The sequence below is a fragment of the Globicephala melas genome, chromosome 1 (genome assembly GCF_963455315.2).
Source record: "Globicephala melas chromosome 1, mGloMel1.2, whole genome shotgun sequence".
Classification (NCBI taxonomy): Eukaryota; Metazoa; Chordata; class Mammalia; order Artiodactyla; family Delphinidae; genus Globicephala; species Globicephala melas.
The window spans coordinates 155,737,236-155,807,897 of record NC_083314.1 but is presented as its reverse complement, the minus strand read 5'-3'; the positions used below and the strand labels follow the sequence as shown (position 1 = coordinate 155,807,897).

The 70,662-nt window shown below is 48.3% G+C and overlaps 2 protein-coding genes and 1 pseudogene across 3 annotated transcripts in view; 1 reads left to right on the top strand and 2 right to left on the bottom strand.

Moving 5' to 3' along the window:
* MYCL (MYCL proto-oncogene, bHLH transcription factor) overlaps positions 1–1,185 on the bottom strand; it is a 7,135-nt gene extending 5,950 nt beyond the window's left edge. The window contains exons 1-2 of the mRNA XM_030868208.3: positions 1,066–1,185; positions 203–707 (exon numbers count right to left, since the gene is read on the bottom strand). Of these exons, the coding sequence (XP_030724068.1) occupies positions 203–707; positions 1,066–1,146 (586 nt within the window). The 5' untranslated portion in view covers positions 1,147–1,185. The remainder of the gene's footprint in view (positions 1–202; positions 708–1,065) is intronic.
* Positions 1,186–30,966: 29,781 nt separating this feature from the next.
* On the top strand, positions 30,967–42,546 carry MFSD2A (MFSD2 lysolipid transporter A, lysophospholipid). 2 transcript variants are annotated; one of them, XM_030868137.2, is made up of 14 exons: positions 30,967–31,211; positions 32,656–32,784; positions 33,972–34,096; positions 37,682–37,805; positions 37,916–37,994; positions 38,358–38,515; positions 38,970–39,060; positions 39,179–39,300; positions 39,524–39,607; positions 40,151–40,234; positions 40,328–40,440; positions 40,886–41,029; positions 41,119–41,295; positions 42,078–42,546. In XM_030868137.2, the coding sequence occupies exons 1-14, from the start codon at positions 31,119–31,121 to the stop codon at positions 42,139–42,141; spliced, it is 1,587 nt and encodes a 528-aa protein (XP_030723997.1). In that variant the 5' UTR covers positions 30,967–31,118; the 3' UTR covers positions 42,142–42,546. The 2 variants fall into 2 exon arrangements, with proteins under 2 accessions (XP_030723997.1, XP_060163406.1); XM_060307423.1 differs by having other exon boundaries at positions 32,653–32,784.
* Positions 42,547–58,444: 15,898 nt separating this feature from the next.
* Positions 58,445–60,890, bottom strand: LOC115866835 (signal recognition particle receptor subunit alpha pseudogene; annotated as a pseudogene).
* Positions 60,891–70,662: the final 9,772 nt, after the last annotated feature.

The following is a 70,662-nucleotide window of genomic DNA, read 5'->3' as shown; positions in this document are numbered from 1 at the left end:
GGCTCCCACGCCACTTCTTCAAACTGTTTACTAACACACCCACGTGCCAGACAGACACCGCTGGGGGCTACACCGGCAGCTTCAGCCACAGGAAGGGGGAGGTGGCGGAAGGGCTTGCGCACACCCACTGCCTGACCTCAGCGGCAGAGGTTTGGCCACCCATGAGGTGCCCCCCTCTTTGATGGCCCACGGCGGTCCTTACCCGAGTCGCTTGGGCTCTCGGACCCCGAGCAGGCCTGGGTCTTGGGCTCGCCCAGCGGACAGGGGGCAGCGGGCGCCGGGTTGCCGGCTTCGAGGCTGGGAGCGCAGTCCAGGGCGGCGGGCGCCTTGGGCGGGTTCCCCCGGGGCGCGCCAGCAGCGAGCCGGTCGCTCACCGCTCTCTCCAGCCGTTCCCGGGCCGAGAAGCCGCTCCACATGCAGTCACGGCGGATGATGGAGGCGTAGTTCCTGCCCCAAGCTTTCGAGTGACCCCGGGATTCTGCCTCGTCCCCGGCGCCCCCTCCGGGCCACGGCTCTGGAGGACCAATTCCGGGGACCGGGTCCCCGGCGCCGGGACCGGAGCCCCAGGGCGGCGACGTGGGGGGCGACGGCACCAGCTCGAATTTCTTCCAGATGTCCTCGCTGGGCGCCGTGGAGCGGTAGAAATCCTCCCCGCAGTCATAGTCGTAGAAATAGTGCTGGTACGAGTCGAAGTCCATGTCCGCTCCCTGCGGGAGGGAAGGGGGACGTGCTGACCCGGGTGCAGGCCCGGGGAGGAAGGCGTCCCCCCGTCCCCCAGCACAGCTGGCTGCCAGGCTCTCGTCCCTCTCCAATCGCTCGGCTTGGAGCCCGCGCCCTTCCCTCGCGACCCGGCAGCCCGGCCGCGGGTCAGCGTGCCCAGGGAAGCCGGTCACAGCGCGCGGACTAGGGTGCAGGGAGCGAGTTCAAAGCAAACTTTGCCAGCGCCGCCCGGAGCGCAGCTCCCAGGGCCCGGCCGGGCCGGGCGGGGGCGCGCTGTGCCCAGAAGGCAGCCTGCAGCCCGTCCCCCGGGACCCGAGCCCGTTCCCCGGCCGCCCGCAGCCTCACCTCGCTCCCGCCGCCGACCGCCTGGAGCGTACCGGCTCCCCGCCGGCTCGGGGCAGCCCGGCAGCCCGCACACATGCACATGCGCGCCACCGAGCGCGCGGACCGCACTCAGGAGCTCGCCCCCCCGCGCGCGCTCCCGCCCTCGCTCGCGCACGGCGACCCGGACGCTCCCGGGAGCGGCGCGGGAGCGCGAGATGCAGGCGCATTGTTTCCCGGCTGCCTTATATCTCGTCGCGCGCCCGGGGCTCGGGGACCGGGGGCGGGCCCTACGGGACAAGCCCCGCCCCTCCCCCGCCCCTCCCGGTCGACAGGTGGGGGCGGTAGAGTCCCAGCCCCACCCTTCCAAGCTACCCTCTCTGACTCTATTCTATTCCCTGTACCCCTCGAAATGAATTGCACACTGGGGAGCGCAGAGCAGGCGGCGAGCTGATGTAGCCCGGCGGTCGCCTGGTGGGGGCGTGACTGTTTAGCGAGGCCCGGGTGGTCCCCTAGAGACCGAACGAGAACCGCGCTCCTTCCAGATTCTGGGCTGGGGAAGAGAACTACTCCCCGCCCCACGAGCCTGCTTCCCCGGGCTCGCCCCTCTTGGTTCTGGTGCGTCTGGCCCGCGGGGAACAAGGTAGTTGGGGGCAGCCGCACCTCCACCGCGCCACCTGGTGGCCCTCAGCCCTGAACTGGGACTGGTCCCCAGCACCCGCTTCATCACCTTTTGGCCCGTTTCATCAGCTCGGTGTTCCTAAACCTCAGCGAAGCAAGGTCGTGAAGATTCCGGATTTTGAAGCCTGTAACTTAACCTTTCTGAACCTTGGTCTCATCTGTAAAATGAAGGGATGGTAATACCTCACAGGATTGTTGTGAGGGTTTAAGAAGATAGACTAGGGAAGGGATTAGGCCAGGAGAGGCAAGTAGAACAAACTTAGCCCCTGGTATGGGTGGTAAGGAGAATTTTTCCCCAGTAGCTAGCTGTAGAGCCAAGTCCTTTGAAGCCTCTGTTTACTTATCTGTAAAATGGGAACTTTGCTTGCAGCTGCATCTCTAGCCAAGATGATGGACATATAAGCCTTGTGTCCTCTTCTATGCAGACTTCCTTCAGTAGAAGAGGAAAAGCTAAACTATAGGGGCTTTCTATTTAGACCAAGGAAAGTAACTTGGGGTAGCAGCCAATACATCATCGAGAATGCTCTAACTGGCATTCAAGGTCTGGTCTACAAGCAGCAGCCTGATTACCTGCTATCTTTCTCTCCCACCTCTGTAGTCTAAGAAACCAAACTACTCACTGTTGAAATCCCAGCAGAGGGTTGTGAGATGTGCAAGCAGTTCAATGTGTTTGGAGCGTGGGACACCAGGTGTGAGTTGATGTATGGGTTGAGAGAAAAGGGAAGGAAGATGACACCCTTAGTTTTGCATATGTTAGCTCCAAGATGCACACCTCTGAAGGCAGCAACTAGCTCTTACTAGCTTTGCAACCTCAGTACATAGAACAGCTTCTGGCTGAACTTACTGAGTGACTCAGCCAACCAGATTTTAGTGAGACAGCCTGTGTGCCCTGCTTTGTGCTGAATGGAAGGTACAGATCAGAGAGGTTCCAGGTTTGGTTGCAGCCCTGAGGCAGAAGGGTTGGGAACTGCCTTTTGGGGACTTGTTCTCTGGTCCACAGATGTCTGAAATGGTTGCCGTACCAGTCTGAGTTCTTGGTTACAAATGACAGATACATTTAAGCAGAAAATCATTTTACTGGAAAGATTTGGGGCACAGAATCCATGGGAGGCTGGGAATATATGCTTGAGAAGAGGGTCTTCTTTCTCTATCTAGATGAGATTCCTTACTCAACAGCCCCTCCCCATGGTTCATTGTAGTAGGTGATATCTGGGGACAACCAGGAGGTGGCCTCACCTCAAGAACTAGAATAAAGTGAATTAAGTCGTCTTCTGAGCGTTAAACTGCTCCTTCACTTTGCATACTTTGTCTTCCTCACCAAACTGTAAGCTCAGTGAGGGCAAGGACAAATGTCAGTCTTGTTGACCCCTGTAATTCCAGAGCTTAGAGCAGAGTAAACGCGTTGCCTGTTTGGACACAAGCCTCTAATGCTTTAAAGTAGAAACGTGTGGATGAATTGGGAGATCGGGATTGACATATATACACTACTGATATTAAGTATAAAATAGATAACTAATGAGAACCTACGGTATAGGAACTCTACTCAACGCTCTGTGGTGACCTAAATGGGAAGGAAATCCAAAAAAGAGGGGATATATGTATACGTATAGCTGTTTCACTTTGCTGTACAGTAGAAACTAACACAACATTGTAAAGCAACTATACTCCAATAAAAATTTTTAAAAAAGAGGAAAAAAAAATAGAGTAGAGATGTGCCAGTCTACCTGCTGGAGACAGAATCACTGTCAGGCCCAGTCTAGACTGTAACCTGAAAAAAGGTATTAATGCAGCTAAAGAGAAGAAGGTGCCAGTCAGGAGGGGTCTGGAGAGATCAAGAAGGGTTGTCAAGGCATTCACCAGAGTGTCCATCCTGGCACTGTCTGGGGACAAAGATGCTGGTCCAGGAGATGGAAGCCTCATCCTTTGAAACCACCCAATTCATCCCCCACTTCACTTGTGCTCTGGATCACCAAGAGACCTGCTGAAAAACCACTCTGTTCCCCATGTAGATCCGCCCACAGGGAGAGAATGCACTCATCTGTGAACAAGATGATCCAGTCTGCTTCAAAGTCCTGCTTCCCCTTAAAACTTAATGAATTGGCATCTGATTTGAAGTATCAGTCTCATGGGCCTGGTTAATGTGTGTCTGTTCTGCAGAGACGCTGCTGCTTTTAGGGCTAATAGCTCTGCTTTCTGAGTGATGTCTGGACCCAGGATGGTGATGAATTCACGAAGGTAACAAATGCTACTCTAGGGACACTCTGCAATTTTTAATTTCCTTTATTATTTTTTTTCTTTTATTTTTTAAAGAAGATGTTGGGGGTAAGAGTTTTATTAATTAATTTATTTATTTTTGCTGTGTTGGGTCTTCGTTTCTGTGCGAGGGCTATCTCTTGTTGTGGCAAGCAGGGGCCACTCTTCATCGCGGTGCGCAGGCTTCTCACTATCGCGGCCTCTCTTGTTGCGGAGCACAGGCTCCAGAAGCACAGACTCAGTAGTTGTGGCTCACGGGCCTAGTTGCTCCGCGGCATGGGGGGCTCCCAGACCAGGGCTCGAGCCCGTGTCCCCTGCATTAGCAGGCAGATTCTCAACCACTGCGCCACCAGGGAAGCCCATCCTTTATTTTTCTTAAAACATATTTTGAATCAAAATAATACATGTGCATAATTTTTCAAAATCAACTAAATGTATGACAAGGTTAAAAAAAAAGGCAGCCTTCTCCCCTACCCTCACCACCCCTGATTCCCACTCCCCAAAGGCAACTACTGGTTTAGCTGGTTTTTTTTTTTTTTTTTTTTTGCGGTACGGGGGCCTCTCACTGTTGTGGCCTGCTCCCGTTGTGGAGCACAGGCTCCAGACGCGCAGGCTCAGCGGCCATGGCTCACGGGCCCAGCCGCTCCGCGGCATGTGGGATCTTCCCGGACCGGGGCACGAACCCGTGTCCCCTGCATCGGCAGGCGGACTCTCAGCCACTGCGCCACCAGGGAAACCCGGTTTAGCTGTTTTTTGTCCCTGATATCTCCTTCCACATTTTGACCAATACAGATAATCTATTTTAAAAATTGGGGGGTGGGGTGACATAAAAACAACATAAATTTATTTCTCACAGCTATTGGCTGGGAAGTCCAATAGGAATTTTAAAATTCCTATTGACCTTTTTAAAATTAATTAATTTTTATTTATTTATTTATTTATTTATTTATTTGGCTGTGTCGAGTCTTAGTCGCAGCACGTGGGATCTTTTTTGTTGCAGCGCCGGGCTTCTCTCTAGTTGTGTTATGTGGGTTTTCTCTTCTCTAGCTGTGGTGCACAGGCTCCAGAGCACATGGGCTCTCTAGTTTGTGGCATGTGGGCTCTCTAGTTGAGGCGTGCGAGCTCAGTAGTTATGGCGCGACGGCCTAGTTACCCTGTGGCATGCAGGACCTTAGTTCCCCGACCAGGGATCGAGCCCCTGTTCCCTGCATTGGAAGGTGGATTCTTTACCACTGTCCCCCTATTGACATTTAAAATAGAAGGAGAAGTAGCTCTTATATTTCCCTTCCCACCATACATACTTTTTAAAAAAATATTTATTTATTTATTTTTGGCTGCATTGGGTCTTCATTGCTGCGCACGTGCTTTCTCTAGTTGCAGCGAGCAGGGGCTACTCTTTGTTGTGGCTTCTCATTGCGGTGGCTTCTCTTGTGTAGCATGGGCTCTAGGTGCACGAGCTTCAGTAGTTGTGGCACGCAGGCTCAGTAGTTGTGGCGCACGGGCTTAGTTGCTCCGCGGCATGTGGGATCTTCCCGGACCAGGGCTTGCACCCATGTCCCCTGCATTGGCAGGAGGATTCTTAACCACTGCGCCACTAGGGAAGCCCCCACCATACATACTTGGTCTTCCCTTATTCTCCCAATAGATTTATAGTTCAATTATGAAATAAATATTCAATATCTATAATATTTTGACTATATGAGTCAAATATTGGAGTATCAGAGTACTGTGGAGTACTCTGACTACATTTCCTCTCTTAAAAATTTTTTTTTCAGAGTTAAATTTTATTTTATTTTTTCCTTTTTGGCTTAGATTTCAATGTAGATATTTCTTTCTATGGATATATTTATTCTATGTATATGAATTGAACCCTAGACATTCCCACCAGAGCTACAAAGACCACTTCATATGGTCAAACGTGACAGTTAATCAATCTATCAGCTCCATTTCTTTCTTGGAAACATCCCTTTTGGAGCTCTTTGTTTTTCTGTTACAATTTGAACTTAATGATCTCTAGGCCTGCTTCACAACTGTCATTTTGCAACTTCCCTTCACCATCATCCTGGAAATTCCCTTTGCTTCTCTCCTGTGTTGGCTCTCCTGTTTTCTGAAGCTCATTGCTTCTTCTTTCTTGATTTACTTCCTCACACTGGTGGCACACATCCTTTAGCAGCTGCCTGAGAAAGGGTACTTGGGATGTAAAAGTTTTGAGGCCTTGCATTTCTGAAATTGTCTTTATACCCTCACCTTTTGTTGATAGTTTGGCTGGGTATAGAATACTAGATGAGAAATAATTTTCCCTAAGAAATTTGAAAGTATTGCTTTCCTGTTTCTTAGCAACCAGTATTGCTATTGAGAAGACTGATATCATTTGATCTACAAACCTTTGTATGTGACCAGTTTCTCTCTCTGGAAGATTTTAGGATGTGCTCTTTGTCTCTGGAGTTCTGACTTCTTTTTCACTGCTGTGCTTTGGTGTGGGTCTGTTGTATAATAAATAATTTGACTCGACCTTGTCGCCTGTCTTTAGGAGGTAGCCTCTAATTCTTGGAATTTCCAGAGTGATAGGACTGTCTTTGTTATTAGGGCCCTGATAGTTTATGCTCATGAGGTTACTCATCGTGGTCCCCTGGATAGTTTAAGATGACTCAGGATAGGGGTTGGTCAAACAAGAAAGGCCAACCTTGTGATTAGGGGGTTAGAGCTTTAAGCCATGTGACACTGTCTGACCTCTAGAAAAGGGAAGGGGGCTGGAGATTGAGTTCAATCATGCAGACAATGATTCAATCCATTATGCCTATGTAATGAAACTCCAATAAAAACTGGACACTGAAGCTCAGGTAAGCTTTCCTGGTTAACAGTATTCTGCATCCATGTGCTGGGAGGGTGATGTGTTCTGACTCCACAGCAAGGGGACACTGGAAGCTTCACATTTGGGACCCTCAAACCTTGTCCTATGTGTCTTCTTTTGGCTGGTCCTGATTTGTATCTTTTTTTACCCTAATAAATCTGTAACCATAAGTATAGCATTTTCCTGAAGTCTGTGAATTGTCCTAGTGTATTATCAAACCCCGGGGGGGGGGGGCTTCCCTGGTGGCACAGTGGTTGAGAGTCCGCCTGAAGATGCAGGGGACACGGGTTCTTGCCCCGGTCCAGGAAGATCCCACATGCTGCAGAGCGGCTGGGCCCGTGAGCCATGGCCACTGAGCCTGTGCATCTGGAGCCTGTGCTCCACAACGGGAGAGGCCACAACAGTGAGAGGCCCGTTTACCACAAAAAAAAAAAAACCTCAGGGGGTAGTGGAAACTCCCTGAATTTGTAGTCAGTTGCTCAGAAATGTGGGTGGTTTGGGAAGCCCTAAACTTGCAGCTGGTGTCTGAAGTGAGGGAAGTCCTTTGGAGGACTATGCCCTTAACCTGTGAAACTTGGCCTACTCTGGATAGCTAGTGTCAGAATTGCATTGCAGGATCTTTTTGCATTATGAACCTTCAAATCTGAAAAAATAATTGCACTCTGCAGTAATTTTTTTGAAAAATTTCCCCACTCCATTCATTTTCTTTTCTTCTCTCTTTCTGAAACTCCTGCTATCCTTTTCTTATCTTTTCTTCAATTTCTATCTCTCTGTGTGTGTGGTTTTGTTTTGGTTTTTGTTTGTTTGTTTGTTTTTGACTTTCCGGGAGATTTCCTCAACTTCCAACCTATAGATTTAATTTTTGGACTACTGTATTTAAAAAAAATTTTTTTTAGAGCTCTTTTTTTTTTGGTTTCTCAAATGTTCCCTTTTTTTGGTTTCTTTTTTTTTCCACGGACACAATTTTTCCCCCTCTTTTCCCTCTGAGGCTATTAATAATAGTTTTTGTATTAATTATAAATTTTGAAGTTTTCTTCCACTCCCTGTTTTCCCTATTTCCTTGGAATCTCTCTCCCCAACCCCGCACTTGCTTTGCTCTTTTTCTTTTTGTTAGAGGCTTTCATCAAATGTCTGGTGATCCTTGCTGTCAGCTTTTACTTATATTAAAGAGTGAAGTATTAAAAGCTGATTGAAAGCTCTATGTGTGTGTGGTGGGGACCGGGCGGGCGGTGGTCTTTTAGTTATGGAGCTTCACTAAAGGGTGAGTAAGCAGATACCTGGCAGTTTTACCAGGAACTCTTCAACTGTCTGTATCTGTGGGTTTTAAAATTTCCATGTAGAGAAGTCCTCTAATCTTCTACCAGGGGCAAGGTAATAAGCCTGCTTGACAGTGTTCTGGGAACCAAGAGGGGAAAAGGGGTGAGAGGGTCTTATAGTTCAGCAAATCCCCCCTCATTACAGTACAGTCTGTCACTCCTATTCTCAGCTGTGCCTGGTGTTCGCAAGTCCAGAGCCTCTCAATTCAATCTCCTGACAAGCTGGAAGAGGGCAGTCACTTGGCTGCAGTGGTTGAAGGAGGAGATTTAGGAGTCTAACTCCTTATGCTTCCATGCAGGCCTCCCCTTTTCAGCCCCATCCTACAACCTGCCTTCAAATGTATCCAGCGCCTCCTGTTCCTGAGCTGTTTTTCTGTTCTGATGCAGTTATAGACCTGTTTCTTGTTGGCATTTCTCTCTCTTCCTCACTCCCTGGATAAGGAGTTGTATTTCAGCTTCCTCTGGCCTTTTGCTAAGGCAGCCAGCCCTTATCCATCTGGTTTCCAGCTTCACATCTCTCAATTGCTGTTATCTCCCCTACTCTTTCTCTCTTTTTAAAAATTAAAGTAGGGAATTCCCTGGTGGTCCTGTGGTTAGGACTCTATGCTTCCACTGCAGGGGGCATGGGTTCAATCCCTGGTCAGGGAACTAAGATCCCACATGCTGTGCAGTGTGGCCAAAATAAATGAATAAAGAAGTAAGTAAAAAATTAAAGTAAAATTTACATAACATCAAGTTCACCATTTTAACCATTTAAAGTGTACAATTCAGTGGTTTCACAAGGTGGTACAACTGTCACATCTAATTCCAGAACATTTTCATCACTCCTCCCCCAAAACCCGTATCCATTAAACAGTCATTCCCTGCCTTCCTACACCCTGGCAACATTTAATCTGCTTTCTGTCTCTGTGGATTTGCCTTTTCTGGACATTTCATATTAATGGAATTATACAATATGTGACTCTTTGCATCTGGCTTCTTTTGCTAAGCACTGTGTTTTCAAGGTTCATCCATGTTGCAGCATATATCAGGATTTCACTCTTTTTCATGGCTGAATAATATTTCATTGTATAGATATGTCACATTTTATTCATTCATCAGTTGATGGACATTTGGATTGTTTCCACTTTTTGGCCATTATGAATAATGTTGCTATCAACATTCATGTACATGTTCTCGTTTGAATATATGACTTTGATTCTTTTGGGTATATACTTAGTAGTAGAATTGCTGTGTCAGGTGGCAACTCTATGTTTAACTTTTTTTTTTAATAACCTGATATTTATTTTTTTATTTATATTTATTTATTTACTTATTTGGCCACATGCGTGGGATCTTAGTTCCCAGACCAGGAATCAGACCCACGCCCCCTGCAGTGGAAACACAGAGCCTTAACAACTAAGCCGCCAGGGAAGTCCCCTATGTTGAACTTTTTGAGGAATGCCAAACTGTTTTCCACTATGGCTGCACTATTTTATATTCCCTCCAGTAATGTATAAGGGTTCTGATTATTCCACATTCTTGCCAACACTTATTTTCAGTTTTTATTACTGTTATTTTTATTGCCATCTTAGTGGATGTAAGGTGGTATCTCACTGTGTTTTTTTTGGCGGAGACGCGCCTTGAGGCTTGCAGGATCTTAGTTCCCCGACCAGGGATCAAACCCAGGCCATGGCAGGGAAAGTGCCAAGTCCTAACCATTGGACTGCCAGGGAATTCCCCTCGTGGTTTTGAGTCACATTTCTCTAAGAACTAATAATATTGAGCATCTTTTCATGTTTATTGGCCATTAGTATGTCTTCTTTGGAGACTGTCTCTTCAAATCCTTTGCCCATATTTTAATTGAATTGTTTGTCTTTTTGTCATTGTCTGGATACTAGACCCTTATCAGATACATGATTTGCAAATATTTATTTCCATTCTGTGGATTGCCTCTTCACTTTTTTCATAGTGTCCTTTCATTCACAAAAGTTTTTAATTCCAATGAATCTACTTTCTTTTTTGTTGCTTGTGGTTTGGAGCATCATATCTAGGAATTCGTTACCAAATCATGCAGATTTACCCCTATGTTTTCTTCCTAGAGTTTTATAGTTTTAGCTTTTATATTTAGGTCTTTGATCCATTGGAGTTAAATTTTGTATATGGTGTGAGGTATGGGTCCAACTTCTCCTGTTCCTTTCTTTCCTTCCTTCTTTCTTTTTTTCTTTCTTTCTTTCTTCCTTCCTTCTTCTTACTTTCTTTCTTTCTTTCTTTCTTTTCTTTCTTTCTTCCTCTCTCTCTCTCTTTCTTTCTTTCTTTCCTTCTTTCCTTCATGCAACCATCACCACAATTTCCAGAACATTTTCATCACCCCCAAAAGAAACGCCACACCCATTAAGCAGTCATTCCCTTCCCTTGTGAGTTTATACTTTTTTCCTAATCCATTTACTGTCATTTTAGTGGAATTTCAGGGATCAGTGGAGATAAACCCATGTGATCAATCCTCATGTTCAGCCAGAAATCTGCTCTCCCTTTCAAACTTCAACAATTCTCACTTTCATTAGGCAGATTCCTGAGCCAGGTGGTCTGAGAGGGCTTACTGGAGAAGGGAAATTTCATCTGAGCCTTAAAGATGTTTAGGATTCCAGTGGAAGTTAAGGAGATGAAGGTGGGAGAAGATGAGAAGGGAGAGTTAGGGAAGAGAAAGGGGGAAGGAGGGGAGATGAAGGACTCTGGCGTCAACATCAGAAAAATTTAATCAGATTAAAATCTGGTTTCTTATCCCAAGTCTGTGGCTCTGCTTGAGTTTCACTGAAAAGCAATCCTTTCCTTAGAACCCTAAGAAATGTGGCCTTGCCTTGAGTACAGTGAGAAAGGAGTTCTGGAGTCTTTGCACCTCAGTCTGCAGCCAACCTGGGGAAGGGGCCAGGTCTAGAGAGACAGGGACAGCTTTCAAGAATGGAGATGGGTAGGCTAAATATAAAACTTCTCTGTTTGCAAGCTGTGTCACACTGAGTCAGCTTGTACTGCCTCTCAGTTTTCTCATCTGTAAAGTGGTTATCCTTATCTAGTAGCATTATTGGAGAATTAAATAATACTGTTGGCAAGGCATTTGGCACAGTGCCTGGCCCAGAGGAGAATTTCAAAAATGTCAGTTTTCTTTTCTTTCTTTCTTTGGAGATTCAAGGTAAACAATATAGGTGGGGTCTCAATCAAGGCCTTGACTGTATGGTGAAGGAGCTTGAACTAAAGCTGAAAGCAATGGAGAATTATTGGAGGTTTGTGAGTGGAGGAGTGACACAGATATATCTGTGCTTTGGAAAGATCACTTCTGGAAGAAGAGAGTCTAAGCATAATGCAGGAGAGGGAGCCCCAGCTCTGCATCTAACTGACCCCTTCTTCTCGTATGTGCCCGACACATATGAATGGTCCTCGTCAGTGTTTCACTAGTGGACTGTGAGTTATGTGAAAACTTAAGCCCTGATACAAACAAGGCACTCACACGTTTGCCTTTTTTAGAGGTAGACTTGATGGGGGTGGGGGGAGCTGATGTAGCCAGCCTGAACTATCACATGGGGGATGAGATGGAATTTTTGAGAAGCTCTGGAGATCATGATCATGGCTGTCGCCCAGGGGCCCTCCACGACTGCCCCTCAGAGAGATGGAATACCACGTGTCTCGTGCCTGAGGATAATTGTGAAACCATATGAACTCTCCTTAAGAAACTTTGTCCGTGGCGGATGACAAAACCTCATCCACACCCTGCTCTGGGTTCTGACCTCTGGGCACAGGTGGAGCCAGGGAATCACCTGGAATCACTCTTCTGTCCACTAGAGGGAAACCCAGGCTAGAGAGACAGTGACTCCTGAGTGTAGGAGCCCTGAGGCAGCAGAAGGAGCTGCCACCCCTGGGGCCTGAGTGACCTAGGCCCAGTGCTGTGCTGGAGTTGTTGCCTTTTCAGGAATCGTGGGAACAGGTTGTTACATGTAGTCATTAAAAATTAAATTATATAAATTTACATTTAAATAAATATGAAAAACAAAGATAATAGAGACTCCAAACTCACCATTCCCCAGTTGTTTTACTGTATTTTACTATTATCTACTATACCTGTTATGGTGGAAGTATTATAGCACGGTGTGCTACTGTCCAACTCCCAACTAGAAAGTTTTCCCCCATCAGAAGGGTGCTTCCTTCAGGACGCACCCACCTGGGTCTGTCTTCCCAGGCCTGGCTCCAGTCCCTGGCCCCAAATGTTGGATCAGCTACACAGCACACTGTACAAGAACAAGCAAGACACTGGTGTCAGACAGATCAGGGCTCCGCCATCCCCCCACTGCCTGCTCTGAGAAAGGCACTTAACCAATCTGGTCTTCGGTCTCCTAACTTGACAAATAGGGGTAGGAATACTCATCATGCATGACCATTGTGAAGATTAAACGAGATCATCCGTACAGAGCTCTCGGCTGGGCCTTCCCCTCACCTAGGAAGGTGTTCTCATGACGTAGAAGCTATTATTATCATACTTGTGGAGGGGTGGGGTAGGTGCTGAATTTAAATTGGCTCTGAATCCTGGACCACCCTGACACTAGGTGTGTCAGGGAAGGGGCGTGGGACGGGAAGGACCAGGAGGCAACAAATCCGTCGTGGCACCGCTGGCTGACCTGCCCCAAGCACACAGCCAGGAAGTGAACCCACCCCGACTCCAGGGTTGGGGCTTGGGGGGCGGAGGGCGGCAGCCGGACGTCTCAGGCCCGGCGGTTGTGCGCAGGAAGCGGTGGCCGGGGCTGTCCCGGAGCCTCAAAGCGGCGGAAGGGAGGGAGCAGCCGGCACCTGCATTGTGCAAGGCTCGCTCCCGCTGAGTCGCCGCGGACCCCCTGGAGCGCGTTCTTGGCGTTCGCTGGTGGGGCGGGGCCCGCGACGTTCAGGCAGGTAGTTACTGGGCAGGGAAGACTCGATCTGCCTTCATGCCTTCACTCATTCACATACCCATCAGTTATTAAGGTGCGGCAGGCACAGGTCCATGATCCCAAGGACCTTCACAGTTGGTGGCTCTGTGGTCAGATGGCTGGGTTGGAATCTTGGCTCCGCCAACCAGTAGCTGTGTAACTTGGGCAAATGACTTAACCTCTCTGGACCTCAGCGGGTGGAATGTTGGATTAAATGAGCGGACGTAGCTCCACTACTTCATGGAGTGTTGGATTAAATGAATTCCGTGTGAAGCACTTGGAATCATGGCTGCAGTCAGTCAGCATTAAGTGTACGATCTTTTCCAAAAATAATTTTTATTATTGCAAAAGATCATTTCAAGAGTGGCGTGGAGGATGCACTACAGGGGCCAAAAGTTGCACACTGGAGGCCTGAACAGTGGTTTTAAAGATTTTGAAAACTGATTGCCAACCTTTGAAAATTGTGAAACTTCATCTAAAACTCAGATTTGGGCTTCTTTTTAAAAGATTGATGGTCTGGAAAGCTTGTGTTTCATAACCTGCTATTGGCTATTGTGCTAGAGGCAGTCTCTTTATTTATAGTGTGTTTTCCTATGTCTTTTGCAAAATGCTGTTAATTGTTTTACTAGAAAAAAAAATTAAAAACGCTTGGGCAATTCCTCTGTTGCAAGAATCTGCAAGGCAAATTTATTTTGAAAGCCAGATATTATATTTAAGTTGTGGTTATTGGTTGCCTTGGTTTTAAAATGTTGCCTTCTGGGACATCTCCTTAAAAAAAAAAGATTTCTTAAACGTGTCAGAATGGGGCAGTTCATGTCATTTGCGTCCCCTGAACCAAGAAAAGATCTGAAGTTCTTTGCGTTTTCACAGCTGGGCTAGAGGCCAGAAGTTAGTGATTAAGTGGAAGGTGTCGAGACCTTACCAGGAAGTGAAGTGGAGATGGAGCGAAAGAGCAGACAGGTGTCAGGAATTTCAAAAGTAGAATTGACAGCATGTGGGGAATGGGGGAGAAAGAGGAGACAGTTTGACTCTTGGCTTTCTGGCCTGAGGGAATGGGTGGTAGGTAGACCCATTCACTGACCTGAGGGTCCAGAGGAGGGGAATAAGTTTGTATTTAGCCATGTGGGGTCTGAGAGTCTGCGTCAGTCATGAGATCAGTGAGGCATCTCAAATCTGGTGCTCAAAAGAGAGAGCCAGCACTAAGACACACCGTTGGTGAGACAGGAGGCCTGGTTAAATCACCCCAGGGGGGACTTCCCCGGTAGCGCAGTGGTTAAGAATCCACCTGCCAATGCAGGGGACATGGGTTCAATCCCTGGTCCGGGAAGATCCCATTTGCCATGGAGCAACTAAGCCCATGCACCACAACTACTGAGCCTGCGTGCTGCAACTACTGAAGCCCACAAGCCTAGAGCCCGTGCTCTGCAACAAGAGAAGCCACTGCAATGAGAAGCCCATGCACCACAACGAAGAGTAGCCCCCGCTCGCCACAACTAGAGAAAGCCTGCATGCAGCAACCAAGACCCAACACGGCCAAAAAAAAAAAAAGTCACCCAGGGATGTGTGGGAAGAACAGAAGGCTCAGGATGGATCCTGAGGACCTGTTTACATTAAGGGATGAAGGCACTGAAGGAACTGGAAGATGTAAAAGGAGGAGGAGAGGAGGCTGCAAGACTTTGCGGGGTCCAGAATCTCTTCCTTTTACATCCCCTGCCTTGCCAGGGGGACTTATCCTCCACCTGCAGCACTGGACCTCTCCCCAGTATCTCACCGCAGAGGTGGACTAAAGAATAGTTAAGGGGCTTCCCTGGTGGCGCAGTGGTTGAGAATCTGCCTGCCAATGCAGGGGACACGGGCTCGAGCCCTGGCATGCTCCACATGCCGCGGAGCAACTAGGCCCGTGAGCCACAACTACTGAGCCTGCGCTTCTGGAGCCTGTGTTCTGCAACAAGAAAGGCTGCGATAGTGAGGGGCCCGCGCACCGCGATGAAGAGTGGCCCCCGCTCGCCACGACTAGAGAAAGCCTTTGCACAGAAACGAAGACCCAACACAGCAAAAATAAAAAAAAAATAAAAAAGAATATTTAAGGAGGAGGGGTTCTGACCAGAGCCTGATGTAGCCTGAATGGTAAGATGGGGGCAAGACCCCAGTCAAGTTCAGAACACCTAAGTGCCCTTCAGAAGTTGCTTCTTGCCCCCCAGGGTCACTTGGTGGGCCTCTGGAACACTATCGGGAAAGGGAGCTCAGAGGAAGAGCCCAGCTGGGCCCCTCTGGCTGCAGAGTGAGCAAACAGGGCACCCAGGACATTCTCAGCTGTGGGGAAGTTGGGAGTCCAGAGGTACCTGGAGCTGCCACATGGTAGGATAACAGGTCAGGTGAGGGAACCCCAACCCTTGTGACCAAAAGGTATTGCGACTGTTATTGGTAGAGGCCAGTGATCTTACTTGGAAGCCAGAGATCCGGGCTGGGGCAGGGCTGAGCTTTGAAACATGCATTGACTCTTACTATGTGCCAGGCACCACCATGCATGTTTTATCTGATCGTCATAAAAAGTCTATGGAGGAAATGCAATCTTCTCCATTCTACAGAAGAAGAAATTGAGGTGCAGAGAACATAAATAACGTGCCAAGGACATTCAGCTGGTGAGAGGCAGAGTTGGGAGGACAAGGCTGGAGCTCAGGCTCCATCCCTACGGTTTCTCCTGGGGTGGCCCCACTTCTGTGATGGCTTCTCAGTCTCCCTGACACTTGGGCTCTACCTTGGGTATCCTCCTAGGCTTCATCCTCGCCCTCACACTCAATCAAAAAATAATTACTAAATCCTGTCAATCCCCCTCTACAGACCTTGTATCTGTCTGCTTCCCTCCAGTCCTTGAGTCACTGCTCCAGTTTGGGCCTTGTGATCTCTTGCATTGGCCTTTCCATCAGCCTCTTCCTTGGTCTCCCTGACTTCCAGTTCTCCCACCTCCACCCCAGTCCCTCCTCCACGTGAGCAGCCGGCGGTCTCTCCTAAAACCCAAGTCTGGCCACGTCATTGTCCTTAACACCTGCCAACGATATCCCATTGCCCTCTGGATAAAGTGCAAATTCCATAGCAGGTAACCAGGCCCTCGGGGCTCTCACGCTCACTGCTCCCCCGGCCTGCTCCAGCCAAACAGGATCTACTTCACCCTCCTCTGAACAGACCCTGGGCTGGGCTTTCTTGACTCTGGACCGTTGCACCCACTGCCTACTTGACCTACCACAATCTCCTTCCTCCATCTCTGCCGACTGAAGTGCTGGCCATCGTCAAAGGCCCAGCTTCGTGGAGGGCCCCTTTGCCAGAACCAAGTTACCTTGGATTAAAGTTCTTGGTGTTCCTGACTCTCTCTCCCCTACTGGGTAGCATGTCCAGCGTGTCTCTCCCTTTGCACCTAGCACAGTACCTGACGTACTGGGGAGGTTCTGTAAGCATGAGCTGGGACTCCCTTAGCCTCCATCCCCCAATCCCACTATCCTGGCTCTGGTTGCAGGTTCAGTCCTTGATCTGGCCTGGATTCACTCCAGCAACAGCAGCTCCAGGTCCAGCTCCTGGCTCAGTCCCAACACTGATTCTAGCTCTGACCTGCTCCAAGCGGTAGCCCCACCCTCTGGCCTAGCGCCAGCTTTGGCTCTAGATCCAGGACAAGTATAGGCTTAGCCTATAGCATTGGGTCCAGACTCACACTCCAGCCAACTGTTTCCTACCCTCCCAATCTCCAGCTCCACTTTCCTGGACTGAGGTTTCCTGCCTCAGTACTCCCCAGTTAGAAGGAGGGAGAGAGCATGGGGAGAGGCTAAACAGAGCCCCATACAGCCTGCTCACTTCTGGGGTTACCCCTGCCCTCAAGCCACATTGCTGCAGTATCCCAGCTCAACGTCAGGGCCCTGACAAGTGCTATGGGGACAAACAGTCCCAGGTTCAAAGCACGAGCCTGCCATTTACCGGCTGTGATCCTTGGCGCCCCAATTCTCTTGCCTATAAAATGGGACAACAGTGGATGTGAGAATGGCAGGAGACAAGGCTGTGGAGTCCCCACAGGCATGGCACCTAGAGGAGAGTAGATGTCAATAACCGTGAAGGCCTTTCCTCTTCACCCTTCCCCAGGTCCTTTGGGTCAGTTCCTGCAGGTGTCCTTCACATTCCAGTGCCCATTGCATAAGGGTTTTCTTGCCACTATGACATTGGTAGGCCTGGCGCAGCCTTGTTTCTAGGGGACAGAGCCAAGGCACCCTACTGGAATACTGGAGCCCCTGCCCAGAACTACATGTCCCTGACGTCAGGTGCAAACATGAGTCCATAGAGTAATAGGGGAAAGGCCAGTCTTCCTTCTTTGTTGGGGGCTGAGTATATATATTTCGGTTGGGGAGGTAGGGTGCCTCCTTCTCCCCTCTGATTGCCTCACTGAGTCTCTGTCTCATCAAAGCTCAAAAGGCAAGGGTTCCTATGGATAAGGGAACTTGGGGACCCTGTCCCCCAGACCCAGGAACCACCATCAGTGGGGGTCTGGGTGTGATGTGCAGGTGTGTGCATGTGTAGGTATTGATGTATATGTGGCATGGTGTGTGGTGGGTATAGGCATGTTAGAATATCGTGTGTAGTGTGTATACGTCTGTAGGTAATGTGTGTGTCTATAAATGATAGAGGGTAGTTGGAGGGCTGCGCCTATATGTAGCATGTGTGCGATGTGACTTTTGTGTATGGGTAACTGTATATGTGGAGATAGGTATGTGGACCTGAGTATGCGGTCCAAGCAATGTGCGTATGTGGTATGTCTGTATGTGATGTGGGACGGGGTGAGAGTGTGAGCTGGAGAGCTCTGTTAGGCGGTGGGCAGTGGGGAAGTGTTGGCATATCTGGAATTCCCCGCTGAATTCTCTGAGGTGACCCGGGCCAGGGTCATTGTCCCCTTGCTGAAAGAGCAGAGAAGGGCAGTATGCGTGAGTCAAGGGGGTTGGGTCTCTTCTCCAGAGAGCCAGACACTCCATGCCTAGCTGACTGCCCTGCCCTGACGTCTGCAAACAGCCCGGGGAAATAAATATAACCTTTGGAAGGCCTGGTGATGTGTCTGGGGAGGATGCTACAGCTGGTAGCTCATGTGAGCACTGCCCTGCCTTTGACCAGCGGTCGAGGCTGCTGAGGCCAGTGGCCTTGCTGCCACTAACAGGCCCTAGATGATTATCTCGAACTGCAGCCCAGCTCCAGAGCTTCCAGAGCCTCCCTGCTAAGCAGAGTTAGCCCAAGTGCAAATCGGCATCTCTTGGAACTCTAGGCCGGAGAAGGAAAGTTTAGGGACTTCTAAGTCCAAGCCATATTCAGGCAGCTGATCTCTGGAGGAACTTAATTTTAACTCAGGTTGGTTCCTCCCTGCCCTTCCTCTAGGTGTGCCTCTTTCCTCAGAACGGGCCATGCCTCCCCTCTCAGAATCATTCCTTAGATAATGTGATCTTGTGTCTTCCCTCACTCCGTGCTGGAGACACCCTGAATCACTTGCATTTCCAACAATGCACTCCGCAGCCCACTGCCTAAAACACCCTACTCTGCCTGGCTGACTCTGACTCATCCCTCACAATTCAGGTTAAGCAACAGCTCATCAGGATGCTTTCTGAAGCTGAAGCTACTAGTTGTCCCCTAATATCCATTACCCTGCTTGTCCTTGGTCATAGAACACTGCTCTTCAGCTGGGCACAAAGTTTGCCTGGAGTAAAAGCTCTATTTCCCAGAATTCCTTGTAGCTAGGTGTGGCTCTGTGACTAAGTGCTAGTCAGCTTGTGAGCAGAAGGATTTTGTGCAACCTCCAGGAACTGTTTCTAAAGGGAGAGTGTGCCGCTTTCACGCCTTCCTCCTTGGGACTGACTGGAATGCAGCCGTGATGACCAGAGCTTGAGCAGCCATCCTGGACAACGATATGGAAGCATTGTGTTAAGGATGGCGGAAGACGGTAGAGCAATAAAACAGAAAGCACTGGGTTTCTGATGGTCATGGCTCCACCAGACTAGCTCTGGACTAGTTATTTCCAGACTTCTAACTGGTTGTAATGACTGCGATTTGGGGTTTTCTGTCACCTGCAGCCAAATCCAAGCCTCACTGATACACTTCCCTTGGATCGGCTATCTCTCTAGTCCCCTCAGCTCTGTCTGCCAACACCCTCCATTCTAATTGCCTAGTTCTATTTACTCAGCAGATTGTGAACTCAGGAGGGCAGGGTCCACGTCATCTACCAAGCACAGTGTCTAACAAATCAAAAAAAGTTAGTTTTTATTAACAACCGTGTGAAATACACGTTGAGGCATCCAGATTTGGGTGGAGCTGTGATTGAGGAGTTATTAGTATATTAGTATAGAATATAATACAGTCTATTAGTATAAATATGGTCACTGAAGTGGTGGGAGAGGATGGGGTAAATAGAAAAGAGGGTTAAAGGAAGAGGTCCTTTAAGGTCATGCTGAGGGGGAAATGCCCTAGAATGAGGCTGAGAAAAAAGCCTGAGAGCTGGCAAGGATCAAGCAAAGGGCTCTGGAGCAGGTGAGCTCGGAGACCACATGTGATTCCGGGGTTTCCTCCAGCAGCTTGCAGTAGACTGGCATAGAAGCAGAGAAAGCAATCAGTTGAGTTTGACCCAGGATGAGGACAGTGGAATGTGTCTGCAAAAGAAATGCCAGCCCGGTGGAGGAAAGACAAAGTAAAACTAGGAAGGGATGCTAGGTTGGGAGAGGATGGGGGTGTGTCAAGGGATGGGAGGTCCTGATGGGGTTGAAAAATAGGTGGCATGGACATGCAGACATGAGAGACCTGAAGAGAATTTGACATTTTTTCAGGGTGTAACCATGCCTAGGATAAAAACACGGTCACCAAATTGTGTATGTGTTTTTTTTTTTTTTTGGTTCTGCAGGACCCCAGCCTCCCTCAAAGTACTCCTGGGAGCTCTGGGCATCCCAGGGGCTTCTCACACATGCCCGGAGAATTCACTCAGGAGGCTCTCTCCTCTTTTTCCCTTTCTGCTTAGGATCTCAGTGGAACCATTGACTCTTGTCAATGCCGATGGCCAGTGAAAGCACTGCTGCTGGCGAAGCCCAAAGGGGGGGCTGATGTGACTGCTGGTGCCCACCTGGCTCTACACTGAGGCCACCCCTGCCCAAAGCTAAGGGCCCTAGTGTTAAAAGAAGCAGTTGTCAATGGCTCAGAGTTCTAGAGTCCAGGACATCTGAGTTTCCATCCTGGCTCTGCCACTAGCTCTGTGACCTTGAGCAAGTTAACTAACTTCTCTGTGCTTATCTGCAGAGGAGAGGATATTAAAGAACTTACTTCACGGGGATGTGGTGAAAATGAGAAATTCACTGAAACCACTTAGTACAGTGCCTGGCGTAGAGTGAGTGGTTAACACATGTTGGTTATTATGATTTTTGTTATTATGGTCCATCTTGCATTCATTAACTCATTTAACAAAAAGCTCTCGGCATTCCCCCGCATGTGCTCTGCGCTTCAGCCAAAATGGATTTCCTGACATTTCCTAGCACTTAGCATCTTGCCTCACCCCTCTGTGGCTTCATACATGCCGTTTGCTCTGTCTGGATGGTCCTTCACTCCTCGTCTGCCTGGCAAACTTGCCCTTCGAGCCCCAGCTAATGCCTGTTATCCTCAAGGGACTTTACAGACTGGATCAGATGCCTCCTCTGGGCTCGCACGTGACCAGGGCAGTCTCGTTGCACAACTCTGGAGGGACCCATCATATAGACCCCCAGACTTGTGCAACATGGCAATCCTGCCCATATCTCTCCTCTGTTTCCTTTTCTATCATAATTTTTTAAAATCAAATCCTTACTGTAATGATTTATTTACCTGCTGGTTTCTCCCTCTAGACTCTGAACTCCTTGAGGACTCTGCCTGACACAGAGTCAGGGCTCAGTGAATGCTCATCTGAATGAAGGGATCTTGGTCTCATCCTTGCATCCTGGGGCTCCTGAAGACTGGGAAGACAGAATGAACAAACATGAAACATGTTAAGAACTGAGCATGCTCAGGAGGTTCACAGCCCTGTGTGTTTTAGGTCGAGGCTTTTTTAAGACAAACAGAGCTGTGAGGGAGGATTCAGTGGTCACAGTGGGGGACTGGAGCTGAGATGTACAGAATGAGTGTGTGCTTGGGAAACCCAATGCTCCACACTTCTGGAATGCTTCGCTCTGGGACAGGAAGAATTCAAGCCCTCCATTCCCCATGATTTTCATCTGGTCCAAAGTGAAAGAAGTAATCATTTCAAAGCTCTTAATGGGACTGCCCTGGTGGTGCAGTGGTTAAGAATCCGCCTGCCAATGCAGGGAACACAGGTTCGAGCCCTGGTCCGGGAAGATCCCACATGCCGCAGAGCAGCTAAGCCTGTGTGCCACAACTACTGAGCCTACGCTCTAGAGCCCACGAGCCACAACTACTGAGCCCACATGCCACAACTACTGAAGCTTGTGTGCCTAGAGCCTGTGCTCTGCAACAAGAGAAGCCACCGCAATGAGAAGCCCGCACACTGCAACCAAGAGTAACCCCCACTCGCTGCAACTAGAGAAAGCCCACACGCAGCAACGAAGACCCAACGCAGCCAAAAATAAATAAATAAATAGATTTATTTTTTTTTAAAAAAAAGCTCTTACAAGGACATTAGATACCCAAGAGGAACTATCATAGGTTAATGCTCTTTGCAGGCTTGTTTTTATATATGGTAGGCTGGGGCATAGCCTGAAACAAGAGGATGTGCTCAGAGGATCTGCCATTGCTCTAAAAGATAATTCGAGTTATCCCCACTATGGGCAGGGACCCAATTATAAGGCTCTTAGGAAAGTGTTTTTCTTCCTCAATATGGATTTAGACTATACTGTTGCTGAGAATAAACACTTGTATTTTATAGGCGTATGTGTGTATGTGTGTTTTTGATCTGCATTTAACCACTCTATCCCCCACCCCGCCATCCCCACTCACCCAAAAGGCCAAATCTGAACAATGAGGAGGAGGCATAGCTTGTTACTTCTCATTGGTGGAAAGACTTTAAAGGGACAGGACACTGAGAATCAAAATTGCCAAGCCCACCCTAGGCTGCTTGGTGAAGGCTATTTCCTGTACCTTTGCATGCTCTTGCTGTGAAATTCGTCTAGACTGAACATTCAGACTTTGGCGAGTGTTCTGCTGAGTGTTTCTTATCCTGTTGATTTGATCCCATGTGGCTTAGGGGGTGAGGTTTCCTGCACAGAGCCTAATGGAGACTGCCCAATGAAGAACTGAAAAGGTGGTCTCTTTCCGTGGGTGTGAGGGAAGGAAGATCTGAGACAGGAGAATAAAGTTAGGAACTGAGTGTACTCATGAGGGGACATCCTGTTAACAGGTTTTGGTTGTTTTTTCCCTCGGGCAGTCATGTGTCATGTACAATTTTCAATGATTTTTCCCAGTTGTATTTCCCTACAGGAATTCCTGCTCCTTCAGTGAATTCTGTCACCAGCACATAGGCCTTGCATTCATGGCAGCGTCGTGGAGTGAGCATGTCCAGCGTTGGGGCTGGGGAGGAGTCCTGCTGGGCAAAAGGCTCCAGAGCAAATGGGGGAGGAAGGGGAATAAAATGTGGAGAGGTCCATTGTAAGGGAGAAAGCAGTCAGGGTAAGGGGATGGACTTGAGCAAAGGCTTCGGTGAGCCCTGGAAATTACCTCTTCTGGGGCCCAAGAGCTTCAAGCCCTACTCCTGGCTGGAACAGAGAGTGGGGTGACATCTCGGGGAAAGGAAAGGAAAGGTGGGGGTAGGAACCCCTTGCTCTCACCCCATGGTTGCCATGAGCTGCACCTGTGCTTCCTCACTACACTGCTCTGTGGGAAGGTACTTGATAACAAGCAGAATAGATCCTGCCCACCTGAGGACACCTCCACATGCCACCTGCCCTACCCTTCGCTTCTCATTCTTCCTGGTGACCAGGGAAGTCTTCGGCACCTCAAGGAAGGTTACTACCACCTTCACTTTGGCCTTCTCCTCTGGGAGGAGGAATTAAAGCTGCAAATCTCTAGGAAGAGAAGTGGGGCAAAGGGAGAAGCTTAAGAATTTGCTACTCTCCCTTCTGTAACCCCTTCCTCTCACCCAATATAAGCCCAGAGCCTGAAGTTCAGAGGACAGAGATCACAGCTTACCACCTAAGGTTTAGTACTCAGCCCACCCCAGCCCCAAAGTACAGCTCAGAGCCTTGAACCCAGAGCCCAAACAAGCCCAGCCCTGGTCCAAAGTCCAGCCCAGAACCCAGACCACAGAGCCCAGAGCACAACCTGGCCCAAAGGCTAGCCAGAGCCCAAGATCAGAGCTCAGAACTTAGAGCTGGACCCTCAGCCTACAACCCAGGTCACAGCCTAGAACCCAGAGCCAGAGGACCCAAAGCTCAGAGTCCAGAATTCAGGTCAAAACAAAGCCCAAAATCTAGAGCCCAGAGCAGCCTAGAGTCCAGCTCAGAACCTGCCCCAAAGCCTAGAACCCAGCACAGACTCATCTTAGTTCCAGAACTCAGAGTCCAACCTACTAGTTAGGGTGGCCTAGAACCCCACACTCAGCCCAGAGCCTAGCAGATCTTTGACGCTCCTCCTAGAGGCAGCCCCAAAGGCAGAGATCAAGACTGCAAGCCGAGGTGGAAGAATTCCAGATCTCAACCCTACTCCTGGCAGGAGGAAGTAAGGAGCTGGTGTTTGTGTGTGTGGCAGGGGGAGTGTTCTGTGGTCCTCCCAGTCCCGGTCTGGAGGGTTCATCTTGGGGACTCAGATACCAGGCAAAACAGGGCTTTCTCTGCAAGGGCTGGCCCTCAGAATCCCAATGGGATGGGAAACAGAGTCCCTCCACTGATGATTTGCTTTGTGACCTTGAACAAGTTCCTTCCTTTCTCTGGTCTCACTTCTACCAGAAAGGAAATTAGGAAGCGCTTTATGTAGACCCATAGTCCCAGAAACATGGAGGAAGGGGCTATTACAGCCCCTTCACTCATTTAGTCTTTCACTCATCATACCTTTATTGAGGACTTCCCTGGTGGCGCAGTGGTTAAGAATCTGCCTGCCGATGCAGGGGACACAGGTTCGAGCCCTGGTCCAGGAAGATCCCACATGCCGCAGAGCAACTAAGCCCGTGCGCCACAACTACTGAGCCTACGCGCTAGAGCCCGCGAGCCACAACCACTGAAGCCCGTGCGCCTAGAGCCTGTGCTCCGTAACAAGAGAAGCCACCACAACGAAAAGCCTGCGTGCCACAACGAAGACCCAACGCAGCCAAAAATAAATTAATTAATTATTTTAAATGTTAATTTCTTTCCTCTGATCCCTCTGATTGGCAGGATGTCTTTGATTAATAGACAGTGGAAAAACACTTTCTGATCTGGGTTTAAAACTTAAAGGTTGAGAGTCTTAAATTTAAAAAAAAATAGAATACTTGGGGGAGCTGTAAAGGTGGCCTTGTCAGTACTTTCACTGAGACTATTCGGTGTCCACCCAGCAACACAGAGATGAACAAAGCATGGATAATCTTATCCTCTGAGAAAGTAACATCTAATCATAGAGACAAGTGTAAGCAGACTAAGTTATGGAATGATGTGACAAAGGCCTTATAGAGATCTGTCTGAGTACACATTTGAAAACGTCAGCTTCTGTCTGGGGGGTAGAAGTCTGCGAAGGCTTCACAGGAGGTGGTAATGCAACCAAACCCTGAAGAATGAGTAAGAGTTCCTGAGACAGGGATGGACATGCCAGCCACAGGGAACACCACAGACATGGAAGTGTGTTGGAGGATGGTGGGTGCAGGAAAACTAAGCAGCTTGGACTGGCTGGGCATTTGCTGGCTGGGGATCTGGTAATCCCTGAGGCTGAGAAGATGGAGAGAGGCCTTGTATCCTCATCCTGAAGACACTGGGGAGCCAATAAAAGGATTAAATGCAGAGGAGTAAAATGACCACATCTGTACTTTATAAAGATGACACTGTCACTAGCCATCCTCAGACCCTCATCTCATCTCTCCTGGACTGCTGCAGCACTACCCTAACTGGTCCCCTCTGAGCCAATCTCCAACAACAGATGAATCTTTTTTTTTTTTTTAGTTTGGCCTCGCCACGTGGCTTGCAGGGTCCTAGTTCCCCGACCAGGGATCAAACCCGGGCCCTCAGCCCCTCAGCAGTAGAAGCACGGAGCCCTAACTACTGGACTGCCAGGGAATCCCCCAACAGATGAATTTTCAAAAAACAAATATGACCTTTTCATCCCCCTATTTATTGATTGATTGATTTTTTATTTATTTATTTTTGGCTGCATTGGGTCTTCATTGCTGCACGCGTGCTTTCTCTAGTTGTGGCGCGTGGGGGACTACTCTTCCTGGTGGTGCGCAGGCTTCTCATTGCGGTGGCTTCTCTTGTTGTGGAGCCCGTGCCCCTGCATTGGCCAGGGAATTCTTAACCACTGCACCACCAGGGAAGTCCCAAAATTAACATTTGTTGAGAGCCAACTGAAAGGTTTGTTTTGTACACATACATTGTCTCACCTGATCTTATAACATGATGATCTGATAAATTACAGATCAGATAAATGAGACTTAGAGAACTTAACTGACATGCCCAAAGTCACAGAGCTGGCTAGAGACAGAACTAGATTCAAATCCTGACGAGCCTGACTCCAGGCCACACTCTCTAAGGGCCCCAGCTATGCTTATCTCTTGCACCTAATCACCATGAGATCACGGGGTTACGTGTCTGAAGGTAGCCACCAAAAGCTGGAGGTCTCTGCATGCCAGTGGAAGTGGAAGCAGCCACTGCATGGTGTTGGGCTGTCCAGAGTGCTTTTTGTATAGATAGGTGAAAGGAGGCCCAGATGGGAGGCGGGACCTCAGGCAGGTTCTGCTTCTGCCACGTTGGTTTGTCTGAGTTCAACAAGTCCCTTACTCTGAAAGAGTCTTCCGGCTCTCAGAGGGTCAAGGCCAGCAGACCGAGGCACAGCTGCTATGCAGGAATAAGGAATGAGCATAAAGAGAAGGAAGGCAGAGGCCTGGCCAGCCTGTAAGAGAGCAGTATCACTCAGGCTTCAGTCCCCACCCCTTCTCCTGAGGCCAGGCTTTGGGCTTCTGCCCAGAGAGCACCTCACCTGATCTTGTACCCCGGAGCCTACCAGGCAGGTTGGTCCAGCCACTGGGGCTTCCTCAGAGCTGTGCCACGGCGTGGCTTTCTGAGCCAAGGCTGACCTACCCAGCTTCTTCCACACTATCATTCTCATGTCACCTCAGCAGTCAGAGTCTTCCTGGGAAGTAGGGCTGTCTCTCTCTTCTGGAGAGGACCTTGAACCTGGGGGAGTCAAGGATGAGAAGATGCAGAGGCTCTAGGTAGGGAAGGGGGCACCAAGTATCCCAAGGAGTCTCTGGGCACTCTCCATGTCCCTCAGCCCCAACTGAGGCTCAGAAATTAGACCCATCACCCAGCTCAGTCCTGAAGCCCGGATAGGAGGCTTCCCCATGGAGTGATCAGCCTTGAGTTGGGGGATCAGCCTCGAGGCCTCTCCTGTCTCTCTATTGCCCAACCAACATCTAGGCAGGAACTGGTAGCCCTCAGATGACTTCAGGGGCCCTCAGCTACTTCCTTCCCAAAGAGTCTCTCTTGGGACCCTCAAGAGTCCCTCCTTCTTACTTTCTGCCCTTCCATTTCCCCGCAGGGCAAACAAAAGGGCTAGGTGGGGGAATAGCCTCAGGCAATAGCTTGCCCAGCCCTAAGCTCTTCAACCTGGCCATTCCCTGGCCTCAGGCCTCAGACCATCACCACTTAGGGTATAAACTCACTAGTGGCTCTTGAGATAAGTATGTTTTAAGGCATGGGCTGGGCTCCTTTTCTCCAGAAGTCAGGGTGGTAGATGTGCCAGTTAGGGACTAAAGAGATCTTACCATTGGATAACAGTTTGCAAGCAAACTATCCCACTTGGCAACACTGGCATCTGACAACACCTTCACTTAGCAACAATCTCCTAGCACCAGCACCCCAAAGGCTCTACCTGGTAATCCTGCCCTGGAAGAATCCCACAGGGCTAGAAATACCACTTTGAATCACCAGATATAAATCTAGCCCCTAGTCATTTACATCAAATTTTCTCCCCTCTGACTTAAGTGGCCTTACTTTGTGTGGCTTTGCCCAGGATACTACTAATGATGATGATGGTGGTGATGATGTTAATGATGACGATAAAACTTTTTAAATGCTTACTATAGGCCAAGCGCTGTTCTAAGGACCCTACTAAATCCTCATGATAACACTGTGAGATACACAGAATTATTATCCCCATTTGACAGGTGAGGAAAGTGAGGCTCAGGAGACTTTGTAATTTGCCCAAGAGTAAATTGTATGGTAGAGATAGGCTATGAAGCCAGGTGACCTGTCCTTGGAATCTTTGCACTTAATTCTGCTGCTCTGTCTCCCAAGAAGATCAGGGGACCCAGTGGCCTTCCCCAAAGGCCTTCAGGGGAGTACGCTAGGATATGATGAAGCCCACCAGGCTGGGAATGGTGCCCTGTGAGGGCACAGACAGGTGGAGAGCAACAAGGGGATCTCTGAAATGCATTTGTCCTTGACTGTGAGGTTGGGCTAGATCCAGAAAAGGTCAAGGTTGGCCGCAAGGATAGTACCCCTCAGAGTGGGGAGTTGCCTTTCTGTTCCTAAGGGAGAAGCCTTGTCCTCACTGCTATCCTAGATGAAAAGAATGTTGCTATGAAGAACGGGCCCAGGTCTCTCTCCAGGCTCCTGAGGCTAAGGGAGCTGATAAGGTTGCCCTCTGCCCACCTTGGATGGGAGCCTAAGCAAAGCCTCTTGGGCCCCAGGCCTGGTGGTGTGAGGGAAAGGGGGTAGGAACAAGAGTAGCCAAGAGGGCCATGGAGACACATTGTCAAGACTGTGTGTAGCCAGAGGACAACATCTCTAAGTGACGAGTTTACAGACAAGCTCATGGTCTGAAAAAGAGGCCTGACTCTGGGTGTATAAAACTGGTCGCTGCTTTCCCTCTCTTAGCCTCAGGTTCATCGTCTATAAAGTGGGGGTAATAAAAACTACCCTCCCCAGTTATGTTGTGAGTAAATGAGATGGTATATACCTAAAGCACTTAGCACAGTGCTTGCCCAGCAATAATTGGGAGCTGTTGTATTAGCAGGGCCCTGATTCGGTCAGGGGTGAACGAGTGTCTCTAGTGATGTGTTATGGGGCTCTGTCTTGACCAGCAGCCTGGATGGTATAGTTGAAGTCGCCTGGAGCAGCCTGGATCTAAACTTAGGGAGAGAAAACAGGGGGCAATAGAACCAGCATTCAAAACAATTTCGACAGGTTGGAATAAGCAAGATGACACTGTTGTTCTGTGAGCTTCAAGAAGGGGGAGACACTACACAAAGCAGAGGATGAGGGAGAGACCTGAATTGACCCCAGCTCCAGTGAAAAGGATCTGAATGATTTAGTTGACCACAACCTGATGGGAACTAATCATGGGAGAGAAAGGCTCCAAAGCCCAGCAGTCTTAGGCTGCATTAACAATGTGTCGTGTCCAGACTGGGGAAAATAATAGGCCTATTGTGTTGGCTTGGTCAGGCCATATCTGGAATCTTATATGCTATGCTGGCAGACTGGAACTGGGCCAGGAGGGGGGACCAGCCCAGCCTGGGCTCCCAGGCACTTGTGCTAAGCACTTCCCCTGCATTTTCTTGTTTCATATCCAAAACAGCTCTATTAGGTAGTCATTTAATATCTCCACCTTATACACAGGGAGGTTAACTGAGCTGCCCAGGATCAACCACACAGCTAGTAAACGGAGGAGCCTGGGGCTCTTCTGAATGGGCTACCCTTATGCTTGTACCTGAGGGAGGCTGAGCAGGCATCACTGAACACATCTGAGTCAGGCCCCCGCTAGTCAATGGGGATATGGCCGTGAAAAAGATGTGGTTCCTACCTTCCCAGAGCTCACGGTTTGGCAGGGGTCTAAATCACTTGTGTTGTAGCGTGATCCCATCGGACTGAGGATGTTAGCGCTGGAAGGGATCGTACAGTCACCTCAGCCAACTCAAGCCCAGAGAGGGGAAGAGACAGAACAGTGTCACACCGCTCGTGGCAGAACCGTGGGGGCCAGTTCAGGCCCTTTTCACAGTATTCAGCTGCCTCATCTTGGCTCCCTTAGGCTCAGCAGTGGCCAAAATCTGTGTGCCAAGATGGGGATCTGCTAGGGCAGATGAGGAAGCTTGGTGTGGCCATCCTGGGGCAGCCAGACCTCATCTCTCCTGCTGGCAATCAGATTTTATGAAAGAAAAAAGGAAACTGACACTGAGCAACCACAGGCACAGGAGTGAGTAGCCTTGGAGCATCCCAGCAACCACTTCACTAGTCAGTCTCAACTAGCCCCCTCCCAGCCTCTTGAGTGCCTGGGAAGCCAGGGCTGATGGTGACATGAGGGGCCCAGAGGTGGTAGAAGACTTTTCTGGCATCTGGATCTAGCCTCCCATCTTCTTTCTTTTTTATAAATTTATTTATTTTTGGCTGCGTTGGGTCTTTGTTGCCACATGCGGGCTTTGTCTAGTTGTGGCGAGTGGGGGCTACTCTTTGTTTCAGTGCATGGGCTCTAGGCACGTGGGCTTCAGTAGTTGTGGCACACGGGCTCAGTAGTTGTGGCTCGAAGGCTCTAGAGCGCAGGCTCAGCAGTTGTGGCACACGGGCTTAGTTGCTCCATGGCATGTGGCATCTTCCCCGAGCAGGGATCGAACCTGTGTCGCCTGCATTGGCAGGCGGATTCTTAACCACTGTGCCACCAGATTATTCAGCACTCTTTCAAACCTTTCCTTGATTGTTTCAACCCAGAGCTTTGTATCTCCCAGGGCTTCTTTTTGGCCGTGCCACGCAGCTTGTGGGATCCCAGTTCCCCAACCAGGGATCCAGGGATTGAATTCTGGTCCTCGGCAGTGAAGGCACGGAGTCCCAACCACTGGACCGCCAGGAAATTCCCTCTCACAGGGCTTCTTCTTGGGGAGACTGGTTTACCCTTCTCATAATTTTTGCTGAGAGGGATAGCACAGGGCTGTGGAGAGGGAAGGATGTGAAATGGGGCAAAACCTTATAGGCCTGCCTCTGCCACATGAGCGCTGTTTCATTTCTCTGAGTTTTCCTTCCCTCAGCTGTAAAATGGGGATAATAATAGCACCACCCTCACACGGTGGTTATGACGGTTGAATTAGATCATGTTAAGCATGGAGGGAGCTCTCCGTAAAATGCCACTGATATCATCATTGTGTGCTGATGGCTGTGGTCCCGACTCCTCTCCACAACTTAGGAGCTTCCTGCCGGCAGCGACTGCGACTGCGTTGCCTCGTCTTTCTCTCCCATCGCGAGGGCCCCACAGATGCCAATATCGGGAAGAAGAAGAAATGGTCCGTCTTGGAGGAGGGGTGAGGGGTGTCGGTTAGGAAAGTGTCAGCGCTATATGCTCCAGGTTTGGAGCAGAGGGAGACTCGAACTGACTCCAGACGTTAAAGGGGGCAGTAGGTTTCCAAGCCTCTGCCTTTCCTAGGCCTGGGGGTTGGAAGTCTTGGGGTGTAGATCTCACTCAGGTAGAACTCACTCTGGGGGACCTCGGGCAGGTCACTTCTAGCCTTGGACCTCAGTTCCTCGTGCTTGTCAAGTGGGTCTCCGGCTTTAACCCCGGGGTTGCGCGGAGGCGCGCAGCCGGACGCGGGCTCCAGGCTGGAGAACGTGGCTGGGTGGCACAAGCCGCAGACGGGTTTGGGCCGGCGGGAGGCCCGACGGGCTCCAGGATTGGCTAGCGGCGGTGTAGCAGAGCTCCAGGATTGGCCAGTTAGAGAGGGCAGGGCCCAACCTTTTAAGAGGCGCGTGGGGAGTGCAGTGAGCGAGTCAGCGGCGTTCGTAGCGGCGGCGGCGGCTACAACTACAACGCGAGCCCGGGCGGAGCGGAGGCCCGCGGAGCAGAGGAACATCGCGGAGCAGAGGAACATCCCGGCTTCCCGGTCCGGGGCGGCGTGGCCCGCGGCTCATGGCCAAAGGAGAGGGCGCCGAGAGCGGCTCCGCCGCGGGGCTGCTGCCCACGGGCATCCTCCAAGCCGGTGAACGCCCGGTCCAGCTGAAGGTGAGGGCCGGGCACCCCGGGTGGAGGGTCAAGGGTGGGCGGCAGGCTGAGGTTGGGGCGTCACGGGATAAACCTGGTTCTGGGACACCTTGGGCTAAGCCGGGAACAGGAGGACCCAGAGGCAGGAGAGGGCCCTGGGGTGCCCTGGAGGCAGGCAGTGATGGAGAAGGTTTGTAGGCGCTGGCCCCCTTTTGCCCACCCCCCACTCTGGGTGTCTCTGGGGAGCGGCCCCACCGGCGGCTCCACGTTGTGCCCGGCTCCGCTCTGCCTAGTCGGTTTCCGTTCCTCTGTGACCAGACGCTTAATTTTGCTGCCCTAGACGCCAGAGAGACCCCAGAAATCTGGGAAGCCCAACTTGGTCCCAAATCTCTCATCCCCCTGCTCTCCACCCCCACATGCTACGCCTGCTTCTCAACTCCGCAGTGAGGGCCGCTCAAGTTCATTCATAAGAGCAAGGGCTCTGCTCTTAAAGGAGCCGCATTCCGCAGGCGTTTGTGTCAGTGTAGGTGTCGGCCCGCGCGCGGAGCTTTGCGCGTCTTGACCTTCGGCCCCATTCCCAGCTCTCTGGACATAATGAAGGACCCAATGACATCAGACGGCCCCAGGGAGGGATCCCAGGCAAAAGATATCTAGATATCTAGGAGGTGACTGCCTTTTCGTTTTAATTTTATTAACCGATCCTTGGAAGAAGCCTGGGAAAGCAATTATGCTGCTCCCGTGTATGAGTAATCTACTTTCCCTGGGCAACCTTAACCTCCCTAGGGCCCCACCCAGAGAGGGTCCAGCCCTGCACCTAGAGGACTTTCCTCTCCTCTCCAAGATTCTCTGGGAACTGGGGGAGGGGGACAGGGAGAGAGGGAGGGTAGGACAGCTCCTGGGTTTGCCTGAAGGTCTGGCTGCCTCCAGGGGCCAGGGAGGCTCTGGGACAGATGGAAGGAACAGCTGGGCCTAGAGCCAGCTGGGTTGGGCCCTTAGGGATCTCTAGAGCCCTCACCCAGTAGGCAGGTTCACTAGCCTCTGAACCAGGGCAGAAGCCAGGGCTGGGCTTAGGCAGCTCTTGGCGGCAAGAGGATTTTCAGGTTGTGGCAGCTGGTGCCAGGTGGGGACAGGTCCATTGCTGGCACGTGCTTCCTCTCCAACTTGGAAACAAACAGAACTGAGGCCTTTGGAGGAGTCATTAAGTGAAGATGAGCTGATAAGGATCTGGGTTTGGGGTGGGGTGGCTTAGGGGCTACTTCCTCAGTATGGATTCCCCTTTTCCAGATTTTTAAGAACAGGGAATACCTTTCATTTCTTGTGGGAAGTGAGCTGTCCCTGGGTGGGAATAGGGCAAGGCAGACTTGTTCCTCCTGGCAAAGTTCCAGAGTTTCCTGTCTCTGGAAACTTCCAGGATGAAGGCCAGGATCGTGGATCTCTTTTCATTCTTTCCTCTTCTTCCCAGAAGGAGTCGAAGAAGAAAAACCAGTTGTCCATTTGCAACAAACTTTGCTATGCAGTTGGGGGGACACCCTACCAGGTGACGGGTTGTGCCCTGGGGTTCTTCCTGCAGATCTACCTGTTGGATGTAGCTCAGGTGAGTGAGCTGAGCCCGCTAGGGCTCCTCCATCACCCCAAGGTGGGAGAGACTACGGACTCCAGGGTAGGGTCAGTTTCCCCATCTGTGAAATGGGACTGGGAATCCCTACTCTCCTGCCTCTCAGAGTCACAGCGGGTGAGAAATAAGAAGGCTTTGGAGAGTATCCAGAAGGGGAGTCTCTGCCCCAGGCCTCTTAGCTGGCAAGGTCAGCTCACTCCTCCTTGCCTGGCAAGAGCAACAGAGCCTGGAGGGGTAGGCGGTGGTGTGATAGAATGGAGCCCGCTGTGATGTTCTTAGAAGAGACTGGCACACAATACCCCCAGCTGGACAGCAGTAGCTGGCTTGGCTCAGGGGTTGGTGACTTTGCAAGCAAGGCATCTTGTATTCACTTAATAGATGGGGAAGCCTAAGCCCCAGAAAAGACAAATGACCTAATTTAAGCAGCTAGTTTTTGAGCAACTCCCATGGGCCAGGCCCTAAATGGGGTGCAAATAATGGGGAACCTGCTGTCAAAATGTAAAAAGTTAGAAAAGTCAGACTGGGGAAACTGCAGTGTGGGAGAGGCCTCTCCAGCTTCCTGGAGCGATAGTAATAGTAGAGCCTATTGATGGATGAGGAAGAGTCCAGAGAAACTGTCTATTTAGGCCTAGAAGGTTTGGGGGGAGGGGGATAGCTTGAATGGGTAGTGACAGTAACAGTCTACTTTTTCAACATTTTTTCTATTGATTTCTTTTTCCACATCCAAGATAGAGCTTGACCCTGTAAGATAGGGGTCATAACCCCATTATACAGATGGGGAAATTGAGGGCCACTGCGGTGACCCAGCAAATGCTATTTCTGATATCAGGTGGTTGGGGCTTGTGAGAGGGAGGCAAGGAACTGAATTCTGGATTCATTCTAATTGATGGGAGTGTTTTTCAAGGGCAGCGGAGGGGAGGACCTAGGGGGAAATATCTGGGAAAGTTTCCAAGGAGACACACAGTGTGCTACTTCTGTTGGGAAACTGTTGTTGTCATTATTAACAAGGCAAGTGATGATGCTTAAGGCCTGGGTGGGAGCAGTACAGGGTCCTAATGGCCAGGCTGAAGTAGGGAGGGAGCCCTGCCTTTGCCCATCGGTGAGGGTGGATGTTGCCCATCAGTTGAAGGATGAGGAAGTCATCTTTTGCCTGTTCCCCATCCCAGGTGGATCCTTTCTCTGCTTCCATCATCCTGTTTGTGGGCCGAGCTTGGGATGCCATCACAGACCCCCTGGTGGGCTTCTGCATTAGTAAATCCCCCTGGACCCGCCTAGGCCGCCTCATGCCCTGGTGAGTAGAAAATGCTCCTTCTGAGGTGGTAGAAGGCGGGGCTTCTGACATGTCTGCTACCCCGTGGTCCTTCCACATGGTTTGTCACAGGCTGGGGGGTGAGGAGGAGGAATGATGCAGAAACCCCAGCAAGGTCTCAGCTGCCCCAGGCATGGGCATTGGAACTCCTGCCAGTTCATACCCAGGCTGGCCGAATTGCTAGACTGAGCGGCTTCCCCTGGCCCAGGCCCCATTCCTCCCCAAGGTCCTTTTCCCTTCCATGAAGCTGGAATTCTAACTTCTCCCGCTCCATCACTTCCCATAATCGTTGAAAGGTTACACTCTGGAGCCAGCCTGCCTCATTTTGAATACCGACTTAGCCACTTAGAGCTGTACGACCTTGGGCAAGACATTTAACATCTCAGCCTCAAGTTTCTTCATCTGCAAAGTGGGGATAATGATTATGCCTGTCTCACAGGGTTGTGGTGAGAATTAAATTTTTTAATACGTAACGTGCTTAGAACCATTTCTGGCACTTATTAAGTATAATTTGGCACCCCTGCAGAGTGGCTCCTGGTGGAGGGGTAAGCGTGGAAGGTAAAACCCAGAAGGGACAGCATAACCTCTGGCTCCTTGGACCGTGAGAACTACCTTTTCCTTTGACACAGAGCCTACAGGCCTCAGCCTCAGGCTTTGAGGCAAGGCTGGGGGGTGGTGGTGCTACAGATCAGCTGGCAAAGGCAGGCGCGAGGGACAGGCTGACAGGCCAGGGCTCTGGCTCCCTCCAGGACATCCTGCTTGGTGGTTGGGGGGCGGGGGGGGGCATGCCCCTTTCATCTCTAGCCCATCCAGGCTCGAGTGGGCGCCTTCCTGCCCCAGGGGCGCCCATACCTGGTCTCCGGCCTTCAAGGCCTTCAAAGCTCTTCCCACAGTCCCTGCCCCCCAGCACAGCTTCCTTTCCCACGAGGTCCCCCTCCCACTGAAATCCAGCCAGCCCCTGGCAAAGGCCCAGCTTGGGGCCTTTGATCCAAGCTTCAGGGCCAGTGGGCAGGAGAGTCTGCCTTACCTGCACAGGCTGCTGGGGTTCCCGGTGAGCCAGCCCCTGAGACTGGGCCTGGTACCCGCCCCCCTGGCAGCCACTCAGGGGCGGGGCTGAGCTGCCACATCTCCTCATAAGACACAGCCAATGGCAGGCAGCTGCCCGGGCCAGCCTGAAGCAGCAGCAGCAGTAATAGCAGCAGCCCGGGCCAGCCCGAAGCAGCAGCAGCCCGGGTTACTCCCAGCACATTTGGTTCCACAGCCCCGGCTGCTTGGATGGAGTGTTTGGGGAAGGCTGCCAGAGGAGCCCTGATTCTCTGAGGATCTGGGAGGGGTGGGGTAGAGTAAGGGCAGGAGAGCAGAGGAAGCCCTCCCTTTGGGAGGTGAGATCTGAGGACGTCTCGCCCACGCAGGCACGTGCGGCAACCAGCTTGGTGAAGTAGCTGAGGGCCCTTCAGGCTGGTTTGTGATTCAGCACGTGGCCTCAGCTGTCAGGGTGAGAACTCCTGGTGACACCTCTGAGTGGTACCCCCACCCCTGTCTGAGCGCATGCTGAGGGCTGCCGTGTAACGTACATGACCCTCCTCTTCATCCACCCCCATTAGGACCTGGGACCTGGCACCCCTTCTGCTTTCGGTGTAGAAAGAGGCTGGGCCTTCCAGGGCTCCTGAGCCCTGGGGCCCCCTCTCCCAGGCCTCAGACCAGTCCCTGCCCTCAGCCAGCATTTAAATCCTCCGTTTCAGACGAGGAAGACTCTGACGGAACACTTTCCTGGAGTTCCTGGCCACCCATTGAGAGGCAGAGTGTCAGCAGGGTCCCATGGGAGATGCAGCAGGGATGGATCTGAGGTCTGATTCCCAGCCCAGTGCTCTCGGCAGCTCCCTGAAGTCTCCCGCTGAGCTTTCCTGGTGTGATAATCACAGCAAACACTTGTTGTGTCCCAAGAACTGTTCTACATTTTAATAGCAACTTAAGTCTCAAAACGACTTCAACCCTGTGAAATAGAGCCAAAGTCCTTACAATGGCCTATTGGGCCCTACATGACCTGGCACCCCATTTCCTGTCCAACCTCATTTCCTAATTCCATCTCCCATGCGCACGCCACTCTCTCTGGCCCCCTAGCCTCCTTCCTCCTCCCCAGGCCTGCTGGGGCACATTTCCCACCTGAGCCCTGTTGCCCCGCGACCTCTGCCAGGCCAACTGCCTCCTCTCATTCGAGGCCTGGCACAGAGGCCACCTTCTCAGTGAGGGCTACCTTGGCCACCTGCTTGTGAATCGTACCCACATACTCCCAATCCCCTTTAGCCTGCTTTCCTTCTTTTTTCTACAGCACTTAATCACCGTCCACTATGTTATGTAGCTTTTTTGGTGTGTGGTAGAATACACTATTTAAAAATTTTTTAATTTACCATTTTAGCCATTTTCAAGTGTACAATTCAGTGGCATTAAGTATAGTCACATTGTTGTGTGACCATCTCTCCAGAACTTGTTCCAAACTGAAACTCTGTACCCGTTAAACACTAACACCCCATTCCTTGCTCCCCTCCAGCCACTGGCAACCAACTACTTTCTGTCTGTGAATTTGACTAAGTGGGATCATGCCAGATTTGTCTTTCTGTGTCAGGCTGATTTCACTTAGCATAAGGTCTTCAAGTTTTATGTTGTAGCAAGTGTCAGAATTTCATTCCTTTTTAAGGCTGGATAGTATATATCTTATGTTTATTTTTTGTTTGCCAACTAGAATGTAAATTCCACAAGGGCAATGACTTGTCTGTTTTGTTTACTGATACGTCCCAAGTCATTAGAATAGTGCTCAGCACAGAGTTGACACTTGAATATTCCTTGAGTAAGTGTTGAAGGTAAGGTAGGTGCTATTACTATTATCGTTTGTAAACGATAATTTGGTAAAATGAACCTCAAAAGTTAAATAACTTGCCCCAGACCAAGTTATTTATAGTTACTGGTAGAGCCAGAACTGGATCCCGGAAGTGTGGCTCCAAAGGCCTTTTCACCATGGTTCTCTGCTGCCTTTCTATACTGATGCCGTGAAGTTGGACCATCCTGAGATCTAACTAGGATGGTGTGGGACTCACATGTGGGGAGGCACTGGACCCAGTCCTCCCCTCTGGCTGCTCCAGAAGCAACACCTTCACCTGGAGTTGGCCTCCCCCACTCCTGTGTATGCACACATGGGTGAGATTCCACTGGGATGTCTCCTCCCCCACTGCCTCCCTGCCCCACCATCTGAGGTCTTGGCCTGCATTCTCAGCCCCTCAGCCCATAGAAAGCCCCTGTCTTTGGAGCCTTCACACCTGGGGAGATGCAGGCAAGACTCAGGAGGGTCTGACCTCATACCCCATGCTCAGGATTGTAGGCTGGGGGCCCTGCCTCTGTGTGCCCTTCTGGGCTGGGCCATCAGTCCCTTCCCAGAGACCCTGGGGCGGGTACATCCAGGGGGATGAATTTCCTTCCTGCCGGGCACCCTGTGGGGCTGCAGAGCAGTCCAGCCTGGGCCCTGATCCTGGGGTTTTGGCATCCTGCCTCCACTCAAACCCTCCCCTTCCTCAGGATCATCTTCTCCACGCCCCTGGCCATCATCGCCTACTTCCTCATCTGGTTCGTGCCTGACTTCCAACAGGGCCAGACCCTGTGGTACTTGCTTTTCTACTGCCTCTTTGAGACGCTGGTCACGGTGAGTATGGGCAGGGGTGCGGGAAGTCCCTGGGGCCTCCGGGGTTGGTGCCCGAAGCCACATCTGTCTGTCCATCGTCTGACTGGCCGAGGGCCTCTCTTCCATGCCAGTGTTTCCACGTTCCCTACTCAGCTCTCACCATGTTCATCAGCACGGAACAGAGTGAGCGGGATTCTGCCACTGCGTATCGTAAGTCTCCCCAGCCCACTGAGCCCACCCACCAGGGACCCAGGGTCTCCACTCCCTGACCCTCCTACCATGTTTCTTCCCTTGTGGGCCCAGCTCCCTGCTCTTGGGAGTGGGTGTGAAACCATCTTAAAAATAACTTATTGCTCTGGTGAGACCAGGGAGGTGGAAGGACCAGGGAGAGGTCACATAGCGAGGCCATGAGTTTAGGCCAAGGTGCTGTCTACCCCAGTACCCAGTACCCATCCTATCTGGAGCTGCTACTATCGCCTGTGGCTAGAGCTGGGCTTATATCCATCTGACCTTCCTCCCTGGGGGCCCACAAGCCGTGCGGCCCCTCAAAAGGACTTGCTTTTTCCTGCTCAGGGATGACCGTGGAGGTATTAGGTACAGTGCTGGGCACAGCAATCCAGGGGCAGATTGTGGGCCAAGCACATACACCTTGTGTCCAGGACGCCAATGCTTCTACAGTAGCCTTGGAAGGTGTCAATCGCACGCAGAGCGCCACCTCGCTCAGAGAAACGGTAAGGCCCTGGCAGGGCAGGGCTGGGGGAGATGAGGAACGATGGGGTGATTCTGCCATTATCCTCAAAATATTAATAATGGCTAGTGTTTGTAAATGTTGGGCATCTGTTATACAAAGTGTTAATGTGCCCACTTTGCAGATAAGGAAACTGAAGCACAGGGAGGCTAAATAATTTGTCCAGGATAATCGAGCTAGTGAGTTGCAGAAACTAGATTTGGGGAGCTTTGAACTGTGGGCTCTCAGACTCCACAGCCTGGCCTTCTTAACCTTTTGTTCACCTGGACTTGGCCTTGGGAAGCAACAGCAGGCGCAGGCTGATTTTCCCATTTCGCGGATAGAGACAGTGAGGCCCCCAGAGAAGGGACTGATCCAAGGTCATTGAGTAGAGCTGGTGGGAGCTGGGATGAAATCAGACTGACTGTTTCTCTATGTCACCTTTCCCCTCTTTACAGCAAAACGCATACCTGCTGGCGGCAGGGGTCATTGCCTCCATCTATGTCATCTGCGCTGTCATCCTGACCCTGGGCGTGCGGGAGCAGAGAGGTGAGGGGTCCTGGGGAGGGGTGCAGGCCCCAGCGTGGGGTGGTTTTGTCCCTTTGCCTGGGCCTCAGGCTTGGGGAGGGGCCTCTGCTCCTGCCTCACCGTCCCCTCTGGCCCCCAGAACCCTACGAGACTCAGCAGGCCAAGCCGATGCCCTTCTTTCGGGGCCTCCGGCTGGTCATGAGCCATGGCCCGTACATCAAGCTTATTGCCGGCTTCCTCTTCACCTCCTTGGCTTTCATGGTGAGTCGGGCCCTGATATGCTCAGCCTGGGCAGGAGGGGGTATGTGGAACGAGGGGTGGGGTAGGCCTCGGACTCAGGATGGGACAAAGCCCGAGGGACAGGTGGAATGGAGGCGGAGTGAGCAGGGGTCCCTGGAGCATGGGGAATGTCATGGAGGCTCAGCCCCAACTACATCACCTGTTTCCTTACCTTTCCTTCCCACCACGCTCTCCTGTCCCCCAGCTGGTGGAGGGGAACTTCGCTCTGTTTTGCACCTACACCTTGGGTTTTCGTAACGAATTCCAGAATCTGCTCCTGGCCATCATGGTGCGTGTGGGGCCCCGAGGGTGGCCGAAGTGGCTTAGGCTGCGAGATGGTTCTTTGGATAGCCAGAGGACGTTTCCCAGACTGGCCCAAGGTCATGAGGGATGAGGGAGGCTTCTCAGAACCTTTGGATCTGACCTACCACTGCTTAGGTAGGACGATGAAAGAAAGAGTTTGGGTACATATATCAAATCTTTATGTTGTACACCTTGAACTAGTACAATGTTATATGTCAATTATATCTCAATTACACTGGGGGAAAAAGAAGAAAGGGTTTGGGGTTAGATGTTCAAGTAGAGAGCATAGCAAAAGCAAAGGTGTGGAAGCCAGAACTTCCGGAGCTCTGTGCTCAGAGAAGGCAGGAGAGGAGATGGGGACTCGCTCTCAGCTCCCCTGAAGAGCCATCGGGTGCCTGTCCTCAACTGTCCAGATGATGTCATCTGTCTCTTGAGCAGGGCTGGGAGCACCTTTAGAGTCCTGGGAAGAGCAGAGGGTATTCCATGGCTCTAACCCACTTCCCTCTCCTCCCCCTTTGCCCATCCACAGTTCTCGGCCACAGTCACCATCCCCATCTGGCAGTGGTTCCTAACCCGGTTTGGCAAGAAGATGGCTGTGTACACTGGGATCTCAGTGAGTGGGGCTGAAGGACAGGGCCTGGGCTGACTTGGGGGCTACTGATGGGAGCTTCCCAGCTGACTCGTATTCCTGTGCCCGCTCCCCTAGTCAGCAGTGCCATTTCTCATCTTGGTGGCCCTCATGGAGAGTAACCTGATTGTCACATATGTGGTAGCTGTGGCAGCTGGCGTCAGTGTAGCAGCTGCCTTCTTACTACCCTGGTAAGTATATATAGGCCCACCGGGGTATGTTTCCCAGCCTCCCACCCCCCAGTTCTGAAGCTCCTTAGGGAGAATCCTGTGGGGCTTGTCTCCCTGCAGGCCATTCTGTGGGTCCAGGTTGGGGGTGGGGCGGGTCTTCCCAGTACAGTTGTACAGGTTGTGAACTGCACAACCACATCTAGTCAGGGTGGGAAATGGGGGCTTAGATCTAGCCTGCACTCTATACCTGCCTAGCTGAGCAACTAGATCTGGGGCTACTTCATCTTGGAGGAAGGGGCCGTCTTTTTTATTCACATGAAGTTGCCCACTCCTCATTGAACTGTGTGTGAGCTGTGGGACTGCAAACTCTCAGAGGACCACTCTTATTGACACGGACCACATGGGCTAGTGGAGATCTGGGGTTGCTAGGTGGAAGGGTGCTCACGGCTGCCACCACCGTGTACAGGTCCATGCTGCCTGACGTCATTGATGACTTCCACTTGAAGCAGCCCCATATCCATGGGACCGAGCCCATCTTCTTCTCCTTCTATGTCTTCTTCACCAAGTTTGCCTCCGGAGTCTCCCTGGGCATCTCCACCCTCAGTCTGGAGTGAGTGGGGGGGAGTCTGGGCAGTGCTGGGCAGGGGTAGGTCCCAGGTGCCCCATCCTCACCACTCCCCTAACCACTGGGTCCCACAGCTTTACTGGGTACCAGACCCGTGGCTGCTCCCAGCCAGCACGTGTCAAGTTCACACTGAAGATGCTGGTGACCATGGCTCCCATAGTCCTCATCCTCATAGGCCTGCTGCTCTTTAAGCTGTACCCCATTGACGAGGAGAAGCGGCGGCAGAACAAGAAGGCCCTGCAGGCCCTGAGGTGAGTGGGGAAGGGACAGGGAGGTGGACGAGGGGACATCATCCAGTCTAAGCCCTCGGCTAGTACCTCCTGGGGCCAAAGCCAGATTTGCCTTCCACACATCTTCCCTGGACAGCTCCTCCTCTGCCCTTTCCCCCGGCTGATTCATCACCGTGGCCGTTAACATTTCTTGAACACAGGCTGCCTGCCTGGGCTGAGTGGTTTTACATTTATTAATTCAACAAGTACTTAATGGGACGCCTACGTGCCAGGCATTGCTCTAGTGAATGAAACAGATAAATCCCTGCCCTCAAGGAGTTTACATTTTAGAGAATGTACTCGTGATCTCCTATGGTCGTCCAACAACCTTGGGTGTCAGAGATGCCTATGATTCCCACTCTGCAGATGAAGACACTGAGGCTTAACCAGGAAGAGTGACAAGTGATAAGGGGCAGAGCTGGGGTTTGAGCCCTGGTGTTCTGACTCCAGAGCCCACACTCTTCACGGCTCTCCTGGTGTGCAGGAGCTCAGGTGCGGAGACCAGAGGGCAGGGTGGAGTGAGTTGCGCCAGCCCAGCTCGCCCAGGCCAGGGCGTGGTACTGGGGCTTGGGGTGCCTTGTGGGCTGCAAGAACAGCGAACAAACCTACCAGCAGTTTCTGGGCTGAGAGTGGGAGTGAGCAAACTACGTCCTGTGATTTAGACCAGCCTGGCAGCGAGCTAAGACCTCAGAGCCAAGATCCTGCGGGGAACAAGCAGGTGGGTGAGGGTGCTTCCTCCAGCCCGTCTCCTCTGGCTTTTGCAGGGAAGAGGCCAGCAGCTCGGGGTGCTCTGACACAGACTCTACAGAACTAGCCAGAATCCTCTAGGGCCTGCTGGGTGGCCCGAAGCCACCATGCACAGGGCCTGGGTCGCCAGGCCAGATGAGGAATCTGGGCCTGCTTGCCTGCTCACTGAACAGCTGGTCTCCAGATGCCAGGAAGGGAGCCAAAGACTCAAGAGTGAGCGACTCAGGACGCCTCCTGTGCCCATCGTGAGGCGGGCTGTTCACACAGCCACCAGCCTCCCTCTGCCCACCACAGGGGCCAAGCCCAGGGGCTGCTACTGTGAATATGCCACAAGGACTGATCGGGCCTAGCCCGGGACACTAATGTAGAAACGTTTTATACAGAGACTAATTAATAACTTAATGACCATGTACATAGCAGTCTGTGTGTTTGTATATGTCTGTGAGCTATTAATGTTATTAATTTTCATAAAAGCTGGGAAACGGAGCTGCCTGTTTTCTGTCTTTGTCCTGACACTGAGCCGTTCTGTGCCAAGGTGCAGAGAGTGAGGGAGCGCTCAGCCGCAGGTGCCCTGGGGGGCGAGAATGTGTGTGGAGGTGTGATAACAGCATCAGCTAACATTTACTAAACACCTGTCTGTACCAGGCCCAGGTGTGGAAGCTTTCCTCTCACTTTGCTGATGTTCTCACTTAATCCTGGGAACCATCCTGCTAGGCCAGGACTGTCCCCATTTTAAAGATGATGAAACTGAGCCCCAGTGTTGAGAGGGACTTAGCTAAACTCACACAGCCAAAAGAGACCTAACTGGAGTAACATCCCGGGTCTTCGAGACTAGTGCCTTAACCACTATCCACTGCTCCCCCGTGTCTGAGATCGGCCAGTTTGCTCTGCTCAGGCCCGCATGCTCTGCTTCCCACCCTAGGCTTGCCTGAGCATGTGACGCTGGCTGTGCTGGGGCAGACTCTGTGACTGGGTCCCTGTGGGGTCCCCAGAGACCTGTGATTCTTCCTCCACCACTGATAATGACAGTGTTGGAAGGCGGGAATGTACCCAGCTGGGTGTATGTGTTGGTTGAGGGGAGGGGGTCTCACCACTGGTGGCGGGGAGGAGGATGGTGGGGAAGGCCTAGTTTGTAGCATTTGCCTATTTCCAAGCTGTAAATATTCTCACTATAGCCAATTTCAAGTTACCAGCAGTTGTTCTCTCCTGCAAAATTCCTGAAAATTTAATAATTTGCCCTCACAAGCTGGTAGGAACTTGCCTCAGCAAGTCATTGGGGGTTTTTTTTGTTTTTTTTTTTGCGGTACGCGGACCTCTCACTGTTGTGGCCTCTCCCATTGCGGAGCACAGGCTCCGGACGCGCAGGCTCAGCGGCCATGGCTCACAGGCCCAGCTGCTCCGCGGCATGTGGGATCTTCCCAGACCGGGGCACGAACCCGTGTCCCCTGCATTGGCAGGCGGACTCTCAACCACTGTGCCACCAGGGAAGCCCCAAGTCATTGGGTTTTACACACTTAGATGAAACTCCAAAAAATGAGGAAAGCAACACTGGCAGGATCAAGAGGCTACCAATCCAACCTCTTTATTCTATATCGATGGATAAATGAGGCCCAGAGAAGAGGCGTGCTTAGACTCTTTAGGCTTGCTTTTTACTTTGGGTTTGGGGCTTTTTTTTTCTTTTTTGAGTTGGAGCTCCATTTTTTGGATGAAGTTCTACTCAACCACTTTTTTTTTTAAATTTATTTATTTTATTTACTTATTTTTGGCTGCGTTGGGTCTTCCTTGCTGCGTGCAGGCTTTCTCTAGTTGTGGCGAGCGGGGGCTACTCTTCGTTGCAGTGTGTGGCCTTCTCGTTGCGGTGGCTTCTCTTGTCGCGGAGCGCAGGCTCTAAGGTGCGTGGGCTTCAGTAGTTGCAGCACGCGGGCTCAGTAGCTGTGGCGCACAGGCTCAGTAGTTGCGGAGCACGGGCTTAGTTGCTCCGCGGCATGTGGGATCTTCCCGGACCAGGGCTCAAACCCGTGTCCCCTGCATTGGCAGGCAGATTCTTAACCACTGCGCCACCAGGGAAGCCCTCAACCACTTTTTAAAATTTATAAAGTGTTAATAACAGGCACTGTTACACATGCTTAATAAATATCAATTTAATTAGTCCTCATAACTTCCCTCTGAGTGAGGTAGGAACATTTCCATTCAGTAGTTTTGCCACCACCAAGCCAGGTCCTGCTGCTGCCTTTGGAGCTGCCCTCAGGGTCAGAGGCTGCTCTGGTCTGACCTCCGTAGCTGGAGCGTTCAAGGACTCCAAGATGACATTTGCAGAGGTCCACTCACACCTCCTTTCTCCCTCCACTCTGATCAATAACCACCAAATCCCATCTTTAAAACAGAAATTTCCTAAACCACCCAAGCTTACTTCTTTCCCATCCCTGCAATTACTTCTCAGGTCTTATCTTCTCTCACCTTGGATGATTATACCAGCATGCTCACTGGCTGACTGACTGATTTGATCTCAAATCAGATTTGATTCCTTCCGCAAGCTATCCAAGATAACCTAGTAGATTTCCTGTTTAGAAACTCCTTTGAGTCCCCATTGTCTTCAGGAGGAAATCCAAGACCCCTGCCGACTTCCCCAGCTCTAGATTTAGATGCAGCCCTTTTTGCAGGTCACCTGTCTGGCCCTGGAACACACCTCTGGCCCTTGCCCCTTGGCAGACACTGGTCCAGTGTGCCTTTGCTCCAGCATGCCTCTCGAAAGCTATGCCTGTCCCTTGCATCTTTGGGGCAGCTCTGGGAATCCATGCCCTCGTCGTGGTCGCCCACACGGCGCCCAGGGCCAGGCATGGAGGGGAGGGGTGGGGCGTGTGGAGCTGAATGAATGAGCTAAGACTAGAGAGGGCTTTGTCAGCCAGACCCAACTCCCACTGACCCACTAGGAGGCTTCCCCGGTCTCAGTTTCCCTCCATTGTACCTTGGGGATTTAGAATTGAAAACACTTGCTTCTCCAGTTTCATGTTCACAGAAAGTGGTTCTCCTCAAAGACCCTTTGCTGACTCTTGGGGGTGTGATTTAGGAGGCTGGATAGGTGGGGGAAGTGGGAAAGCGATCTGGGATCCCAGGGACTCCTTGGATCGTTGGCTGCTCCAGGTGCCTCTGGACAGCTCATACTTTCCTGTCCTTCGGGAGATGCTGCCACCTTGACTTCCTCTACGCTTGGATCCAGCAACACTACAACAAACCCTGCCTCTCCCTCTTCACTGTCCTTCTGCCCTCAGCCAGGCAAAGCACGTACCCCTCCACTCCACCCCTGCTGAGGACCAGATGTGGCTTTGACTCCACCTGCTGGAAGAAAGGGGAAACACCTTTTAACACTGCAAAGAAGGATTTCCGGATCTGTCCTTGACTGGCCCAAGACCCTGGTTATCCATTTACGCAACAAATATTTATAATGGGCCTATTATGTGTCATGCATCGATTAGGCTCTGAGGATAGAGTGGTGAACAAAACAGAGCTTACATTCTTAGTGGGCACCAATGACAAATAAATGGACACGCACATAAGATAATTTCGGATTGCCATAAGTACCATGAAAGAAATAAGCAGGATGCACTAATAGAGGGAACTGGTGTGGAGGTTATTTTATTTATTTTATCTGGAGGTTATTTTAAATCAGATGCTCAGGAAAGAATGTTCTGAGAAAGTGATGTTTGAATCAAATCACAAAGGAGGAGAATTAGACAGACATTTGAAGAGCTTGGGGGAAAGTATTGCAGGTAGAAGTGACAGCTAGCATAAAAACCCAGAGGTAGGAAAGAACCTAGTGTATCTGAAGTACTGAAAGAACACTGTGCAGCCAGTGAGTCGTGAAGGAGAGGGTAGATGGTGTGACATGGATTTGGAGAGCTATGTGGGAACCAGCTCACCCAGGGCCTTGCAGCCCACAGTGAGAGTTTCAGTTCTATTTTGAGAGCAGCCAAAGCCATTGAAGAGGTTTAAAAATTGATTTACATTTCTACAAAATTGATTTACATTTCTAAAAAAGTGTAGGCAGAGGCAGATGGCACAGGGCTTTGTGAACCAAAAGGATTTTTCTCTTTATCCTAAGAGCAGACAGAAGCCATTGACAAGTTTTAAGTAGGGGAACCATATGATGATTAAGAGTTTAGAAAGACTGTATCATCTGCTTTGTGGGGAAAGGATTGAAGGAAGTGAAAGTGGAAGCAGAATGACTAATGAAGAGGCTGCTCTTGAAATGTTCCTGGGTAATGAAGAGTACAAGACAGAGGTGGTGGCAGTGGAAACAGAAAGAAGACAGATTTGGTAGCTGTTTGGCCTGGATAGTTGACAGAGAAAGGGTGAGAGAGGGAGAGGGAAAGAGAGAAATGAAGGTGATGTCTAGATTTCTTTTTTTCTTAATAATTTTATTTATTTACTTTTGGCTGCATTGGGTCTTCATTGCTGTGCATGGGATGTCTCTAGTTGAGGCAAGGGGTGCTACTCTTCGTTGTGATGAGAGGGCTTCTCATTGTGGTGGCTTCCCTTGTTGCATAGCATGGACTCTAGGCATGCAGGCTTCACTAGTTGTGGCACACAGGCTCAGTAGTTGTGGTGCACGGGCTTAGTTGCTCCACAGCTTGTGGGATCTTCCTGGACCAGGGCTCGAACACACGTCCCCTGCATTGGCAGCCAGATTCTTAACCACTGTACCACCAGGGAAGTCCAATGCCTAGATTTCTAATTTAGGGAACAGAGAGGGAGCAATAGAGGAGCTCCCTCCGTAATAGAGGGAGCACTGGAGGAGGAGCAAGCTTGGGGGACAAAACAATTCATTTGTCACCTGTTTGTATCATTTTCATATAAAAAAAGGAAGAAATCACACTTAGAAATTCGACTAAATCAGAAACAAAGATATGCACTATCACTACTATTACTATGTAACCTTTCATTGGAGATATTAGCCAATGCAATTAGATAAAAAAAGAAATAAAATTGGAAAGTAGGTAAAATTATATTTATTTGCCAATGATTGTATTCCAAGAGAACCCAAGTGAATCAACTGAAAAACTCCTCTAAACAAGAAAAGTGCATAAGGATATGGGATATAAAAGATATGGGATATAAAATTAACATACAAATATCAATACAGAGAGGGCAGACAGCAGAAGCAAGAATTACAATTCTGCAGCATGTGGAGGGAAAACCACATTCACAGAAAGAGAGACAAAATGAAAAGACAGAGGATTTTGTACCAGATGAAGGAACAAGATAAAACCCAAGAAAAGCAACTAAATGAAGAGGAGATAGGCAACCTTCCAGAAAAAGAATTCAGAATAATGATAGTGAAGATGATCCAGGACCTCAGAAAAAGAATGGAGGCAAAGATCGAGAAGATGCAAGAAATGTTTAACAAAGACCTAGAAGAATTAAAGAACAAACACCTAGAAGAATTAGAGAACAAACAAACAGAGATGACCAATACAATAACTGAAATGAAAAATACACTAGGAGGAATCAACATCAGAATAACTGAGGCAGAAGAACGGATAAGTGACCCAGAAGACAGAATGGTGGAATTCACTGCTATGGAACAGAATAAAGAAAAAAGAATGAAAAGAAATGAAGACAGCCTAAGAGACCTCTGGGACAACATTAAATGCAACAACATTTGCATTATAGGTGTCCCAGAAGGAGAAGTGAGAGAGAAAGGACCAGAGAAAATATTTGAAGAGATTATTGTCAAAAACATCCCAAACATGGGAAAGGAAATAGCCACCCAAGTGCAGGAAGTGCAGAGAGTCCCAGGCAGGATAAAACCAAGGAGAAACACGGCGAGACACATAGTAATCAAATTGACAGAAATTAAAGACAAAGAAAACTTATTGAAAGCAACAAGGGAAAAACAACAAATAACATACAAGGGAACTCCCATAAGGCTAACAGCTGATTTCTCAGCAGCAACTCTACAAGCCAGAAGGGAGTGGCACAATATATTTAAAGTGGTGAAAGGGAAGACCCTACAACCAAGATTACTCTACCTGGCAAGGATCTCATTCAGATTCGATGGAGAAATCAAAAGCTTTACAGACAAGCAAAAGCTAAGAGAATTCAGCATCACAAAACCAGCTCTACAACAAATGCTAAAGGAACTTCTCTAAGTGTGAAACACAAGAGAAGAAAAGGACCTACACAAACAAACTCATAACAACTAAGAAAATGGTAATAGGAACATACGTATCAATAATTACCTTAAAAGTGAATAGATTAAATGCTCCAACCAAAAGACACAGGCTCACTGAATGGATACAAAAGCAAGAACCATATATACACTGTCTACAAGAGACCCACTTCAGACCTGGGGACATACAGACTGAAAGTGAGGGGATGGAAAAAGATATTCCATGCAAATGGAAATCAAAAAAAAAAGCTAGCGTAGCAATACTCATATCAGATAAAATACACTTTAAAATAAAGAATGTTACAAGAGACAAAGAAGGACACTAGATAATGATTAAGGGATCAATCCAAGAAAAAGTTATAACAATTATAAATATATATGCACCCAGCATAGGAGCACCTCAATACATAAGGCAACTGCTAACAGCTATAAAAGAGGAAATCAACAGTAATACAATAATAGTGGGGGACTTCAACACCTCACTTACACCAACGGACAGATCATCCAGACAGAAAAGTAATAAAGAAACACAAGTTTTAAATGACACAATAGACCAGATAGATTTAATTGACATTTATAGGACATTCCATCCAAAAACAGCAGATTACACTTTCTTCTCAAGTGCACACAGAACATCCTCCAGGATAGATCACATCTTGGGTAGCAAATCAAGCCTTGGTAAATTTAAGAAAATTGAAATCATGTCAAGCATCTTTTCTGACCACAATGCTACAAGATTAGAAATAAATTACAGGGAAAGAAATGTAAAAAACACAAACACATGGAGGCTAAACAATCACTTACCAAATAATCAAGAGATCACTGAAGAAATCAAAGAGGAAATCAAAAATACCTAGAGACAAATGACAATGAAAACATGACGATCCAAAACCTATGGGATGCAGCAAAAGCAGTTCTAAGAGGGAAGTTCATAGCAATACAAGCCTACCTCAAGAAACAAGAAAAATCTCAAATAAACAATCCAAACTTAAAGGAAGGTTAGAGAAAGGAACTAGAGAAAGAAGAAAAAACAAAACCCAAAGTTTGTAAAAGGAAAGAAATCATAATGATCAGAGCAGAAATAAATGAAATAGAAACAAAGAAAACAATAGCAAAGATCAATCAAACTAAAAGCTGGTTCTTTGAGAAGGTAAACAAAATTGATAAACCTTAGCCAGACTCATCAAGAAAAAGAGGGAGAGGACTCAAGTCAGTAAAATTAGAAATGAAAAGGAGAAGTTACAACAGACACCACAGAAATACAAAGCATCTTAAGAGACTACTACAAGCAACTCTATGCCAATAAAGTGGACAACCTGGAAGAAATGGACAAATTCTTAGAAATGTATAACCTACCAAGACTGAACCAGGAAGCAATAGAAAATATGAACAGACCAATGACAAGCACTGAAATTGAAACTGTGATTAAAAATCTTCCAACAAACAAAAGTCCAGGACCAGATGGCTTCACAGCTGAATTCTATCAAACATTTAGAGAAGAGCTAACACTCATCCTTCTCAACTCTTCCAAAAACTGCCGACAAGGAACACTCCCAAACTCATTCTATGAGGCCACCATCACCCTGATACCAAAACCAGACAAAGATACTACAAAAAAAGAAAATTACAGACCAGTATCATGGATGAATATAGATGCAAAAACCCTCAACAAAATACCAGCAAACAGAATCCAACAACACATTAAAAGGATCATACACTATGATCAAGTGGGATTTATCCCAGGGATGCAAGGATTCTTCAATATATGCAAATCAGTGTGATACACCATGTTAACAAACTGAAGAATAAAAACCATATAATCATCTCAATAGATGCAGAAAAATCTTTTGACAAAATTCAACACCCATTTATGATAAAAACTCTCCAGAAAGTGGACATAGAGGAAACCTACCTCAACCTAATAAAGGCCATATATGAAAAACCCACAGCAAACGTCATTCTCAATGGTGATAAACTGAAAGCATTTCCTCTAAGTTCAGGAACAAGACAAGGATGTCCACTCTTATGACTATTATTCAACATAGATTTGGAAGTCCTAGCCACAACAATCAGAGAAGAAAAAGAAATAAAAGGAATACAAATTGGAAAAGAAGAAGTAAAACTGTCACCATTTGCAGGTGACATGATACTATACATAGAGAATCCTAAGGATGCCACCAGAAAACTACTAGAGATAATCAATGAATTTGGTAAAGTTGCAGGATACAAAACTAATGCACAGAAATCTCTTGCATTACTATACACTAACAACAAAAGATCAGAAGGAGAAATTAAGGAAACAATCCCATTCACCACTGCAACAAAAAGAATAAAATACCTAGGAATAAACCTACCTAAGGAGGTAAAAGACCTGTACTCAGAAAACTATAAGACACTGATGAAAGAAATCAAAGATGAAACAAACAAATGGAGATATATACCATGTTCTTGGATTGGAAGAATCAATATTGTGAAAATGACTATACTACCCAAAGCAATCTACAGATTCAATGTAATCCCTATTAAACTACCAGTGACCTTTTTTACAGAACTAGAACAAAACATCTTAAAATTTGTATGGAGACACTAAAGACCCCGAATAGCCAAAGCAGCCTTGAGGGCAAAAAATGGAGCTGGAGAAATCAGACTCCCTGACTTCAGACTATACTACAAAGCTACAGTAATCAAGACAATATGGTATTGGCACAAAAACAGAAATATATATCAGTGGAACAGGATAGAAAGCCCAGAGATAAACCCACGCACCTGTGGTCAACTAATCTATGACGAAGGAGGCACAGATATACAGTGGAGAAAAGACAGTCTTTTCAATAAGTGGTGCTCAGAAAACTGGGCAGCTACATATAGAAGAATGAAATTAGAACACTCCCTAAAACCATACACAAAAATAAACTAAAAATGGATTAGAGACTTAATGTAAGACCAGACACTATAAAACTCTTAGAGGAAAACATAGGAAGAACACTCTTTGACATAAATCACAGCAAGATCTTTTTTGATCCACCTCTTAGAGTAAGGGAAATAAAAACAAAAATAAACAAATGGGACCTAATAAAACTTAAAAGCTTTTGCAAAGCAAATGAAGCTGCAAACAAGACGAAAAGGCAACCCTCGGGATGGGAGAAAATATTTGCAAACGAATCAACAGACGAAGGATTAATCTCCAAAATATATAAACAGCTCAGCCAGCTCAAGACCAAGAAAACAAACAACCCAATCCAAAAATGGGCAGAAGACCTAAATAGACATTTCTCCAAAGAAGACATACAGATTGCCAACAAACACATGAAAGAATGCTCAACATCATTAATCATTAGAGAAATGCAAATCAAAACTACAATGCGATATCATATCACACCAGTCAGAATGGCCATCATAAAAAAATCTACAAACAATAAATGCTGGAGAGGGTGTGGAGAAAAGAGAACCCTCTTGCACTGTTGGTGGGAATGTAAATTGATACAGCCACTCTGGAGAACAGTATGGAAGTTCCTTAAAAAAACAGAAATAGAACTACCATACGACCCAGCAGTCCCACTACTGGGCATATACCCTGAAAAAACCATAATTCAAAAAGGGTCATGTGGGCTTCCCTGGTGGCGTAGTGGTTGAGAATCCGCCTGCCAGTGCAGGGGGCATGGGTTTGAGCCCTGGTCTGGGAAGATCCCACATGCCATGGAGCAACTAAGCCCGTGTGCCACAACTACTGAGCCTGTGTTCTAGAGCCTGTGAGCCACAACTACTGAGCCCATGTGCCGCAACTACGGAAGCCCATGTGCCTACAGCCCATGCTCCACAACGAGAGAAGCCACTGCAATGAGAAGCCTGTGCACTGCAACGAAGAGTAGCCCCCGCTCTCCACAACTAGAGAAAGCCTGCACACAGCAACGAACACCCAACACAGCCAAAAATAAATAAATAAATAAAATAAATCTATTAAAAAAAAAAAAGGGTCATGTACCAGAATGTTCATTGCAGCTCTATTTACAATAGCCAGGACATGGAAGCAACCTTAAGTGTCCATCAGCAGATGAATGGGTAAAGAAGATGTGGCACATGTATACAATGGAATATTACTCAGCCATAAAAAGAAACGAAATTGAGCTATTTGTAATGAGGTGGATAGACCTAGCGTCTGTCATACAGAGTGAAGTAAGTCAGAAAGACAAAGACAAATACCGTATGCTAACACATATATATGGAATCTAAAAAAAAAAGAAGGTCATGAAAAACCTAGGGGCAAGATGGGAATAAAGACGCAGACCTACTAGAGAATGGACTTGAGGACATGGGGAGGGGGCAGGGTAAGCTGGGACAAAGTAAGAGAGTGCTAGTGTATATATGGACATATATACACTACCAAATGTAAAATAGATAGTTAGTGGGAAGCAGTTGCATAGCACAGGGAGATCAGCTCGGTGCTTTGTGACCAGCTAGAAGGGTGGGATAGCATGGGTGGGAGGGAGACAAAAGGGGGAAGAGATATGGGGATATATGTATATGTATAACTGATTCACTTTGTTATAAAGCAGAAACTAACACACAATTGTAAAACAATTATACTCCAATAAAAATGTTAAAAAAACAAAACCACTGCATCGTTTGACATGATAACCACTACCATGTGTGGCTATTTGAATTTAAATGCAAAATAATTAAAATTAAATGAAAAAAATTCGGTTTCTCAGTCCTACTGGTTACATTTTAAGTTCTCAACAGCCACGTGTGCTTAGTGGTTATTGTATTCATGTAATTATAGAACATATCCATCATTGCACAAAGTTCTATTGTCCAGTGCTAAGTTAGAAGATAAGGGGAAAGAGAAGACCACACTTATGAGAGCAACAAATTACCTAGGAATAGGAAAAAAATAGCTCTCTGTTACACCACATGACCTATTTGGTCACAGACCCCCTGTCTAGACCGCTCTGTATTTCAGGTCACAGCCAAAGTCTCATCTCTTTGGGAATCTTCCCTTCCCAGGGAAGGGAAGATTCCCTTCCTGGGACTTCCCAGGGGAATCTTCCCTTCCTGGGACTCTTCCAGGCTGACTCAGAGGTCACTCCAGTACCCGCCAGTGCAACATACAGTTGATTCTCATTATTTGCAGATTCCGTGTTTGCAAATTTCCTACTTGCTAAAATTCATTTGTAACCCCAAGAAGCGGGGCAGGAGAGGGGAGAAGAAGGCAGCAGCAATGACAGAGGCGGTAGAGAACCAGGGAAGGTTTAGGACTGGGTGTTTTGGATGAGATCCAGAGCCTCTCTCTTTTTTTTTTTTTTCTTCAGCTAAGACAGCAAAAGAGATGATTTATTGTACACATGTTACATTCAGCCACAAGTGAGAACAGAACTAGTCCAGAATGTCAAAGGTCCAGGGCAAAGGACCAAAAGGGACCGTTTTGATACGAGCAAGGGGGTTCTCTCAAAGGTGGTCGAGGCGATCAGAATGGTCATCGATGTTCCAGATCCACTGAGACAAGTTCTAGACAGTAGGCAAGCAGTCCAACAATTTGTACCAGCGTCCCTGGCCTCTGGCTTCCCTTGTTTCTGCTCCTGTGGCTTTCTAGGGTCTCCCTCTTTTTCTCCAGGGCAGCTGTGAGAGGCAGGGTGGGGCTCACATCTCCAGGGCAATCAAGGAAGTGCCCGATTGCTATGGCCTAAAGTGCTTTCCATTTTCCGGGGTGAGGCCTAAGCCCTAAAGTGGCCCAGGCTTGAGTAAGTTCTGATTGCTCACCCATCCAGCAAATTACCTTCTGTCTGGCAGAGATCCTGTTGAAAATGACCTGGGGTGGGTGGACTGGGTCCCCACTCCAAGGTGATCCAATATGGCCTGGATAGCTTGGAGGGAGTCTGGCATATCTTGGGGGTGACCTGGGTCAGAGAAGCAAGGAGGGGGCAGGACTGTCTGCCCTTATAGTGGTTCATCAGAGATGAGAGATGAGGCCTGAAGTCTCTCTGTCTCCCATGGCAGTCACCGCAGTCACTCAACCCAGTACCTTTGCCTTAGGACCCCCATGCAGCCTCAAAGGACATCTGTAATGGGGAAGGTAGGGGAACCACCCAGGGCAGCCCGCAGGTTCAGAGAGGGCAATGGAGTCACACAAGGTCACACAGCCAACCAGAGACAGAAGCAGAATGGAATCTAGTTCTCACTCCCACACTTAGAGTTATTTTTGTTTTCCCTCCAAATTATCAGTTTCTTTCTTACTTTTTTTTTTCAGTATTAATGCTTTATTTCCTAAACAGGGTAGTGGTTTCACAGGTGTTTATTACATTAGTCCTTATAGCCTCTGTATGTCTGAAATACATCATAATTTTTAAAGGGGGTAAATGGTAAATTTGTAGAATACAAGAACAACTTAGAGGAGAGCTTGCTGAGGGAGGGGCATGGATGGGCATAGAGATGAAGAAGTAACAGTCGTGTCTCAGGGCTGAGGAACTGATCTCCATCCCCTTCATCCCCACTGCAGTTTTCTTGGTTCAGGTTTTCATCTTTTCAATAGCTTCCTGTTTGTTTTTCCTTGTTAAAGTCTTGTTCCCCAGAATTTATTGTTTATAGTTCTGAGTGGAATTGTCAGTTTCTGAAGGACCAAGACTCTTGTCCTGTGTCAGTCCCTTCCCCTTTACTTCCACCAGGGCCCAGACTCCAGAGCTAGTTTCCTAGCAGATGGGTTTGGTCTTTTCTGTTAACACCCAGGCTAGATGCAGATCCACTCCCTGCTATTTCTTAAAGGGACCCACGCACAGAGCCCACAAGGGAAGAGACTAGGTTGTCTAATCCAACTGCCACCTGATGCTTGGATGCCGCAATGACATTTCCGCCTGTGGCTGGCTGGCTGCATTTTGCTCACACACGCCGTTGGCAGACAGTTCATTATGGTTCAAGTCAGTCTTTTTATTTCTAAAGAAAGGTGTAAAAAAGATATTCCTCATCCTAAATGGAAACTGAGTGCGTGGTTTGCCCCCCACATACCCTGGATCTGTCTTTGGAGTCTGCACAAAACACAACCTCCTTCAATCTCATCTCAAACTGCAGAGAGTTGAAGATAGACCCATATCCCCAGAAATGGGTTCAAGGCTTGGTTTCACTCCTTTAGTTGCTTTAATTTCCTGTAAAAAGCATGCGTTTATTTACTTTTATAATTATAAAGGAAGCTCCTTATTAAAAACTTCTTTTATTATGGTAAATTTCATATAGGAAAATGCACAAATCTTAACTGTACAGCTCAACTTTTCCCTATGTATACACCCACATAACCTCCACCCAGTTCAAGATATAGAACATTTCTATCTCCCTGGAAGTTCCCTTGTGCCTTTTTCAATCAATACCCAATCCACCAGAGGTAACGACTATTCTGATTTCTGTCACCATAGGTTAGTTTTGCTTATTCTTGAACTTCTTATGAATGGAACCATATAGTATGTACTCTTCTGTGTCTGGTTTCTTTGCCTTAGCACAATGTTTTTGAGATTTATCTGTGTTGTTCTGTGTACTAGTATTTTTTTTTCATTTTGATTATTGCTGGTAATATTTCATTTTGTGAATACATCACCAAGTGTTTTATTCTCCTGTTGATGGATATTTGGATGTTGTCCAATTTTGGCTGTTGACTAAAGTTGCTGTGAACATTCTTGTACCAGACTTCTGACAGACATATGAACTAATCTTTCTTGGGTGTATGTCTGCATGTGGAATCGTTGCGTCATAGTGTAGATGTATGTCTGGCTTTTTAAGGATATACCAAATAATAACATATGAAAATTCAAGTTAGTCCACATCCTCAGCAACCCTAGATGACAGGTTTTTTTAAAAAGCCTTTCTTCTGAATGTATCAAGTATCTCATTGTTGCTTTGACGTGCATTCTTTGATGAGATATTATTTTAAGCAGTTTCATACATTACTGGCCATTTGTCCTTTGTGAAATGCTTGTTCCAAGTATTTTACTCATTTTGAATTGAATGTTTGTATTTTTCTTAACGATTTGTAAGGGTTATTTCTATATTCTGGATATGATTTATCAGTCTCTACCTTGCTGATTTGTTTTCTTAATGGTATCTGTTGATGATTAGATGTTTTTAAGTCCAATTTATCCATTTTTTAAGAGCTAAGTGCATTTTGTGATCTAAGAAATCTTTACCTACCCCAATATCAAAAAAACTCTATGTATTTATTTAGAAGTTTGAGTGTTGAAGTTTTGACATTTAGGTCTATGATCCACCTTAGGATTATTTTCTGTGTATAGTTTAAGGGTCAGGGTTCTTTTTTCTCCACATACATCTAATTGTTCCAATATCATTTATTAAAACGCCATCCTTTCTCTACTTAATTACAATGACACCTTTGATGAAAATCAAGAGAGCATACACGTGTGGGTCCATTCTAGACTCTTTATTCTGTTCCAGTGATTGTATTTGCCTATTTTTGCTCCAAAAGGTCCCTGCTATTAATTACTATAGCTTTATAGTAAATCTTGAAATCTGGTGACGTAAGTCTTCCAACTTTTTTTCAAGAGTTCTTGTATATTCTGGGCTTCCCTCGTGGTGCAGTGGTTAAGAATCCACCTGTCAATGCAGGAGACACGGGTTTGAGCCCTTGTCCGGGAAGATCCCGCATGCCGCGGAGCAACTAAGCCCTTGTGCCACAACTACTGAGCCTGTGCTCTAGAGCCCGCGAGCCACAACTACCGAGGCTTCGTGCTGCAACTACTGAAGACTGCACGCCTAGAGCCTGTGCTCCGCAACAAGAAAAGCCACCGCAATGAGGAGCCCGCGCGTCGCAACAAAGAGCAGTCCCGGCTCTCCACAACTAGATACAACTAGGGAAAGCCTGGGCACAGTAATGAAGACCCAATGCAGCCAAAAAAAAAAAAAAAAAAAAAAAGTTCTTGGATATTCTAGGTCCTTTAATTATCACATAAATTTTGCTATCACCTTGTCAATTTACACACAATCACACACACACACTACACACATGGCTTGCGGGAATTTTAATTGGATTGCATTGAATCTATAGACCAATTTAGAAAAAATCAATAACAATATTGAGTCTTCCAATTTATGAACATGGAATATCTGTCCATTTACTGAGGTAATCTTTAATTTTTCTCCAGATATATTTTATAGTTTTCAGTGTCAAGGTCTTGCACACCTTTCAATAGATTTATTCCTGGGTATTTAATATTTTTCATGCAGTTACAAATAGCATTGGTTTTTTTATTTATGAAATTTATTTTCTTATATAAATTATGTATTTCTCTGGGCAGACAGCCTTCACCTTATTGCACTAACAGCACATCTGTAATACCAAGCTACAGGACAAGTCTTAACAAGGTCTGTACTCAACGTAGCACTTGTCTACCGGGCACTGTAGAAGAGGATGAGGAAAAGCCAGGACCCATCTCAGGTGAAGAACGGGGAGGGGGCAATGTGTCTTGCCTCTGACAGTTGGTTTTCTCCCAGGAAGGGGAACATGCAAAGTTATGTCTGGATTCTGGAAGGGGGAGGAGATCTTGGAGGCTGAGAAGCCCAATGCAACACTGAAGCTCAGCTCCCTTTATCTCTGGGGGAAGCAGGGACTCCTCTTTCACTCATCTGTAACACATCACTCTGGCCTAGCTGATGCTTTGGGTAAACAGAGACAGGGGTCATCCTCGAATTAGCAGCACTTAAGAACAGGCCATACACTGCCACAGTGTGCCACACTCCCTGGGTGTCCCTGGCCCCAGGGACCTGAAAGCTGTGTATCCTAGGGAGAGGTGCCACTCAAGACCCAGAGATGGCTGTGGAAGTCCCTTTATCTAGTGGAGCTGGGGATGATGCTTGGACGTCCCCATGACCACACTTAGCTAGCAAAGCTCTGGTGTTGGATCTTCTAACCATTGGTCAAAGCTGTAATGAGACCGAGTCTGTAGGCAGAGTGAAGGGATGCCTGAGTAGGAAGGGGGAGGAGCGTGGGGATGGGGGCGGGTAATGGGCAGTGACTGTAACATGATTAGGTCCTCCTTGCAGATGGAGGCTGGGCTGAACTGGGAGTGGGGTTAGGAGGGGCTACAAGCCCCCGCCCGGAGCTCCTCTCACTCTGCCTTTGAACAACGCTGAAGACAAGTTGCTCACATTCTCTAGAGCATGTTCTTGATACAGGGATGGGGGCTTTGGGGGGAAGTGGTGATTTGGTATTGGCCAAGAGCCACATTAAGCCTTTATGAGGGCAACCACCACAGCCTTGGCATTGAGACTGCATAGGTCACAGTAGACCTGGCCAGTGCCCACAAAGACGATGGGTTTGCTTGTGATGTAGGTCATAGAAATAGCAGCTCCCACCTTGTCATCGATGGTATCAAGTTTGGTAAGGACACCGAGGTGTCTGGGCCATAGAATGGTCAGCCAAGTCTCTGTTGAACTTGACCAGCTTGTCCACGGCCTCATTGCCTACTAAGGCCTCCCCGACAAACAGCACCAAGTCGGTGCGTTGAGAGTAATGAGCTTGGCCAGGGCAGTCATCAGAGGGGCATTGTCTTGCATACGGCCAGCTGTGTCCACCAGCACCACATCAAAACCTTGGTTATGTGCAAAGGCAACGGCTTCCATGGTAATGCCAGCAGTATCCTTGCCATAGCCCTTCTCAAACAACTGCACCATGGTGTGGCTGCCGTGATTCTCAGGGGGGTGTAGGGCACTCAAACGCCGGGTGTGTGTCCGCAGCTGCTCCACAGCCCCGGCACGAAATGTATCGCAGGCAGGAATGAGGACACTGAAGCCATTCTCTAACAGCCAGAAGGAAATCTTGGCAAGATTAATAGACTTCCCCATGTCATTCACACCACAGAAAGTGACCACGTAAGGGCGCTGATGGTGCTGGGCGTCCATGATATCCTGGAGCATGTCCACACAGTGCTGTGGCTGCAGAACCTGCACCAGGGACTCTTGGAGAGCTTGCTTGGGAAGTCACCGTGCTGAACATCCCCATCACCTTCCCTTCCAGCTGGTTGGCCACAGATTCACAGAGTTGCACTGCAGTGTCTGCTGCCACGTTCTTAGCAATGAGATGGTCATGCATCTTGTCCAGCACAGATGCCATGTCTTCACGACTCAAGCTCTTGGAACCCTCAAGACCCCTCAGCATCCCAAACATGCCACCCAGGTTCCCCTTGGTAGCACTAGGTTTGATGGAGTTTTGAGCAGCCCCTTAGTCATCTGAGCTGCTGCGGTCCAGATCCTAAAGCTGCCTCCCACACCCAGTCCCTCGAATCTAGTTGATGCCCTCGGCTGGGGCCACCTCAGGGGCTCCATTGATGGTGGGAGTGCAATAGTCCAAGACTTCTCTGTTAGCAGAGCCACCCAGTGCCCACACCCCGGGCACTTTTTTGCCCTTCTCCTTGGGAGCATTTGACTTACTGGACTTGCCGGACTTCTCCATACCCCTCCCATGCTTCTGAATGAACTCTTTTCACTTCCTGCGGATCAATTCCTGTTTGGAAAGTTCTATCCCGCTCTCAGGCCCCACTGGGAGACCTGACTTTTCTGCAGGGACTTCTTTGCTGGTAGCCAAAGGGCCATCAGAACCTTCCTTCTTGGTCCCCTTGTTTGTTTGTTTTTTTTGCTGTTCTTGGCTTTTTCCTTAGGCTTTTCACCCCGTGTCTCAATCATGGACCTCACAGGTTTCTTGGCCTTTTCAGAATCTTCCAATTTCTTCATGGTTGTGGGAGCACGGATCTTACTGCTCTCCTCTGATTCACGAAGGAGCCGCAGAAAGTCATTCTGGCAATTGAAAGTACCATTCAATAGACTTAGGGCACGTTGCTGTCGGATCTCAGTGCGGTACTTGTCACAAAACAGCCGGTGCACAGCGTCTATCAACTTGCCTGCGTATGTCAATGTTAGAATCTTCTGAAAACCTACCACAAACACCAGCTCAAACTGGTTGTCCAGTTTATACCTGAGCGTGAGTGCCTCATGGGTGAAGGAGTTGTTACCTCTCCTTTCCTGCCACCGTACCGAACGAATCAACGCGTTAATGAGCCGGGTGCATGAGTCGCTCACGCCCTGGAAGCACCAGAGCACGAGCCGCCTTTGGAGAAAATGGTGAAGAAGTTGAGCGTGGCGGCAGCGGGAAAGGAACCGGGCTGGCGCCGGGAACTCAGGCCCGAGATCGTCGCTGCTTCCTGCTGCGCCAAGCACTGGACACGTCCCACCAGTGGCCCCGGACACCGGCTCCAATGGTATTGTTTTGTTAAGTTTCATTTTCCAATTGTTTCTTGCTAGTATGTATCGACAGAAATACATTTGTTTTGTATCTTGACCTTGTATCCAGTAGCCTTTTTAAATTCACTTATTAATTCTATGAAACTTCCATATATTTAATTTAAAAAACATCTTCATCGATCTTAAAGTTCCAGCTGGTATTTTCATTATTTTAAAGCATCCCATTTATTGACCATCACCGCTTATCTTTCTGGCTCACTCTCTTAAATATCGTGAATCCATTAACTTTCTAACCTCTTCAGGACCTCCAGCCCATTGACCCTACCAACTTTTTATTGCCCTTCACCTTGCCTACTTACCTCTTGGGGTCCATGGTCTCATCATTATCATTACTTTCTTGCCCTCTTTCCTCTATATAGATCTTGCTTGGATACATTCCTGTTTAAATCCAAATCCCAGACTCAACATGGTTGAGAAAAAGACACAACGATATTGGCTAGTTTCACTATAAATGGGCCTGTGATGCTACTCATTTCCCAAGTCCATTTGTTCTTCCACTCTTAACTGACTATCTCACACCCTCTGTCTTCTCAAACCTCCAAAGCCTCCTCTCCACCCTCACTCTCAAATGGTGATCTTGCTTCTTATTTCATTAGAAAAGCAATCAAAAGAGAACTTCTACATTCTACGACCTACACATCAACCTACCCACCAGTATCTGCACTCCTTTATTCGAGCGCATTCGTCATACAATAGTTTTCTCTCTCTCTCTCTCACATCTTCCATTACTCCCTCTCTAATGATTCATTCTCAGCAGCTTACAAACAGGCCATGTTATCTCCTGTCTTAAAAACCAAATCAGGGCTTCCCTGGTGGCGCAGTGGATAAGAATCTGCCTGCCAATGCAGGGGATATGGGTTCGATCCCTGGTCCGGGAAGATCTCACATGCGGCGGAACGACTAAGCCCATGCTCCACAACTACTGAGCCTGTGCTCAGGAGCCTGTGATCCACAACTACTGAAACCCGCGTGCCTAGAGACCATGATCTGCAACAAGAGAAGCCACCGCAATGAGAAGCCCCCGCTCGCCACAACTGGAGAAAGCCCACGCACAGCAATGAAGACCCAACACAGCCAAAAAAAGAAAAAAAAGAAAATAAAATCAAACCAAATCCCTCCTCTGACAGCACACTTTTTTCTAGGTACCGTCTCATTTTTCTAATCTACTTTATAGCAACACATCTCAAAAGATTGCCTTTATCCTCTCTCTCTACTTTGTCTACTCCCATTCTCTCTTGAACCCACTCCAGTCCACTTACCCTAGCCGCAGGGAGTGCTGTAACAGGCAGCAGAGCAAAGAGCAGTATCTAGAGAGAGGGATGATTGGACTCTAATCCGGTCAGCTTTTGCCCCAACTATTACACCAAAACTGCTCTTGTCAAGGTCACCAATGACCTCCATGTTGCTAAGTCCAGTGGTCAGTTGCCCTCTTACTTGCTTATCTACAGCCCAGATGATCACTTCCTCCTTGAAACTCATTTGACCTCACAGGGACACTCTTCTCTCTTTGTTCTCTTTTTCCCTCTGGGGCTTTCCTCCCATCTTCCCAACCTCTACCTGAAGTGCCCAGGACCCAGTCTCAGACCTCTTCTCTTGTCTACACTTGGTCGATGGCTCTCAACGCTATCAGATCCAATACTCCCTTTTAATTTAATTTAATTTATTTTTTAAATGTTTTATCATAAATAATGTCAAACATACAAACGAAAGTGGAGAGAATAGTACAATGTATTCCCATATATCTATTACCTGGGTTCAATATTTAACAATACTTCTCCCCATTTGCTTTATCTATCCCTTTTTCTCTTTTTCTTTGCAGAAGTCTGGGATTTGAAAGCAAATCCCCAGACACCAGTCATTTCACTCCTACCTACTTCAGTATGCATTTCTTTTTTTCTTTTTCTCTCTTTCTTTTGTAATTCAAGCAAGATCGGTATGCATTTCTTTTTTTTTTTTTTTTTGCTGTACGCGGGCCTCTCACCGCTGCGGTCTCTCCGGCTGTGGAGCACAGGCTCCGGACGCGCAGGCTCAGCAGCCATGGCTCACGGGCCCAGCCGCTCTGCGGCACGCGGGATCCTCCTGGACCAGGGCACGAACTCGCATCCCCCGCATCGGCAGGTGGACCCCCAACCACTGCGCCACCAGGGAAACCCCTGGTATGCATTTCTTAAAGACATGGGCCATTGTCTTGCAAAACCACAATGCCGGGACCATACCTAACAGCATTTAAAATAGTTCTTTGGTATCATTTAATATCCAGTCCATAATTACACTTTCCCTAATGTCTCAGATATGTGTTATTACAGTGGATTTGTTCAAACTTGGATCCAAACAGGTCTTCACATTATATTTTGCTGCCGTATCCTTTCAACTTTATTCATTGCCAGCAGTCCTCCTCTTCCCTTTATTTTTCATATCATTGACTTATTGCAGAAACCAGCTCCATTGCCCTGTAGAATGTTCCACATTCTGGATTTATTCCTTTTTTATAACAAATCTTTTGTAATTTGCCCTTTACTGTCCTGAAATGAAATTGAGAAATAATGTAGCTACTGTATTAGTTAGGGTCTGGCAGGAAACAGATGGCACACTCAAGCCGAGTCCAATCAAGGCCAGTTTTATAAAGGGATTATTGACAAAGGTTGGGCAAAGTGAAGGGAACCAACAAGAAATGAGGAAGCACTAGAGGACGTGTCTGCCATCCCTGGGCCTGAAGGACCAAGAGGAGGGAGTGGTATCTCCCTCTGGCTGAACCCCACAGGAAGCCACTGGGCAAGGGAGCTGGTTGATGTCATTTATGAAAGTTGGCCTCCTGGGGCAGGTAGCAGGGTGCAGTAGAGCAGAGAGTAGATCGGGTCGAGAGGGACAAATGAAGTATATCCCTCAAAGCAGTCTACACACATCATTTCAAAATAATGAATTGAATTTCCTGTATTACAAGGAAAAACAAGAGGAAACTAATGTATAAAGTATTATATATTTGAATATGCAAAAATTTTGCACAACTTCACCAGAAGCCCTAATGGAATCATCAGATGCTTGCAGCCGTTCCTAGAATCACTGTGTCTGCCAAAGAGGCACATGCAGACTGACCCAGGAGAACTGGAGTGGCATCTCAAATACAGAGAGAAGCCATGTTGCTGATTTTCGAATCAAGACCAAGCACCCTCTTGCATCAATTACATGGAAATGGCGTTCCTGGGAAACTTGGTGTATATTAAAACAATACCCCGAATACTCGGTGTTTATGTGGAGAATAGATTTAGGCTCTATGTTGAGATAAATAATAAACATATTTTTTACCAGATGAATGTCTGATAGAACATTTTTAATTAACTAATTAATTTATTTGCGGTACGCGAGCCTCTCACTGTTGTGGCCTCTCCCGTTGTGGAGCACAGGCTCCAGACGCGCAGGCCCAGCAGCCATGGCTCACAGGTCCAGCCGCTCCGCGGCATGTGGGATCTTCCCAGACCGGGCCACGAACCCATGTTCCCTGCATTGGCAGGTGGACTCTCAACCACTGCGCCACCAGGGAAGCCCCTGATAGAACATTTGAAAATCATATGGAATGCGGGACAATTTCTGTTATGCAGGACTGTCCCGTGCATTGCAGGATGCCGAGGAGCCCCGGCCCCACCCACTAAAGCCTCATAGTGCGCCCCACCCTAATCATGAATACATAACCTCCCCCAGCAAAAACGTCCTGGCAATTTTCCAAAATTTTTTCTAGTGGGTGGATCATCCTGTTGGAGAATCATTGGCTTAAGTGATCTCCTCTGGTCTCATGGATTTAAGTACACTGACGGCTTCCAAATTATTCATTGTCTCATCCTCTCTCCTGAGTGTACACTTGTAGATTAAACTTCTACTTCATGTCTCTGTTTACATCACTAACTGGCACCTCAGAGTTTACATGTTACAACCAAAACCTTGAAGCTACTCCTGAATGCAGGCACCTCCAACCTTCTCCTCCCCCAGATTTTTTTTTTTTTTTGGCTGCATTGTGTCTTCGTTGCTGCGCATGGGCTTTCTCTTCATGGTGGTGCGCGTGCTTCTCATTGCAGTGGCTTCTCTTGCTGCGGAGCATGGGCTCTAGGCGTGCGGGCTTTAATAGTTGTGACACACGGGCTCAGTAGTTACAGCTCGTGGGCTCTAGAGTGCAGGCTCAGCAGTTGTGGTGCATGGGCTTAGTTGCTCCGAGGCATGTGGGATCGTCCCAGACCAGGGCTTGAACCTATGTCCCCTGCATTGGCAGGTGGATTCTTAACCACTACGCCACCAGAGAAGTCCCAAGATTTATTTTAGTTTAGTAACAATTTAATTCTTCTAGTTGTTCAGGCCAAAAATGTTAGAATCATTCCCAACACCTCCTTTTTCTCATGCTCCACATGGGATCCATCATCAGTTCAGTTGGCTCCACCTCCGAAATACATTCCAATCTGATCAATTTTACCGTCCCCACCACCACTTTGGTCCAAGCCATTGTCATCTCCCCAAACTGTTACAACAGCCTCCAAAAGGGTCTCCCTGTTTCCACCCTGGCCTCTACTTTCTATCTGCAACATGGCAGCCAGTGAGATCACTTAAAAAATGTGAGTTAGATCAGCTCCCGCCTCTACTCAAAACCATGCAAAGTTCTAAGTGAAATGGGAACCTCTGGTATCTCTGTGTCTCCAAATTCCTTCTTCCTGTAAGGAGGCCAGTCAGATTGGATTAGGGCCCATCCGAACAGTCTCTTTTAACTTAAACACCTCTTTCAAAGTAGTCCGTTCTGAGGTACTGGGGATTGAGCTTCAACATATGAATTTTGGAGAAACACAATTCAGCCTATAACAACATCCCTACTCATATGAGGGATAGTTACATTGTATTAAGGAAAACATTACTGTTCTTTGAAAGTTAAATATGGACAGAAGAATGTATATGAATTTCACTGACTAGGCAAAGGGGTAGACCATATCAGATTGTTGGCATCTCAGCACCATTCTCACTTCCTTCTAAGATTCATCCTCACTTCCCCTATATTTTGGAGGCTGGAAGCCTCAAGACTATGTTTCCCAGATTCCCTCGACAGCACAGTTCTGGGTTGTGTCCTGCAAATGAGAGGTGCACGTGTGAGATTTTCAAAGCAGAGGAAAGGAGAGACCATTATTACTCTGTCAGTGGTGACCAGGCTAGGGCTTCTGCAGGTGGCAGGTGGAGGTTTGGAGTGTAGCTTCAGGCGTCCTCCTGTGAATCACCCACTTTGTGTCTCTGGTAACTGAGATCATTGGTGTTGGTTCCTTATGATTTCTGCACTTCCTGATTGCCTAAACATCAGCAGACATATTTTTGGCTGCAGGATTCTTTGCAAGATACTTCTCAAAATCTTGTATTATCATTACCAAGCCCTCTTCTTCTCCCTCGATTATACAGGCATGGAGGCCCAGCTGGGCAGGCCAAGTTGCGGTAGCCTAGTTCTCCAGTTGGGAGCAGAGCAAGAGAGCTGTTTCTCATCAGCTTTCATAATACCCTCAAGGCTTTTGTTCTAACATTTTTCCCAAGGAAACTCTGCACTGGTGGTTGGTTGCAGGACATTTAGGGTGATGAATTAAATATTGCACATAGGATTGGAAGACTTTAGTTCTAGGCCTAGCCTAACTATGGGATTACTACATGGCCTTGGACAAAACCCTTGACTTTCGGGGTCTTACTTTCCCCATTTATAAAATGGGAGAAAGAAGAAGAAAACAAATTTGAGTCATAGCTAACATTTATACAGTACTTTCTATGTTCCAGTCATTATTCTGAAGACTTTTCATATAGCCACTCATTGAATCATCAAAAATCATATGAGAAAGGTACCATTTATATCTTACATTTGGGGAAACAGATACTAAGAAACTTACCCAGGAAGTCTGTGTCCTTGTCGGGGCTTTGAGCCATTAAGCTATTTGGCCTCTTGTTTCATGAAAATGTGTGATAAATGGCAATCGATTTACAGTTTGGATGTACTGGCCTTTGTCCCAAGTTCTTTGGCCTCCCAAACAAAGTAGGAATTCACTGGATCCAGGAACTAAAGACATTAGGAATTGTCCTGTGTCTTTCCCTCATGTGACTCTCTGCATAACTTTGCACAGCATTTTGTTCCACTGGCAGGTAGAAGACGACCAACCCATAGCTCTGAAGCATATTTCTCTGTTCAAGTGACCTCCGCTGATTTGTTGGACACTCCTGATTCTAATTATGGATTTCCCTGAGAGAGAGAGAGAGAGAGAGAGAGGGAGAGAGAGAGAGAGAGAGAGAGAGAGAGAGAGAGAGAGAGAGAGAGAGACCCTATTAGCCCAGCTAGAATCTGGAAATGACTGCTCTCTAATCACTTGGAGGCGGTACGTTCACTTGCTGGACTATAGAGATATTTAGGTCCTTTTTCACCAGCTCAGGGACAGTAATATGTCTCTGTCCTTACGGAAAAATCTCTTCCTTCTCCAAGCCTGGCAGCCAGCCTCAATCTTCCAGGGACAGCTCAGTTATAGTGGAAAGAGCCTTCCATGCAACCTGAAGTCCTGGGATGGGATCGACATCCAGGTCACCGCTTACTGACTATGTGACCTCAGGCAAGTTATATAAGCTCCCTGAACCTCTGTGTACTCATTTCAGAAAAATCAGAAAATGCAAACAGTTATAACTAGAAAAAGAAAACCACCCTCTTTGTCCCCTTCTTTCTCCCTTTTACTAGGCTCCTTTTGATGTAACACACACAGGCACAGATGGGAGGAGTCTAAGGGTTTAGTTTCAAAGCTTTGGCAGGGCCTTTGTGTCTTTGTAGAAAAAGGAAAAGCCATTAAGAAGTACCTGGCTCTTCAATAGCCTTGCTCACTATTCCCAGTGGCCTGAGTGAACACAGTTTGGGAGGCCAAGGATCAAAGAAGGAAAATAAAACTGTTCTGCATTGCAGATAGAAGTCCTACCCATTGTGAGAGAGGTGGCCTTGCAAATTACGGGGGTAGAGGAGGTGAGGTAGCTAAGTCAGGAACAATTAGTGAAACCCAAGAGCAGAGAATTGTACAAACCTCTAAGGGAAGGTAGGCCACTAGGACAAGTATGGGAGGGGTAGGTTTCCCCTTCCTGTTCTGACCCAGTCAGTGGCAGCAGGCCACCTCTAATCTAATCTAAAAGAGCCCCTTAGAGGAAATTAGTAAAGGGCGCCCCCTCTCTGAGTGGATGCAGCTCTGTGCCAGGGTGCAGGGTTTGGTGAGTGGAGTGTGAGCTGCACACCTTACACGCGTTCATGGTCTCCAAGGCTACACTCAGCAACCCTGATTGCCACTCCTCAATGTAGACTAGTGAGCTGCAAGGAAGGTCTGCTGAGAGGACAGACGAGCCCAAACAAGGGTGATGCCCAGAGCTCTCCCCTCATCTCAAGACACACCTGGTGGGATGAGAAAAGGAGAGGCCAAGCATGCAGCCCGGTTCCCTACCCTCTGAGATTACGTAAAATTGCCTCTACAAAAATAAATAAATAAATAAATATTTTTTAAAAGTGAAAAACAGGGCTTCCCTGGTGGCGCAGTGGTTGAGAGTCCGCCTGCCGATGCAGGGGACACGGGTTCGTGCCCCGGTCTGGGAAGATCCCACATGCCGCGGAGCGGCTGGGCCCGTGAGCCATGGCCGCTGAGCCTGCGCGTCCGGAGCCTGTGCTCCGCAACGGGAGAGGCCACAACAGTGAGAGGCCCGCGTACCGCAAAAAAAAAAAAAAAAAGTAAAAAACAAAACAAACAAACCAGCAATTGCCTCTAGCCTCCAATCCCAAACCCTGTGAAGGAAATCCACAGCCTTCCTAAGAATCCTGTGAGTTCCTAGGGATTACATTCTCAGGTTATCCCGCTGGGTTTCTGATCCCTTCTACATGTATGACCTCACTTCTTTCTCCAAGTTTTACAAAAACTACTCATACTAAACATTAATTTGAGTAGTAGGTATAAGATTAGAGGCAGGCAGGGAAGTATTTACATTGAAGAAGGGAAAGCTCCAATCTTAAATATTTGTTTATTTGGCTGCGCCGGGTCTTAGTTGCGGCATGCGGGATCTAGTTCCCTGACCAGGGATCAAACCTGGGTCCCCTGCATTGGGAGCTCAGAGTCTTAGCCACTGGGCCACAACGGAAGTCCCCCAATCTTTTTTATTTATTTATTTATTTTTGGCTGTGTTGGGTCTTTGTTGATGCACATGGGCTTTCTCTAGTTGTGGTGATCGGGGCCTACGCTTTGTTGCGGTGTGCTGGCTTCTCATTGTGGTGGCTTCTCGTTGCGGAGTAGGGGCTCTAGGTGCGTGGGCTTCAGTAGTTGTGGCATGCGGGCTCAGTAGTTGTGGCTCGCGGGCTCTAGAGTACAGGCTCAATCGTTGTGGCTCATGGGCTTAGTTGCTCTGCGGCATGTGGGATCTTCCCAGACCAGGGCTTGAACCCGTGTCCCCTGCATTGACAGGCGGATTCTTAACCACTGCGCCACCAGGGAAGCCTGGGGAGTCTCCCAGTCTTAAAATTCTCTTCAGTTATCCTGCCATTCTATGGGTTTCTCACTGACATTTAACCCCATGTACATTCAGTCTTCCAGAATTTTGCTGGCTCCCCTCACTCTCCCTTTCCTATATATCCCTCCCTCTAGAATTACCTTCTGTACTCCAATTTGCCTTCCTCTATTATGCAGACCAATTCAGCTCTCCCCAACTCTGAATCTGCAACATGGGGGGGTCTTATATTTAATGGAATCCACCCTTCGTATAACACCATACATGTGGTACAGTTGTGAGAACCTAAGGGGGAAAAAAATGTTAGCTTCATTTACCATGAAATCCTGGTGAACCTCCTGGGTAATGTGATGCTTAGTAAATAGGAGGCATAGAATATCAGGTAAAGTTGAAGTAGAGTGATTTTTTTTTTTTTTTTTAAGCCAGACTGAAAACTTGAGTTGTTACCTGGACCTCCACATGGCTGGGAAATATGAAATATTCTGCATATCTAGCTTAGTCAGAAATACACTGATCTTCTATTAACTTGATCTTTAAATAGAAATTAAGGTCTCTCAATAATGAAGCCTTCAAATTGCCACTCCCTGAAGACAAAGATCAGTTTTGTGGGCCCTGAGGATTATATAGTTTTACTGGGTACTTTTTTTTTTTTTTTTTTTTCGGTACGCAGACCTCTCAGTGTTGTGGCCTCTCCCGTTGTGGAGCACAGGCTCCGGACGCACAGGCTCAGCGGCCATGGCTCACGGGCCTAGCCGCTCCGTGGCATGTAGGATCTTCCCGGACCGGGGCACGAACCCGTGTCCCCTGCATCAGCAGGTGGACTCTCAACCACTGCGCCACCAGGGAAGCCCTGGGTGCTTTTTTAAATGGTGGTTCTTAAACATTAAAAAATTATTAGTATAAATATAACTCAGTGAGACTTCAATGTCCTGCGTTGGAGATGATGAAGGAGAGGGGAAGTGGGGAAGTGCTGACTGACACAAGTTAAGTCACTTTGTGCAATTTTGCCTAAAGATGGAGCTATCGAAGTCAATGCAAATCCAGAGTATTTTGATTGTCCATGACTTGGGGACAGAGATCAAAGCAAAAAATCTTACTTCTAGTTAAGTTTAATAAGTCAGAGAGTCTGCTGTGTTCCAAGAAGTTCAAATACTGATACATCCTGCCCAGACTTCAGTGAATCACAATTCGTATCTTAGATGGTAGAGAGGGAGGGCCAAGTGGAACTACCTATTACAAACTGGTCTCTCTCTGTTCTGTGGAGAAGAGATAGTCAAGCTGACATAGAAATTCCTAATAAAGATATTTAGGATCATTTTTTTTTCAATGGGGTCTCACGGATGACCGCACAGCTGGCTATCTGCCAGGATTCTCGGGAATGACAAAAAGTGCTGATTGCTGAGTTAAGGGTGTGGATGTTGAGTGGCTTAGAATGGTTGGGACAGAAGTTCTCTCAGGGTGTCAGCAAAATAGAAGGTCCCAGGGACACAGTATTTGCTGCTCTTTTCCCCCAGCTCATATCATCATATGATATGAGCTCATATCATACCTGAATCTCCTTTTCCTGGTAGCTGTCACAAAACCTGGGAATAAGGGTTGTAAACTTTGTTGCAAATGGCGGGGAGCAAAAGAATACA

Excerpts from the sequence above, each read along its gene's own strand:
- MFSD2A (XM_060307423.1), top strand. The coding sequence starts at position 31,119 with ATGGCCAAAGGAGAGGGCGCCGAGAGCGGCTCCGCCGCGGGGCTGCTG. Across the intron at positions 31,212-32,652 it reads AACGCCCGGTCCAGCTGAAG|AAGGAGTCGAAGAAGAAAAA; the intron begins GTGAGGGCCGGG and ends TCTTCTTCCCAG. Across the intron at positions 41,030-41,118 it reads ATCTCCACCCTCAGTCTGGA|CTTTACTGGGTACCAGACCC; the intron begins GTGAGTGGGGGG and ends TGGGTCCCACAG.